This window comes from Leptodactylus fuscus, chromosome 1, assembly GCF_031893055.1.
Source record: "Leptodactylus fuscus isolate aLepFus1 chromosome 1, aLepFus1.hap2, whole genome shotgun sequence".
Taxonomy (NCBI): domain Eukaryota; kingdom Metazoa; phylum Chordata; class Amphibia; order Anura; family Leptodactylidae; genus Leptodactylus; species Leptodactylus fuscus.
Window position 1 is genome coordinate 362,606,807 of NC_134265.1, and position 68,644 is coordinate 362,675,450.

General features: G+C 43.6%; 1 protein-coding gene across 1 annotated transcript; it reads left to right on the top strand.

The window, feature by feature from the left end:
• Positions 1-19,790: 19,790 nt before the first annotated feature.
• Positions 19,791-52,635, top strand: LOC142216863 (vomeronasal type-2 receptor 26-like). Its single transcript, XM_075285341.1, has 7 exons — positions 19,791-19,924; positions 22,101-22,236; positions 22,299-22,392; positions 22,442-22,599; positions 42,714-42,950; positions 44,466-44,589; positions 51,728-52,635. Exons 1-7 carry the CDS (start codon positions 19,791-19,793, stop codon positions 52,633-52,635), a joined length of 1,791 nt encoding a protein of 596 aa, XP_075141442.1.
• The last annotated feature ends 16,009 nt before the right edge of the window (positions 52,636-68,644 follow it).

The window sequence follows — 68,644 nt, forward strand, 5'->3', positions numbered from 1 at the left end:
CTCTCAAAGCGTGTTGTATCTCAATATTCTCATTGCGTGCTACATACATGAGCCACTGTATAGCAGGTGTTGAATAACGCTTTTTTGTCTTGTTGTAATTGTCAGCGGGCACGATAGCTATACGCCTTTTCGGCAAGAATTTAAACCTGTACATAGACATGCACACAGACGCCAAAGTAGTAAGCTGAAATGGATCAATATATACAGTTACCACAATATTCGCCCGCTGGTCCGGACAGTATCTGACAACCTCTTTCTCTGTCATTTCAATAACACGATCCCTATACCGGATACAAGCTTGACGCAACACTTCAACATCTTGTTTGCAATATGCTTTCAGCTCTGATTTAAAATCAAATTTCACATCTTTTTGTGTCTCATACCACGCCATGAACTCTTTCTTCTCACTATCCATCATGTACTGTACCCCGTAAGCCTCTGGCGGCGGTAAAGGTCCCACATAGTTTTGATTCTTTTCAGTATTAAAAAAGTGGGGAAAATGACCTTTTGTTTCAGAAAAACCCATGGCCTGCGGTAATTTACTCAACTTCATGGGTATAAAATTTAGAGAATCTATGAATCGTATCCCCAAGCCATCAACGGTCACACACAAGAGCTTGCCACCTTGAGTAAGCAATTTTACAGACAATTTCTCATTTATCAATTCTTTGACTATGAAATATGAATCATAACGACCGCCGTTGTGGGCAATAAATGTAAAGCCAGAAAAGGCACCAGATGTAAAAAACTGGACAAATTCACTAGCACATGTTTTTCCCTCAAACTCCCAGAACTTGTCACCCGCCAATGTTGTGGCGTATACGTAATTAGGAACATGGGGGCCATTCTCCTGCATGCATTCAAAGTCATAGAAAATATAAGCATCAGTCTCATCCATTTCTTTGCAGCGCTGCATATAACAGAGGTGATCATCAAATTTTTGAACACGTGCATAACATACACTACAGCGCAGCCCCTCACACTTATGATCACCGAATGTCTCACGGCGTACAAACCGACAGCACTGATCACAAAATCTTTTAGCTATACAAAACTCTCTGTCCTCTCTACTCAATAACATGTGACGATTCAAACAGTCTCTAGAACGAGCATATACACGGCAAATAGGACAACGCACATCAGCTTTCGGGTCCTCTTTACAGTCCTTGTTCCTGCAAGCTCTACACAAATACTGACATGAATGAGCGTATTTGTGATGGTACGCAGAATTGCAATTATCACAAAAGTATTTCGCACCGAAAAAACCTTTTATATTTTTGATGCCATAATAGTGGTCATCATGGTGGAGAATGAATAAGGTTTTATCTGAAGGGGCTTTTCCTGTCTGATAACAACGCCAATCACCACGACTGAAATACATGACTCTGATAGTAATGTTCAATACACGTTCAAATCCCGCAACATCGCTAAAACTGACTAATGTCTTATCACCAATCCCCAATTCGGTATGCAACTGTTTAGCACGTTCCACTATTTCCCAGTCACTCACAGCACCTTCCTCCAGCAACGCTATCAGGCTTGCAGCCATGCACAGGTTTGTGTCATGATTATTGAAATCATACAGCCATCTCTGTTTTCGCTTAATGATCTGCCTATATGAAATAGCCCTTATACGTTTTTTGATGCCACCTCTTCTATTTCTAATTATGGTGACCGTCAGTTTGAGGCAACCATCGGCTAAACACTCGGCGTTACTCTGTAAAGCATTCGCTACAGCGTTTAAAAACTCCTCTGCATTGAAACTCTCACGGGACTGCTTTGTTGAGTAAACAGGATCTAGGCTGCCCTCCCCTGAAAGTCTTAACTGCACAAAATCACCAGGCTCTATGTCACTAAGCAGATTGTCTAGTAAATTCTGAACGGCTGTATGGATCGCATCGATTGCCTCTACAAAAGAGTGTATACGGTCCAGATTGACAAAACGAAAATGCTCGCTGTACACAATACCGTTAAAACCCGCAAGCACTCTCTGGTGATGAAAAATGTGTTGTAAAAACACAGAGGGTCGGTTTGAACCCACCCCATCACTTTCACCAGTAGGTGGCGGTGGTGTATCAGACTGCACCTCATCACATTCACCAGTAGATGGCGGTGGTGTATCAGACTGCACCTCATCACATTCACCAGTAGATGGCGGTGGTGTATCAGAATGCATCTCATCACTTTCACCAGTAGGTGGCGGTGGTGTATCAGATTGCATCTCATCACATTCACCAGTAGATGACTGAGGTGTGTCAGATATCTCGTTACCATGATTGTCCTGGACCTCATGAATTGAATTCGTTTGTAGAGGTAACTGATGCATCTCTGCTTCTATACACCCCTCTATGGCATGCGTACGGCTCTGTCTGCGCCTCCTGGCCGCCAATGACCTCCTAGAACGTATCAACATGTTTATAGCTCGCTTAACATGCTTACGATTAGCAGCACCCGATGTGTGTGGTTTGGGCAGACACTTCATTCCATTACCAACCATATCTAGTCATAAGCATGGTCCTATCTGTGAATTCAGAACACTAATAGTTTCAGCGATCGCACCATACATCTTGTTCATTTTCTTTAGTTCTGCTAGATTGTGTGTGCTGAATGTGCGTGGATTTCCGAGATTTGTTTGTAATTGCTTATACCGGGACATCATATCAGAGATGACTTGATGTGCACGGTAAAGCTGCACATTATGCTTATACACGAGAGCTAGTTCATTCAAAACTTGCAGCTCTTCAGTGTGTTCCAATTTTGGTTTTTTCGCTTTAGTAAATACAGATTGTGATACCTTGGATTTACAGGCAGCGAAAATGGATTGTGGCGTCCTCGCTTCAGCTGAGCGACGGCGTCCACCCGTGGTTTTACTGGTAGGAGTAGATGTGTTTATGGCTACATTGTTCACTACAGCAGATCCTGATGGCAGTACCGTGGCTGTACCTGCAGGATGCATTGTAACGTATGTGCTTGTGTTTTCAGTGTCTGTGTTGTGACAAACCCGTATAATATTATCTGGTTTTATACAGATTGACTTACCATTGTGTGCTTTCTTGAGGGGTGCTGTAACAACTTCGCAAATTGGTGAGAGTGGTATGTGTCTTACGGACGGATTACGCACAGCTGGGACCTCTACTGTTGCGTGTTTTCTCTTGCTCCCTTCTTCATGTTTTTTTCCAGAATCCTTGACATTAATATCCAAAGGTAAGCGGTTGGGCCGAAAAGGCATAGCATTCGGTAGGCCCTGGTTACCCTGCTCCGTGTTGTCTGCTCCTGACACAACTCCTGACTGCACGGTCTCTGACACGACAGCTGCCGATGTGGTGTTCTGGTCACGATTCTCACTCAATAATGTGTTGAATAGTCTACGTGGTCGACGTCTTCTTGCTGTGAAAAGAACGTAAATGTGTATCATTACAATGCCTATTAACGTTTTGCCGAGTAAATAGGAATCACACAGTTCAGTCATTATTCTACTTACAAACTCCGTATACAATGCTGGACATGGCGTCGATTTCATCCTGCGTCATTACAGATGCTATACGTGGTGTCGATACGTCAGGTTCAGTCACTTTAGTAAGCTGAACATTTTCTTTATTTTCCTTGTTTTTGGACTTTTTAAATGTGTAGACTGAAAAATCAAAAATTAAGTGTTGTTATTCATACTATATGTACAATAAACAGCATACATGTAGAGCACGTATTGTTAGTCTTCTTTTTGTTATTTTGTTTTTATTACGTATTAACCAAGATTAAATAAAATCATACCTTTCTTTCTGCTTAGGTCAACACGGCCGTTGACACTCAATGACTTCTGTAATACGTTCTCCGACAGCAATTCATTGGTTACAGCTAATTAGACACAAAAGAAAATGTGTTTTAGCATTTTTTATACGTTGAAATAGAAAAAATCTAAACCGAGATTAAATAAATAACATACCATCGCTTGCTTTCTTTAAATTCCGGTTTAGGCTATCATTGTATGTCATGCCCCCTTCTAATACACCCTCCGGTAGCGCTTCAGAGATGTGAGCTAATTAGGTACAAAAGAAATAAATGTATTTTAGCAATTTTTTATACACTTAAATAGAACAAAGTTACTAGTCATACATGATATATTTACCTAATTGGGGGTCAGTAAAATTTTGATTTAAACTATCGCGGTATATCTCGGGGTCTTCTAATACATACTCCGGCAGCGATTCACAGATGTGAGCTAATTAGGGGGCGATTGTTAAAAAATATATATTTTTAGTATTTTTACACACTTAAATAGAGCAAAATTACTTAAATAGAGCAAAATTATTAGCCGTACACGGTATATTTACCTAATTGGGAATCAGTAACAAGATCGCTGTATTCGCTGACCTCACTACCATTATTTCTGTTCTCCATCTGATAACAAAAACAACGTGTTAATAAACTGAAATGCACAGTCTTTTTTAAAAAAAGCTAAATAAAAAGCGCAAGCCTTACCTTTTTTTCTATAGGCTTGAATGCTGAGGACTAGAGCGAGGCTCTCTGTCAGTGCAGACGAATGTACACAACACTGACCAGTGCTTCTATTAAATACCCTCACAGCTTTATGGTAGGGGGGGTGTGTGTCTCCGCCCCGTGAATGGTAGGAGGGTTGGAATACCCAGCCCCTCAGGAAAATTTGTAATCTAACTACGTATCACTGAATTAAAATATATTGCTGTTCCTAAGTAGTGTACTGAAAAAAAATGGCGTTATCGGATCGTTATTATAACCCCAGACTTCCTGGATCCTATGGAGGTATTGACGCTTTATATAGGAATTCAGCAAGCGCCTCTCGCAAAGAAGTTATTAAATACCTCAAGAATGAAGATAATTATACATTATTTAAACCAGTACGCAAATCTTTTCCCCGTAATAAAATCTTCGTGGCGAACGTTGACCATCAATGGCAGATGGACCTGGCATGTATGAATAATCTCTCATCACACAATGACGGCATTAATTATTTATTGATCTCGATAGACATTCTCTCCCGTTACGTATGGTGTGTAGCTCTGCATAATAAGTCGGGCAGCACGGTAGCAAAAGCGCTGAAATTGATTTTTGAAACTGACGACCGTGTACCACGAAAAATACAGACGGATAGAGGCCGTGAGTTTATGAATGCACCCCTGAAGAAGCTATGCAAGATTTACGCGATAGAACAGATCTTTACTACAAATTCTGTAAAAGCGGCCATAGTTGAGAGATTTAATCGCACCCTTAAAACGCGAATGTGGAAATATCTTAGTCATCATAATACTTATAGATATATTAACATATTACCTGATTTGATATATAGTTACAACCACAGTTATCACAGAACGATAGGTTGTAGTCCTGCCGAAGTATCAAAGCATAACTCATTAACAATATGGAGAAGAATTTACGGACAGGAATCTAAGGCTAAAAAGGAAAAACCTACTTTAAAGGTAGGTGACCATGTAAGGATTTCACAGTATAAGCACGTGTTCGCCAAAGGTTATGAGCAGACATACACCGAGGAAATATTTATCATTACTGGAATCAACACAAGATTCAGAAGACCGCTGTACATGATCGCCGATTTGAGCGGTGAGCCTATAGAAGGATCATTTTATAAGGAAGAAATACAGAAAATAACATTCAATGAGAACCAAGTCTACAAGATTGAGAAAATAATAAGAAGGAAACGTAGTGGTGGACAAATTTTATGTTTTGTCAAGTGGCGCGGTTACCCTGATAAATTTAATACGTGGATACCTGCAAATCAGCTGATTGACATGTAATCATGATGGAATCAGATTCATTCTATGTCACATTACCGAGCAACGCTTCACGACATATCTATAACGATAACACCATAGCAAGTTTCACAACGAAATTAGCGAAGCCTCTCCATTTTTCGGACTCCTTTGAGGTTGCCCTAACGGAAATACAGTACCCGCATACATGGGATAGTTTTGGCAAAATGGAGGCGAACTTTTTTATCGCTAGAGCCGGCGAAGAACTGGTCGAGCATTATTTAAACCCTGGCTATTTCTCGACAATTGCTGAATTAATTTCAACTCTGAATGATGAAATTAGAAATCTAAAGCTAAGTAGTGAAGACTTTAGACTCCGCTATGATGAAATAAGGGGTATTGTTCGTATACCCACATCACGTACAATACGATTCGAGCTAGGTCCTAAGCTGTCTAATATTTTAGGAATACCTTGTTGTTTTGATGATTCAGCGCCTAAAAAGCCTCCAGGCAGGCGGAAACCGTATCCTGATATAAAAGACGGCTTTTATACGCTGTACGTCTACAGTGACATCATACAACACCAGTTGGTGGGCGACAGTTACGTACAGCTTTTAAGAACTGTAGAGATTGCTGGAAAAAACAACGAGATTGTTACGTTACGGTATACAACGCCGGATTATATTCCTCTCGCCAAACATCATTTTGATTCGATAACAATATCAATTCTAAACGATTTAGGAAAGCCTGTAAGGTTTAAGTACGGCAAAAGTATTGTGCGTCTGCATTTTAGGCCCCGCAAGGTGCTGAACGCATAAAATGTTATCCAGGAGGTCATTTGCGGACCCCGCTGTCTATTCGCGTTACTACGTAGCGCAAGCTGGGCGCGGTTTGGAAGGCTTCCGCGGCGATGAGTACATGTATGGAGCAGGTCTCGCTGGTATATTTAGAGGACTTTTTAGAAGAGCTGTACCTTTATTTAGAAGAGGAATTGAGTTAGTAAAACCGCATGTAAAAACGGCTGTGAGAAACATCGCTAAAGACGCTGTTACATCTGTATCAGCGGCCATGATGAACAAAATCAACAACACGGCTGATGAGCAGAAGGGATCGGGTCTTGTATATACTGTAAATACGAACCGTAAAAGAAAAAGGCGTGCCCGATCACCACTACCCCCGCTACTCATGAATAAGAAACCTCAGCGTAAAAGAGGTCGGAGTCATAAACCTGTAAGGCGAACACGAGACGACATCTTCTAATCATCCGTCATGGCTTTCGTTCACGAGGCATCTGAGGAATGTACGAAATCTGAACTCGATATTTTCGATATACCACCTACTCAAACAAGTATTGAAAATTCTTTCTTTGTGGAAGCGCAGCCGATCGCTGCTCTGACGGACAACGCGCCTCTGGAGTTCTTCATCTCCGGCACATCGGATTTTTATTATGATCTTAACAACACTTTTTTATACATAAACTGTAGAATTGTGAAACAGGATAACACGGCCATCGCTGACGGCGCCCGTGTGGGCTTTATTAACTATCCTATAGCAACTCTTTTTAATCAGGTGGATGTTACCCTGGGTGATAGACTTATATCACAATCTGATAATCTATATTCCTACCGCGCATATCTTGAGACCTTGCTGAGCTACTCCAATCAATCCCTCGAATCGCAATTTACAGCAGGCCTGTTCTATAAAGATACTGCGGGGCACCATAACACACGTACTTTGGATGGTGAAAATTTGGGGTTTATCAAAAGAGCTCGGGCAACCGCACGCTCGAGACCTGTGGAATTGCTGGGGCCGATTTTCGCGGACATATTTAATCAGCCCAAGCTGTTACTTAATGGTCTGGATCTGAAGATAAAACTCTCGAGGAATAAAGACACTTTCTGTCTCATGTCATCTGATGCTGAACCGTACAAGGTGCAAATTCTCCATGCTGCGCTGTATGTTAAACGTGTTCAGGTATCTCCTGCGGTCAGAATAGGCCACAGTCAAGCCCTTCTAACAAATCCCGCTAAGTACAGTATTGATAAGGCCTCTCTGAAAGTCTACAGCATACCTCAAGGCACACGGGTTGCAAATCATGAGAACCTATTCCTAGGACAAATACCCAAAACTGTAATATTGGGGTTTGTTGACAATGAAGCGTTTTCTGGATCCGTTGCGAAGAACCCTTTATGCTTTGAGCATTTCAATATATCACTAGCATCACTTTATTATGATGGCCACCAAGTACCTTCGCGACCGTTTCAACCCGATTTCGCCTCTGAGCAGGCTGTAAGAGAGTATATGGCACTTGTGCACATCGCCGGCAAACAGAAATCGGACAGCGGATTATCCATAGATCGTGAAGAATTCCTGAACGGGTATACATTATTTGCTTTTGATCTAACACCTGACCAAGAACCCGGAGGCCATTTCTCCCTAGTTAAAACGGGGAACCTGCGTGCTGAAATAAGGTTCGCAGTTCCAACGCCTCATACGCTAAACATGATTGTATACGCTGTGAACTCTGACATTCTTCAAATCTCCCATAAACGTGAAGTGATATTTTCATGATATTAGATTATTAAGAATAAAAAAAACTGAAAAAACTGAAATCTGGATTTTGCAAGAAAATTTGTTCCATCTATCAGAAGAAATTGTACAACAGCTACCGATGATGAATACTTTACAGATTACAAATATTCTGAATTCAGACCCCTACACACAGACAATATTTTACGGCGTATTTCCGTGCGACTTCTTACCACAATACAGAATACAAGACCACCCCGCTGCATTTGTTGTCAATACCGATGATTCTACTCGTCCGGGGACCCACTGGATCTTAATTGTACTATGTGACGGGAAAAAGGCGATATTCTTTGACAGTTATGGGATTGCTCCATCGAACGCTATATTTCCTAAAGAATTTATTTCTTTCTTACATCAGAATTCGGCCAGCTACGTTTATCAGGATCGGCAACTACAAAGTGTGGACTCAGCTTACTGTGCTCATTATTGCATATACATACTGTATTGGCTTAGTAGGGGCGTCCCATTTAGAGACATTTTAAATCATTTTAATTCAGATTTAAAAATAAATGATTCTTTAGTCAGCAACTTCGTATCTGAAACATTGCGTTGTGTGCATGGGAAAAATTTGTTCGTATATAATCAAGTCTGTAGAGCCTGTTCATTTGACTAAGTTTATTGTGCTGTGACATTCTGAATAAACCTTTTTAAATAATTATTGTGTGTTTGTTAGTTTTCTCACATAATGTATGTATTTAAGAGTTCATGACACTCAGGCCATTCAATTGTTTTCATTGTCACATAAGGTTACATTACATACTAGGTCTCTTAAACCCATTCAACTGTTTACCAGGCTCTAAAACCACTCAATTGTTTATCAGGTTTTTCAAACACCATTCAAATGTTTTCATTGTCACATAAGGTCACATTAGATAACAGAGCCTCCCCGGCTGGAACATGTTTTTCAGCTCAATGGCCGAATTAAATATACCCTCCAGTGTAGTGGGTAATCCGAATGATAAATACTGTGTGTTTGTGGTTTTTGCTCGTACGCAGAATGTACCATAAGTTCTGCTGAAAAGCCATGCGCGGTCATGCCAATCGCTCATTGTGGTCAGGTCCTCTACATGTCAAGACATGTTTTTGCGCTACACGCTTGCGCAGAAGCACGGTCCATAGTTGTATTAGGGGAACTTTGTACGGCCATGTCACAATATGTCTTGCCGTCTTCTGGGGTGGATGTGTAGGAGCTTGACTCATGACGCCACGCAGCGGTGCTGAAGTGCATAACTGGTTACATCAACAATAAATAGGTATATTATTTATCTTAAATAAAACTATAGACACTTTTGCGATGGACTGAGTGATATTCCTTAAAGAAATATCATTCATGCTAGTGCTAAAGGAGAAGCATATATAAAAAGGGGGCTGACACTTTTGCGCTGAAATGAACGATATTCCTTTCTATCAAAGAAATATCATTTATGCCAGCGCAAAAGGTGAGAAGCATATATATAAAAGGGGGGCGGACACTTTTGCGCTGAAATGAACGATATTCCTTTCTATCAAAGAAATATCATTTATGCCAGCGCAAAAGGAGAGCTTATATAAAAAGGGGCGTAGCATCATATTTATAAAGGGGGTTGGAGGGGGTGTGTGTGTGTGTGTGTGTGTGGGGGGGGTTAATTATAAAATGGCCGTAGTGACGTCAAAAATAATCATATAAAAGGGGGCGTGGTCATATAATAAAAGGGGCGTGGTTACATCAGAAAAGGGGCGGGGCACCTGTCACTTTTTAGTTTGACGAGAAGGGGGTCTGTTACACTACTGATGTCTACCTATTCTCAATGGAAACTGGTGGCTTTCTTCCCAGTCACACAAGTACAGTTAAGGATTGTTTGATGTCATATCTCTCAACCTTTCACCCTCACAAGTTTATTTCCTAAAGTATAAGGAAACTTTAATGAAGGAAAATCCGAACATCTGGTGTGACCGTCCATTGGCAACTGCAGCACTGAAGTTACTATCCCTGGAACTGGTACACCTTTTTTCTCTGCGTTTAGCCATGCTCGCTGCTATGCTAGCTGACTACACTTGGTTGGTTGATGGTTCTCTTAATGCATATCACCAAGGGACATCAGATGTGTTTCTCAGCACTGAGGCCACCTCCTCTGAGCTTTCAAAGGAACTTCAGTAGATTTGTGTATTACAGCAAAAGAGAAGAGAAAAAGCCTTGAAAGTATATCAAGTGAATGGTGCGGGTTTCCTCAAAAGGGCGGAGAAGTAATGGCTGCAGTTGTACTACATTTATATAGCAGTTTTCAGTGTTCTAGTACCAGTGTCCGGTGCTTGTACTGCTTGAGTTATTGGTTGAAATAATGTCACAGGAATAAATGAAAAATACAAGGGGTAGACCCTTAAAAATTGGTTTGAGCTGATATAGCCTGACTGAAATTCTGTCTCTCCCACCTAGGTTTTGGGGTTACACACCCTGCATATCTGGATTGAGCGTACATAGCCTGACCTAATTGCTCTGTGTCCTTGTTTTGGAGTTACACAGCCTGAAAAGCTGCTTTGCACGTATATAGCAAGAAGTAACCGCTATATGAACTTGTAATTGCTGTGGATTGCTGCTATGTTTCAGCCCCCCCAAAAAAAAAAAAAAAAAAAAAAAATTCAAAGCTTTTTCCAGATTTATGAACTTGTAATTGCTGTGGATTCTGGCTATTCTGAAAAATGAAAGCTGTTTCTCCGCTATATATGAACTTGTATCTGTTGTGTATCCCTGTTTTCCACCGTCCAGGGAAAGCTGGACTGATGTCCCTACAGTGTATAGCTCTGAGAAGAGCTGCTGGTTCTTCTTCTTTAGTTCTTCCCTGCCTATCTGAAGCTAATCGCTATCTAGCCCTCAGCAGATATGTTTCTCTCCCTATGTCTGACGGCAAAAATGGTGAATCGGGCGGCGGCCGTTCTTATGAATGGGAGGTCACATGTTTTCGGCAGCCAATGGGTTGTCGCCTGGTATTCGATTGTGAACGAATACATTGAACGCCATGATATTTGATCGAATACCTATTCGATTGAATGGCATTTGCTCATCTCTAATGATTTGTAGTCTGCGCAATAACTTACAAGAGTGTCATCAAATCGACATTGGTATTCATAAGAGATGAGCAAACAGTAAAATGTTCAAAATTCGATATTCTTTTCAAATAGCCGCTCAATATTCAACTATTCGAATGAATATCGAACCCCATTATAGTCTATGGGAGAAAATGCTTCGCTACAGGGGATCCCAACATTCAGGAGGGGTCACCAAGTCCACTATGACACACCAGGAAATGATGCCAACACCCTGGAAAGCAACTGGGACAGCAGGGGAAGCATGCCTGGGGTCATCAAGTACCTTTATTATGTCAAGATCCCTGTCAGCTTGTGATATGCCGAAGCTGACTTTTTCCCATAGGAATGCATTGACCAGCATTGATTGGCCGAATGCCATATAGAAGTACGGCATTCGGCCAATCAACGCTGGTCAATGCATTCCTATGCCGAGATGAAGCAGATACACAAGCATGAGGAAAGGGTATAAAAGATCAATAATTGACACATCTAGTGAGAATACCCAGTATGAGGTCATAGTATGCATGCATTTTCAAGCCCAACACAAGGGGTAAACAAAAGAAACGGAAAGAAAATGCTACCAATAATCATAAAATTTATTATTTATTAATTACAAAAGACAAGGGACAACATATTAAAAAGTGACAGGACATATTCTACCAACAGGTAGGTATGAGGGCAGGTTCAGTAAGTAAAGGGTGTGTATATATCAAACAATGGGTTAAATGCTCCAATGCATCTGAAAAAGTTAGGCAAAGTAAAAAATAATAAGATAATCCCTAACATATGTCATAAAGTGACAAATCCATGGCTTGTGCAAAAAGGGACAATCCAATTTGTATACAATATGTCAGATATCAGATGTATCCACAGTCATATCTATATACTCATAGCTGGCTAGTCCAGCCAGCAAGGGTGGAATAGTCACAAAGCAAATGCATATGGTCAATCAAAACACCAGTAAGGGATAGACTGCATGGAGCAGGAAACATAATAGCTGAAAAGTTTTTCTACATACCCATAGATACAGCATGCATGTATGCTGACCAGCCCACACACCAGGCAGAAGTACAGCATTCGGCCAATCAACGCTGGTCAATGCATTCCTATGCCGAGATGAAGCAGAGCTGAACCTGCTCCACACCCAGCTCTACCGATGTAGCAGTGTCCGATGTATCAGTCCGATGCAGCAGAGCTGAGTGTGTAGCAGGTCCAGCTCTGCTGTGTCAGACTGCTACATCGGACACTGCTACATCGACCAGCACTTAGGGTTGAGCCGATCTTGACATTTCAGGATCATTTTTAAAATCCAATTTCCGATCATTTGGAGATTGGATTTTAAAAAGGATCCTATTCACTACACAGCATGTAGTCCAACAATTGTTGGACGCCACGCTGTGTAGTGATTCCCCCCTAAATAGATAACACCCAAGGACATTCATAACTAAGCTCGGATCCAGAGCAATGTGAACTAGACTCAGTGCAAATGTTAACGGATAGGCATTATGTATGTATTCGTTCACCATCTAATACAAGACCGCATACACAATAAAAATTTGTGTCCCTCCCACCTTTCCTGGCGCGTTTTTTGCACCAATAACGGCGCAGGGGAGGTGGAACAGGAACTACGACAACGAAGGCAGTTAAAAAAATTGAAAAAAAAACATTGGCTGCCGAAAACATGTGACCTCCCATTCATAAGAACGGCCACCGCCCTATTTGTGTCATTTCAGTTTTGGAGTGATAGGGAGAGTGCGGTGTCAGACTGTCAGTGCGATACAGGGCTTTGGTTAGGCAGAAATTGTCAATAATAACAGATCTTTTCAGAGCTCAATAATAAATCGTTAGCTAGCTAGAAAATCATGCAGCGTAGCAGCAGGGGACGTGGGCGAGGACGTGGACATGCATACCCAGCTGGGTGTGTAGTCCACAGTCCAGGTACTGGAGAGGGGCTGCCAGCAGTGCCTCTCGTCAGTAGCAGCAGAGGACGTGGATGTGCATACCCAGTTAGGTGTCTAGTCCACAGTCCAGCTACTGTAGATGTCCTTCGTCATCATGAGCAGGGGACGTGGGCTAGGATGTGGATACCCAGCTGTATATCCACTCCACAGTCCAGGTACTGGAGAAATTCAGTCAGCAAACAAATTACTCTTCCTCCTCATACTCCTCCTCATACTCCTACAACCCCAGCCCCTAATTCTGCATGCATTTTTTTTTTTTATAATATATATATATATATATATATATATATATATATATATATATATATATATATATATTTCCATTATCTCTCCCCCCCCCCCCCAGGGGGTTACAACTCAATTTTTTAGGGCTCACTCCCAAATGGTTGAAATTTAATTATTTAGGGCTCCCCCCAAGTGCCTGAAATATAATTTTTTAGGGCTCACCCCAAGGGCCAAAAAATGAAACACTGCTGCTGCATGGCTCTAGTCACCAAAATGGCATAAAACACTGCTTTTTAAAGGATGTACCCACTCCAAGGGTAAAAAGCACTGTAGTTGAAATGATCCACTCACTCAAAGGGCCAAAAACACTGCTTTCTAAAGGCTCTACCCACTCCAAGGGCCAAAAGCACTGCTAAATAAAGGCTCCACTCACTCCAAGGGCCAAAAACACTGCTTTCTAAAGGCTCCACTCACTCCAAGGGCCAAAAACACTGCATTCTAAAGGCCCCACTCACTCCAAGGGCCCAAAGCACTGTAGTTGAAAGGCTCCACTCACCTAAAGGGCCAAAAAACATTGCTTTCTAAAGGCTCTACTCACTCCAAGGGACAAAAACACTGCTTTCTAAAGGCTCCACTCACTCCAAGGGACAAAAGCGCTGTAGTGGAAAGGCTCCACTCACCCCAAGGGCCAAAAACACTGCTTTCTAAAGGCTTTACTCACTCCAAGGGCCAAAAGCACTGTAGCTGAAAGGATCCACTTACTCAAAGGGCTGAAAACACTGCTTTCTAAAGGCTTTACTCACTCCAAGGGCCCAAAACACTGTAGTTGAAAGGCTCCACTCACCCCAAGGGCCAAAAACACTGCTTTCTAAAGGCTTTACTCACTCCAAGGGCCAAAAGCACTGTAGCTGAAAGGATCCACTTACTCAAAGGGCCAAAAACACTGCTTTCTAAAGGCTCCACTCACTCCAAGGGCCAAAAACACTGCTTTTTAAAGGCTCCACTCGCTCCAAGGGCCAAAAACACTGTAGTTGAAAGGTTCCACTCACTCCAAGAGCTAAAAACACTGCTTTCTAAAGGCTCTACTCACTCCAAGGGCCAAAAACACTGCTTTCTAAAGGCTCCACTCACTCCAAGGGCCAAAAACACTGCTTACTAAAGGCTCCACTCACTCCAAGGGCCAAAAACACTGTAGTTGAAAGGCTCCACTCAACCCAAGGGCCAAAAACACTGCTTTCTAAAGGCTCTACTCACTCCAAGGGCACAAAACACTGCTTTCTAAAGGCTCCACTCACTCCAAGGGCCAAAAACACTGCTTTCTAAAGGCTCCACTCACTCCAAGGGCCAAAAACACTGCATACTAAAGGCTCCACTCACTCCAAGGGCCAAAAACACTGTAGTTGAAAGGCTCCACTCACTCCAAGGGCCAAAAGCACTGTAGTTGAAAGGCTCCACTCAACCCAAGGGCCAAAAACACTGCTTTCTAAAGGCTCCACTCACTCCAAGGGCCAAAAACACTGCTTTCTAAAGGCACCACTCACTCCAAGGGCCCAAAACACTGCTTTTTAAAGGCTCCACTCACTCCAAGGGCCAAAAACACTGTAGTTGAAAGGTTCCACTCAATCCAAGAGCTAAAAACACTGCTTTCTAAAGGCTCTACTCACTCCAAAGGCCAAAAACACTGCTTTTTAAAGGCTCCACTCACTCCAAGGGCAAAAAACACTGTAGTTGAAAGGTTCCACTCACTCCAAGAGCTAAAAACACTGCTTTCTAAAGGCTCCACTCACTCCAAGGGCCAAAAACACTGCTTTCTAAAGGCTCTACTCACTCCAAGGGCCAAAAACACTGCTTTCTAAAGGCTCCACTCACTCCAAGGGCCCAAAACACTGTAGTTGAAAGGTTCCACTCACTCCAAAAGCTAAAAAGACTGCTTTCTAAGGGCTCTCCTCACTCCAAGGGCCAAAAAACACTGCTTTCTAAAGGCTCCACTCACTTCAAGGGCCAAAAACACTGCTTTCTAAAGGCTCCACTCACCCCAAGGGCCAAAAACACTGTTTTCTAAAGGCTCCACTCACTCCAAGGGCCAAAAACACTGCTTTCTAAAGGTTCTACTCACTCCAAGGGCCAAAAACACTGCTTTCTAAAGGCTCCACTCACCCCAAGGACCAAAAACACTGCTTTCTAAAGGCTCTACTCACTCCAAGGGCCAAAATCACTACTTTCTAAAGGCTCCACTCACTCCAAGGGCTACAAACACTGCTTTCTAAAGGCTCTACTCACTCCAAGGGCCAAAAGCACTGTAGTTGAAAGGCTCCACTCACTCCAAGGGCCAAAAACACTGCTTTCTAAAGGCTCCACTCACCCCAAGGGCCAAAAACACTGCTTTCTAAAGGCTCTACTCACTCCAAGGGCCAAAAACACTGCTTTCTAAAGGCTCCACTCACTCCAAGGGCCACAAACACTGCTTTCTAAAGGCTCTACTCACTTCAAGGGCCCAAAGCTTTGTAGTTGAAAGGCTCCACTCACCCAAAGGGGCAACAAATCTCTGCTGGTGCAAGGCTGAACTAATTTAAAGGGCCTAAAACTCTGCAGGTAGAGGCTGAAGTCACCTGAAGGGCCTCAATCTCTGCTGGTAGCTCAGTTTAAGGGCCTGTAACTTAATTTGGAAGGGCTCATGTTAAGGGCCAGGACAGTGAATTTTGGAAGGTCTCACCACATCTCACACCTCCACAATGACAGTTCAGGGTGGGGACTGAAAGATTTCCCATTGCCTATTTCATCTGTGGTTGTCATGGGCAACGTGATTTAAAGGGGTGCTTGTTAATGTTTTTTTGAGCTTAAATTGGGGTTTGTGTCCATCCATTTGGGGAGTAAAGAAGGTTTCCAGGTATTTTCCCACTTTGATAGAGGTTTTTTGGAATGTGGAAAGTGTGTAGTTGTTAGGCTGTGATGTTGGGGTAATAGAGGGTCTTTGGTGTGTTAGATGCCCCCAGACATGCTTCCCCTGCTGTCCCAGTTGCATTTTAGAGGTGTTGGCATCATTTCCTGTGGTGTCATAGTGGACTTGGTGACCCTCCTGAGTCGAATGGTGGGATCCTCTGAAACAAAAAATTTCTCCCATAGACTATAATGGGGTTCGATATTCGTTCGAATAGTCGAATATTGAGATGCTATTTGGAATGAATAATGAACATCGAATATTTTACTGTTCGCTCATCTCTAATAGGCTGTTATCAGCGCTAAAGACATAGAGGGGCATGCCTATCCTTTGGGACTCCTCCTCAAGCCATGCGCAATTGGCTGGTGACCGACACGTGCAATTAAGCCTGCTGTTTCGATGGCAGTCGGCCGGAGTGTGTGTATAGATTCCCGTTCCTGATTTGTTATGCTAATGATAGGGGCAAAGTTTTCATGCCTTTAAAAGGCCATCTGCCAGCGCCCTCACTCGCGCTGGCAGATGGCCTCTATTGGTAGACTCTCTTGGTCTATAAGGTGCTTCTTTGTTTATTGAGTACAGAGTGAAAAGGGCGTCAAAGCAACATGTTGACAATGTTGAGGCCACGCAGTAATGCAGTGGCAGAGTTTGGAGGTGGCAGCAGCCTTATTGGGCCATTATGTGACCCAGTAGCAGATTGGAGGCTTCAATAGTGTGACAAGGCCATACAGTGACCCAGTGGCAGACTTGGGAGTTTGCAGCAGCATAAGGAGGCTCTACAGTGACCCAGTGGCAAAATGTGTAGATTTCAGAAGCTTGAGGAGGCCATACAGTAAACTAGTGGTAGAGTGTGGAGGTTGCAGCAACATTACAAGGTCACACAGTGAACCAGTGGCAGATTGTGTAGATTGCAGCAGCATGAAGAGAGCAAACAGTTACCCAGTGGCAGACTGTAGAGATTGCAGCAGTGAGGATTTCTTACAATAACCCAGGGGCAGAGTGTTGAGATTGCAGCAACCTTATGAGGTCATACAGTGACCCAGTGGTGGAGTTTGGATGTGGGAGCAGCATGAGGAGTTCATATAGCATCCCAGTGGCAGAATTTGGAGGTTGCAGCAGCCTTATGAGACCATAACGTTACCCAGACTTAGAGTGAATATGTGGCAGCAACGTGAGAAGGCCAAACAGTGACTCAGTGGCACAGTGTGGAGGTTGCAGCAGTCTTATGAGGCTATACAGTGACCCAGGGGAAGAGCGAGGATGTGGCAGCAGCATGTGGAGGCCATACAGTGACCCAGTTGGCAGAATGTGTAGATTGCAGAAGCATGAGGTGGCCATATAGTGACCCAAAGGCAAGTGTGTGGAGATTGCATCAGCATGATGAGGCCATAAAGTGACCCAGTGGAAGAGTTAGGCTGTGGAACCAATGTGAAAAGGCCATAAAGTGACTCGGTGGCAATGTGTGGAGGTGACAGCAGCTTTAGAAGACCACACAGTGACCCCTTGGCAGAGTATAAAGTTTGCAGCAGTGCTATGAGACCATCCAGTGGCAGAGTGTGGAGGGGGCAGCAGCATCAGGAGGCCATAAAGTGACCTAGTGGCAGAGTGTGGAGGTTTCAGCAGGCTTATAAAGCCATACAGTGACTTAGTGGAAAAGTGAAAATGTGGCAGCAGCTTAATGAGGCCATACAGTGACGCAGTGGCAGAGTGTGCAGATTGCAGCCTTAAGAGGCTAGAAAGTGACCTATTGGTAGAGTGTGAAGGATGCAGCAGTCTTATTTGGCCATACCGTGACCCAGTGGCAGAGTTGGAAGTGGCAGAAGTGTGAAGAGGCCAGGCTGTTATTCAGTGATATAGTGTAAAGGGTGCAGATGTCTTATGAGGTTATACAGTGATCCAGTAACAGAGTGTGGATGTGACAGCAATATTAGAAGGCCATACAGTGACCCAGTAGCAAAGTGTGTAGATAGCAGCTGCGAAAGGAGGCCATGCAGTGACCCAGTGGCAGAGTGCCTGGTTTGCGGAAGCATGAAGAGACAATAAAGTGACCCAAAGTCAGAGTGTGGGAATTGCATCAGCCTTATGTGGAAATAGTGTCCTAGTGGAAGACTTAGGATGTGGAAGCAACGTGAGTAGACCATACAGTGACTCACTGTCAATGTTTGGAGGTGACAGCAGCTTGTGTGGGCCATTCAGTAACACATTGGAAGAGTATTGTAAAGCCATACAGTAACTCAGTGGCAGAGTGTGGAGGTTGCAGCTGCCTTATGATGCCATACAGTGACCCAGTGGCAGAGTGTGGAGGATGCAGTAGCCTTATGAGTAAATTCAGTGACCCAGTGGTATAGTATGGAGGTTGCAGCAGCCTTAGGAGGCCATATGGTGTCCCAGTGTTAGAGTGAGGATATGGCAGCAATATGAGAAGGCCATATAGTGACTCAGTGGCAATGCATGGAAGTGACAGCAGCTTGAGGAGACTATACAGTTATCGATTGGCAGAGTTATGATGTGGCAACACACGGAGAATCACATACAGTGACACAGTGGGGCGGTAACAGCAGCATCAGGAGGCCATAATGTGACCCAGTTACAGAGTGTAGAAATTGCAGCAGCCTTATGAGGTCATACAGTGAACCAGTGGCAGAAGTATCCAGAGGCCATACAGTGACGCAGTGGCAAAGTGAGGATGTGAAAGCAGCTTTGTGAGATGATACAGTCACCCAATGGCAGAGCACGGAGACGGCAGCAGCGTGAGAGTATCAAATGTAATATAATGTGGAGGTAGTAGCAGCCATAGGAGACCATACATTGACCCAGCAACAGAGTGTGGTGAGGTAGCATGAACCATTTAATCTTCTGCATCAGGTACGCAGTCATGGGAATGGTTATTTCTGCTTATTCTTCTTCGAAAATTCTCTGTAGTAAAGACAGTTCAGAGCACAATCCTCCGGGAGCAGATCCAGAATAATGTGCGATTAGAGCAGAGAATGTAACATCTATTCCATCATACTGTATAAAAGGAGGGGAGATGAGAGCAGTCACCATATAGCATGTCCTGATCCTGGGGGCCGTGCTGTCTGTGTCACTGCTGGGCTCACTGCTTCTATCCATCATGTCTTACTGAGAATCATCATCATCAGCATCATCATCATCAGCATCAGCATCATCCTCCTCACTGAAAACACTTGCCACAAGATGATGTTCAGCTCTATACCTTTGCTATTACTTCCATGGTTTTCTTTCACACAATCAATCTGTGATCTGAAAATTGGAGAAATGATTGGTGATGTGATAGCAGAACCTTACCGGAATGGAGATCTGAACATTGGTGTATTGTTTACACTCCATAGAAATGCACACGATGAACGACCACAACGAATGAAGAATTCCCCACAAATACATTGCAGATGGTAAGTCCTACTGTCTTATACACATTGTCCATAAATAGTCCGGAGAATAGTGAGAGGTCTGCAGATATAACGTCACCAGTCTATCCATAGAGTACAGGCTTCTATATGTGTGCCCTGTATGTACATAGTATACAGCTCTATAGTGTGACCTCTCTTACAGTATACAGTATATAGTGTGACCGCTCTTACAGTATACAGTATATAGTGTGACCGCTCTTACAGTATACAGCTCTATAGTGTGACCTCTCTTACAGTATACAGTATATAGTGTGACCTCTCTTACAGTATACAGTATATAGTGTGACCGCTCTTACAGTATACAGTATATAGTGTGACCGCTCTTACAGTATACAGTATATAGTGTGACCTCTCTCACAGTATACAGTATATAGTGTGACCGCTCTTACAGTATACAGTATATAGTGTGACCTCTCTTACAGTATACAGTATATAGTGGGACCGCTCTTACAGTATACAGTATATAGTGTGACCTCTCTTACAGTATACAGTATATAGTGTGACCGCTCTTACAGTATACAGTACATAGTGTGACCTCTCTTACAGTATACAGTATATAGTGTGACCACTCTTACAGTATACAGTATATAGTGTGACCTCTCTTACAGTATACAGTATATAGTGTGACCTCTCTTACAGTATACAGTATATAGTGTGACCCCTCTTACAGTATACAGTATATAGTGTGACCTCTCTTACAGTATACAGTATATAGTGTGACCTCTCTTACAGTATACAGTATATAGTGTGACCGCTCTTACAGTATACAGTATATAGTGTGACCTCTCTTACAGTATACAGTATATAGTGGGACCGCTCTTACAGTATACAGTATATAGTGTGACCGCTCTTACAGTATACAGTATATAGTGTGACCTCTCTTACAGTATACAGTATATAGTGTGACCTCTCTTACAGTATACAGTATATAGTGTGACCGCTCTTACAGTATACAGTATATAGTGTGACCGCTCTTACAGTATACAGTATATAGTGTGACCTCTCTTACAGTATACAGTATATAGTGTGACCGCTCTTACAGTATACAGTATATAGTGTGACCGCTCTTACAGTATACAGTATATAGTGTGACCTCTCTTACAGTATACAGTATATAGTGTGACCGCTCTTACAGTATACAGTATATAGTGTGACCGCTCTTACAGTATACAGTATATAGTGTGACCTCTCTTACAGTATACAGTATATAGTGTGACCGCTCTTACAGTATACAGTATATAGTGTGACCGCTCTTACAGTATACAGTATATAGTGTGACCTCTCTTACAGTATACAGCTCTACAGTGTAATTGTGCAGCATCCTGGAGTGCTGCTATTGTCTGTGTTTTTGCCTCCCGGTTATGTTGGTATTTCCCCTCTTCTGTGTTCAGTGTTATATTTCATTGTTTTGCAGCTCCCCCCCCGCCCCCCGCAGTTTAAAGTCTTATTTCAGCCCCGGCTGATCACAGACCACTGGTTGGGGTTGCTCAAACACTTTAGTCTTGCCGGTGACCGTTCCAGGCCAGTCTAGGGTTTGCAGGGACCCTGTACAATTCATGCTGAGCTGTGCAGAGGGAAGACTCAGAATGGACTTGTACGCCCGCCAGTACGGCCTCTAGGAGGATTATTCATCGCCCCCGACTCATCCAGAGACAGCCCGGAATCAGAGAATTCATTTGTTTGTCTGTATTGAACACTTGTCAGCCGTACCAGGAGGAGCAACAAAGGATCCTGTCAGGAGCGAATCATTCTGGCCTATTCTCCAGGAATCCAGATTCCCTTCAGGACTCCTTGCCCTATTATAACCCCCATTGTCCTGCACTGGCAAAGGCATGAGAGGAGGAGGAGGAGGAGGAGGAGGAGGAGGAGGAGGAGGAAGAATTATAGACTGATGTCACAGAGATTGAAACATATCTGGACAGCCTCCTATGACCAAAACAGAGGGATTTACCTGTGAACTACCGCCCCCATCTGGAAGCTGCTGGTTATCACTAGTACCTGCACGCCTGAGTCGTGGCCGCATTACCATCAGGGCCCTTCTATATACCATCACACTGGCTCAGAGAGGGGAGGTCACCTCTCCAAACTGCGGAATAATAAGGAAGGGGGCATATACTTCTTTATAAGGCAACTCATGTGACTACATCTTTCTTTACAGGGTAACGTTTGAGGGATTTGTACATCTTGACATTGTGAACTTTGCCATACATCTTATTAACAAGAATCCTGACATTTTACCCAATATTACACTGGGATACCATATTTATGACTCCTGCCTAGATGGACGAGTGGCGGTAAGCCGTGTATTACATCTCCTGTCTGGTCCGGATACGGTAATACCTAATTACTCCTGTAGGGGGCATGGCCAGCTGGCCGGTATCATTGGAGACCACCACTCATCTACCACTATTCCAGCAGCACAAATCCTCGGACTATATGGATATCCTCAGGTATGATGAGACTATGATAGATGTGTAATGTGCACAATATATTCGGGAGTAAACTGCACTAAGACGCGTTATATGCCACCAATGGAATACTACATAAAAGACACAAGCTTATACTATACATACATATCAATCTATATTCTAGCCCACGCTTTAACCATAATGAAGAGAGCCAGTAATGTATCAAGTCCATCTCAATTACAACACCAGGTAAATATAAGAACGTAAAACATCTGTGTGTATTTTATGTACAGGTTAATATAGCATTGTAGTACAATATTCATGAACAAATTCTATAAGTGTGATGACATATTATCATCAGACAGTGAGTGGGACATTAGCATTGGTGAGTGAGCACAGTCGCGTCATTGCGGAATAACATCTACTTTTTGCTGTGTGCTGTCTTCTTTCCACTTGTTTGCGTGTCCTAGGTGTATCATTAGCAGCCGATGCACAAATCTCACTTTGGGTGGCGGCCACGTGCATTGTGCATGCTCAGTAAACCATTATGGATCTTAAGAGGAGCAAGTGTACATAGAACTACAAGATCATACTGGGCATGTGCAGTATGCTCATTCCTCTTGTGATCCAAGATAGAGTACTGAGCATACGCAGTACCCTGAAGTGGCCGAGTGTACTGCACATGTGCAAAATTAGCACATTAGTGGGGCCACACGGTGGCTCAGTGGTTAGCACTGCAGCCTTGCAGCGCTGGAGCTCTGGTGTTCAAATCCCACCAAGGGCACAAAACCATCTGCAAGGAGTTTGTATGCTCTCCCTGTGTTTGCATGGATTTCCATCCCATATTCCAAAGACATACTGATAGGGAAAAAATGTACATTGTGATCTCTATGTGGGGCTCACAATCCACGTTTAAAAAAAAAAAAAAAAAAATCACGTCAGCTGGACATCAGAGCTGCTAGTGATGCAGCTAGGAAGTGTGCAGATGGGGGCAAGCAAACAAGTGGAAAGAGGATTGCACAAAAGGCTCTGCTCACTCACCAATGCCAAGGCCCCCTGTTCTCCAGGCACCTCATTTGCATACATTTATAAAGCCAAATTTTTCAAAAACTATATGGAGGATCTCAAAAAGAACTGTATTCATGGAATAGCCTTTCTAACGGCTATATTATACTGTTACCAGTTTAAAATTCACATTTTTAATGATAGACTCTAGAGATGAGCGAGTAGTATTTGATGTCCATCGAATAGTTATTGGTGTACTTCGCCGAATACCACGCGGAAACGCGGGAAATATTAGTTTCCCCTCCAACCTCCCCTGGCGCCTTTTATTTATTTATTTTTTTTTAACACCAATGTCTATGGAGGGCAGGTATTCGATCAAATATACTCGCTCATCTCTAATAGACTCAGTTTAAGCCGACCACCCAAATTTGTCCCAAGGTGGATGAACTGAGACCAATATTCATTTAGGATCAAGAAAGTTAAGTATGAACTACATCTTAAATTGTAGAACACTCGTAGGAATTCTATGAACTTATCTATAAAACATATTGTAGAATACTCTTAGGGCTCCTAGGAACCTATCTATAAAACATATTGTAGAATACTCTTAGGGCTCCTAGGAACCTATCTATAAAACATAGTGTAGAATACTCTTAGGACTCCTAGGAACCTATCTATAAAACATAGTGTAGAATACTGTCAGGGCTCCTAGGAACCTATCTATAAAACATAGTGTAGAATACTCTTAGGGCTCCTGGGAACCTATCTATAAAACATAGTGTAGTATACTCTTAGGGCTCCTAGGAACCTATCTATAAAACATAGTGTAGAATACTCTTAGGACTCCTAGGAACCTATCTATAAAACATAGTGTAGAATACTCTTAGGACTCCTAGGAACTTATCTATAAAACATAGTGTAGAAAACTCTTAGGACTCCTAGGAACCTATCTATAAAACATAGTGTAGAATACTCTTAGGACTCCTAGGAACCTATCTATAAAACATAGTGTAGAATACTCTTAGGGCTCCTAGGAACTTATCTATAAAACATAGTGTAGAATACTCTTAGGGCTCCTAGGAACCTATCTATATAACATAGTGTAGAATACTGTCAGGGCTCCTAGGATCCTATCTATAAAACATAGTGTAGAATACTCTTAGGGCTCCTAGGAACTTATCTATAAAACATAGTGTAGAATACTCTTAGGGCTCCTAGGAACCTATCTATATAACATAGTGTAGAATACTGTCAGGGCTCCTAGGATCCTATCTATAAAACATAGTGTAGAATACTCTTAGGACTCCTAGGAACCTACCTATAAAACATAGTATAGAATACTGTCAGGACTCCTAGGAACCTATCTATAAAACATAGTATAGAATACTCTATATAATACTCCTGTACCATTTTTCCTGTACCATCTTGAGAAGAGTTTGAAATTATTCTCTTGTAGTCTAACACATGGGAAAAACAATGAGATTGCTTAAGAACGTGGTTCAGGTCTTGTTGCAAGAGAGACAAAGTTCGGTCCTGGCTGATAATGAAGAAAGGTTTAAGGGAAGGTGTGGTTTGAATGAAAGCTGAAGCATTGAGATGGATCTAGAGGGATATTTCACTGCTATAACACTGGTCAACAGCCAAAATGTTTCGGGCATCAAACCAGTTGTTCTTAACTAATTTTGGGGTGCTGAGATTGAAATTGATGCTAAAATTTTAAAATTGGCTTTACTTTTCATGATATAGACGTACATTTTATATTTCTATTTATATTTGGTTAAGAAAGCCTACCACCTGTATTTTGGCTGCAAAATATGCGACCAGGAAAAGAGTTGGGCTCCACACATATGCTGTAATACATGTTCTTCAAATCTCAGACAGTGGTTGAACCGGAAGAGACAGTCTATGCCGTTTGCAGTGCCAATGGTCTGGAGAGAGCCATCTGACCATAGTGACAATTGCTACTTCTGCAAGGTGCCTCCAATTGGGAAAAGAATTTCAAAAAGAAAGAAGTGGACTTTACAGTATCCGAATATTCCATCTGCGATACGCCCAGTAGCTCATTCTGAAGAATTGCCAGTTCCAAATGCTCCAGAAACATTCTCGCTCGATTCCACTGACGAGGAAGAAGAAGGAGTTTGTCATGAACCATCTACCTCGTCAGATCCAGACTTTCCTGCATCACTCTCCACTGAACCGCACCTTATATCGTAAAGTGAACTTAACGATCTTGTTAGAGATCTAGACCTGCCCAAGAGTAAGGCCGAGCTCTTAGGTTCCAGACTTCAACAGTGGAATCTGTTGGCAGATGATGTTCGAATTTCTTTCTTTAGGAACCGTCAACAGTCTCTTGTCCAATTCTTCTTCATGGAGGGTCATCTTGTTGTATGCAGTAATGTTTGTAGTTTAATGGATGCTCTCAAAATCAGCTATAACCCCGATGAGCGAAGGCTATTTATCGATTCATCAAAGCTAAGTCTTAAAGCTGTCTTACTTCACAATGGCAATGCACTACCATCAGTTCCAATTGGTTATGCTGTTCACAGGAAGGAAACCTATAACAACATGAAAGAGCTCTTGAGATGCATAAACTATGATCAACATCTGTGATGCCTCTGTGGTGACTTGAAGGTGGTAGCACTAGTGCTTGGTCTACAGGGAGGATACACCAAGTACTGCTGCTTCCTATGTGAGTGGGACAGTCGTGCAAGATCAGAACACTACAAGAAAAGAGACTGGCCACTCAGAAAGTCACTGCAGCCAGGGGCTAAAAATGTGATGCACCCAGCACTTGTTCAAGCAGGAAAGATTCTGTTACCTCCTTTACATATCAAGCTTGGTCTTATGAAGAATTTGTAAAGGCAATGGATAGAAATGAAGAGGCATTCAAATATCTCCTCTGTAAGTTTCCAAGGTTGAGTGAAGCGAAGATAAAAGCAGGAGTCTTTATTGGTCCTCAGATTCGTATGCTTCTTCAAGATGACGAGTTTTACCATTTGCTGCGTGGCAAAGAAAAGACTGCATGGGAAGCATTCAAGTTACTCGTGACTAATTTCTTGGGAAACACCAAAGCAGATAATTATGAAGAGTTGGTTGAAAATCTCCTGAAGGCATATAAAAACCTGGGATGTAACATGTCTTTAAAGATTCATTTCTTACACTCTCATCTAGACTTCTTTGCACCAAACTGTGGAGCGGTGAGCAATGAACATGGTGAACGATTTTATCAGGAAATTGCGACTATGGAAAAGAGATATCAGGGTAAATGGAACCCATCAATGCTTGCAGACTACTGCTGGACAATTATCAGAGACAATCCCATGTCTGAATACAAGAGACGTGAGTAAAGGAGCCGAATAGCAATTCAATAAGGATCTACGTTCCAAAGTTCAATAAACATACTTCATTTGTAAAAAAATTCTTAGATATGACTATAAATTATAGTTGATTTTAGATAGAACTAAGTTTCCTAAGAATATATTTCCAAAATTTTAAAAACAGTAAACTTGCACCTCTATTATTGCAGAAGTAATAAATATGTATCATATTCTATACAATTCACAAAACAGTAAAATGAGAACCCTTCGATATCATAGAAACTAGAGCCAATTGACAGTTTTCCTTGTGATATTTGAATTCAGCACATAAAAATCATTAGGGAATGACTCATTTCATTTCAGAAACAAACAACTTTTGAAAATTTGTTGACCAGTGTAATTTTTCAAAATCTGTATAATCTTGGTTTCAAGTATATTTAGCTGTAAAGTGTTGTTGGCATCTGTCAGTGTGCCAGATGCAAGAAAGTTAGGTGTTTTATCTGAAGGACTACTTTGAAATGGGACGCTTCAGGGAGTTTCTTGTTTAGGCAGAGTTTCCCAAGGGGCAGGCCATAAAAAAAGTCAGTCTTAAATCTCAGGTAATAAGTGAGGGAGGAGACCAATAATCAGGGCAAGTTTATGTTGGAGAGAGTGCCAGACTACATAGAGGCCCTCGCCAGATGATGAAAGGTAAGTTTGCGGAAACTTTTGGTATTTGGGAGCCACAAATCCTTCAAGATGTTAGGGCCATGTATTGCCATAGCTATGTCTGAGAGACTTTTGGAGGTATCGATAAGTTCCAGCCAAAGTTTTACAGTGGCATGCAAACGTTTGGACATCCCTGGTCAAAATGACTGTTATAGTGAACAGTTAAGCAAGTTGAAGATGAAATGAACTCTAAAAGGCATAAAGTTAAAGAATAAACTCAGTTGTGTATAATTTTAATCAATATCAGTGTATTATTATGTTTGAGTGCAATTTTTGAGTGAAAAACGGAAAGGAGCACTCTACTTCTGCCCTAACTGTAATAATAAGTATGCTACAAGATGAACAACAAATATATCAATATGGCGGAAAAGCTTCTTCTTAGCAGGCTGTGGCTGTTTCGAACTTTGTCCCACAATATATTCAGTCGGACAGGTCTTCTAGAGCCTCTTTTCCGCAATGCGTACATGTGCATTTTCGGATCATCAATATCATCATGGAATGGACGTTGGAGATTTGTGCAAAAGTTGGTCCAATCTTAACTTTATCTGAAAAACAATTAGACTTTAGTGCTCTATTTTAAATAATCATCAAGTCAAGTCTAAGCACAAACTGCAGTATAAATATCCTCCTGGTCCCCTGAACCAATTAACTGGAATAGCCAGAATAGCCATCCTGGCCAGGGGCATCTTTTTCTGAATGACTCTCCCTGAACTCTTCCTTCAACCTCCTTGTTTCTAGTAAATTATGGGCAACCCTAAGCCTACCTTGGGCATTAATGTAACGACAACACGCTGGGGCCACAATCTAACATAAGTCTTCTTGAGCTGTAGTCAAATAATCTAATATCATAACATGCTGACTAGTGTCTAGAACTAACAGCTTTATATACCAAATACTAGTATTAATAGTTTACTTTATCTGTCTGCCATCATAAGCATCATATGTTCTGACCTAAAACATAAACAAAAACATAACATTGAATAAGAAATCAGATAATCTTTAAGACTCATGATTGAGGAATCGGCTGTAATGTGAGGCTTGAATCCAAGTCGGCTTTCCATCAGTTTCACTGAGGTGGATATGGTCAGCTGGACCTGGAATGGACCGTTGAACCACGGATCCACCAAGGATCTCCTGATGTGTCGTCTCACAGTAACCCAATCTCCAGGCTGTAGAGAATGAGTCTCCTCCAATGAGTCAGGATCTGGAATAGAGCTGAGACCACGGTTTGGAATCTATGGGAGATTCTCATGCATATATATCCCTGCATAGTCTGCCCTGTCAGAATGTCTGATTTGAAGCTATCGTGGAAAATTAAAATCAATCTTTGGGTTTTAGTTTATAAGTTCCTTCCACTGACTTAGAATCTGGAGGAAACGGGAAACTGAAAATATACATTAATCATATGCTATTAATGATTCATCACATAGTCAGGACATCAGACTACATCTGGGACAATTATGAACAATCCAATCCAAATCTAGGGCTAAGGCTAATTTCTCCTGTCATGAATGTACACTGCAGAGAATACAAATGCATGTGACAACCAATAAATACTTCCCAATACTCGGGGAACAGCATGGGGGTAAGATACACTTGTTATATCCCCATGGTATACATTTTCTTTATTACCCGTATGGTAAGTTCCATTATCACTTTGATGGTCTCGGGGATCTTACTTACACTACATCAGTCCCATTGTTTTCTTCACCAGATATGCCCCAAGCCATCCTGAAGGGAAACAACTACACACAAGCTTGTACTCATACCGTCTCACCTTTAGTAACTGTATATACTCAATCTGCAATCTCTGGAACAGGTACAAGGGCTTCAAGCCTGACTCTTTGGCCTAGCACATGCCATGCGGCTTACATATATATCTGACTGTAGTGATGCTAAATCCTGCAGCTGCCCATCCTCCGCTCACCAGGTCACACATGGCTACTACTAAACAGTACACATAATACTGCTTATACCATCAATGGGGACAATGCTGTCAGTAAAGATACTCTCTTACCACCGAACACCAGGACTTGTACATCCTCTTTCCGAGTCTCCTTTCCTCCTGGACCGTTCTCGGTGCATCAGTGTCGTAAAACCTGAGAAGAGAGCTAAAACGTTTTGGGTCTAGCAGTAAAACATGTCCCCTAGGCTTGTGCAGCTGGGCTAATGGCAATGTCTGCCCACATGTTACTCTACTTTCTTCCCTATCAGCCTTGATGTGTGCCATGACTTCCAACTATACCCACCTGTGTGGCGGCAGCAGCAGAGTCTCCATCACTACCTGAATAGCCTAGAAATCCTTTTAGGCTTAACATTAAGCATACAGAAAATTCTCGCTCTCCAGATCGGACCATAATTCTACTATATCAAACACCTACCCTCAGACATTGTACCATGTTCAAGCGATGGCTTCAAGTTCAGCTAAGACCCTTGGAGTCTCATAATAGGTCTCCTGTCTCCTTACGCTTAGTTTACCTCATTATTCGGTGACTGTGGCATATCTGATACAGGATCCACCATCTTTCCCAAATCCAAGACCATCTATAATAGAGCTCAATAAAAAAAGTTATCAATAGATTCTTAAGTTGTCTTAGTGAGAGAGTTATACCGGTCAAAGCTAGACAATCCAAGAAGAGCCGGTATTATCTTATTATGCTGCAGCTGGCATAGCTTCCTATCCCACTCATAGCTGCAGCTAGATATCCCCCCCTGTCACATAGCTGTGTCTTGTGTAGGACTACAGACCTCAGCAATCTCTCTTAAAGAAACAGGAACACATTCATACAATCTCATAATATCAATACAATAAAGTTAGGCAAATATTCACAGTATACATATATCAACAAAGTAAGCAGAAACATCAACTGAAGGATCGGATCAATCTCCGGATCACACAACAAAATCATACACACAGAACATTACACAGCAGATATGGGAGTGACTTCTAATTCACTTCGTATAGAACAACATAATTTTCTTCTCTTTTTCTTAAAAAAACCAAAACATCATTACAAAAATAATCTGTGCTACATTTTTCTTTTCCCCTATCGACATGCACACACACATTTTCAAATTCAGACACCTTACTGAGTTTCTAAGTTTCAATAACGGTTTTCCTACAATGGGGAACAATCCTATTATATGCATATTATCACATCACTTTATGTTTCAACATTCTGAGTTCTATCTTTTTGACATCCTAAACTTAGGAAACACACTTAAACCTCCTGTCTTGGATGCCAGGACTGTAATATCAAATAAATATGCTAACTAATCGAACAATCAAGCATAATACTTATCCCCTGCGTCCTCTATCCCTTGGACAGCATCAGTTAACCCAGTGATTAACACTAACTGGTTGTTCAAACTCTGTATTACTATCTGTAACCTCATAAACAACAATTCCTTCCTCTCCTTCCATTCTAGTACTGGTTCTATTCATGTAGTCACATCGGTTAGAACTTTCTTAATTCTGCCTATAAATGGAGCACCTACTTCCCCCCAGTACACAAAAATAATAAATCAAGGAACGTCACTTATAACCTTCCCAAAACTTTCTGGAAACCTGATGGATTTTCATATAACCATATAGGAAATACATTTACTAGACTGGTCATTGCAAGTTGTTCATTCTGCAGGGTTTGTCCCCTTATATGCAGAGTACACATCTTCCTTCATGTTCACCTGGTGTACTAGACACTCGTACTATAACTCTCCTAGGTACTCTAGGAAACTTCATCTTTCAGTATCCAAACGTCCGTTCTAGGGAGAAATTTGCACCATGCTCTCACCTTCAAACTTTTTCCACCTCCAGACATCCGAGCAACCTGTGGCTGGCATACCAGCCTTCTTAAGAATCCTTGCCGAATCCTTAATGGCAGCTTTCCTTTTTCTGCTCTGACTAAATCCCTTATCGTAATCTTGGGGCCAATCCTCTCTGATTTGGCTTCCCTTCCGGATTTAGTGAGAACAGTTCCCATAGCATTCAGTCGAGGGTTGCGACCCCTGTCTCTGATTCGTTCCGCTATGGTCAGTACTAGCAAACTAAAGTTTGCTACCGTACAACTAAGTTCTGTTGGATGTCACAAGGAGGAAAAAAATGTAGCAGCCTCTAAGTCTGCAACTATTCTCAACGAGGTGAGGGCAACGTCCTGTGACAAATTCTCACCCACAAGTGTAATCTGAAATCGTACTTCGAGATTCTGGACACCTGGAAATGTAGAATCCACAGCAGCTGATCAAATGATCATTGCAATATACTCAACAAACAACCTTCATTGTGGTTAAACGTTCAGAACAACTTACAGTAAAACTTGCAATCCTGCACTTCTCTGCCTCAGTATAATTCTCTAGTTGATCAAGATTCTGAGGACATCTAAAATCTATCTCCACCAGATGACACAACTTATTTTCCCTCAATATCACTCAATCACAGTTTAGCATTCTCAATCCAGTACTTTCCAACTTCATCCTGGCTCTATCACTTTAACAAATCTTTCATATTCTTCTAATCGGCCAGCATTAACATAGATGGTATCCCACATTGGCGTCTGCATTTTCTGGCTACACAAATGCTTAAAAATGTGCTGAATAATAACAGTCCAACAATTGTTAAAGCAAAACCTTCTAGACCGGGAACAAATAATGCATATTAGTGTGTTAGTGACATGCATTAATGTTGCTTCGACTTTAAACAGCAAGACATGAAACACAGACACAGACAAGCTGGACTGAGAGGAAACCCTCCCCCTTCTCCCCCCTGCAGAAGTTAACTCTTCAACAAAGAGGTGAAGGAGACCCAAACAGGTAAAAAAAAAGATAAAAACTGAATTTAATCAAAAAACAAATATTGGAGAGTGTTCTTAATGTCTTGGTGGCAAGTTTACCCATAAAATTTTCTTTTGGCCAGATGCCAAGAGACCACACCTAAATTCAGGCGACTCTCATACACTCACATAGTCTCATTCAAGGAGTCTTAATGTCCATGTAACAAACAACATACGATCATACAATAAATAGAACAAGAAGTCAAGAAGATACCTTATCTTATACAATAGTAACAACTGTTTTTCTTTTACTAATTGGCAACAGCACAAACGAACACGCACTACTCAACTCAAGTCTGTAAGTAGAATCTTTACACCTTAAATCAAAACAGCAATAGCCTGCTGTCAAGACACGTCAATCAATCTACATAACATAACTCTTAAACCACTTCCCACAATAACATACAATGGTACCAAAACTTGTTACAGACAAACAGAAGACATAAAAGAATAAAAGAGACAGATAGAAAAGAAGACATACATCTGAGTATACAATCCACCTGGGGTGAATGCCTTGTGGTCCTTCCAATGAACTGATAGGAGCAGTACTCTCTACCAAAGGAAAGCACAGTGGGGCATTGCCCTCACTTACCTAGGATATATGTGTTCCTCTGAGCACCCCCCCAACACCCAGTCCACAAAAGGGTTAATTTGCATTATACCCGCATTCTCCACCAAGTTGTTAGCGTTGTCATTTACCTTACCCCAGGACCGACCAGGTAGACCATATAATCAGATATTAAAGACAGACACACATGAGTTAGATTTCTGTGCGTCCGGGCAGAGCTCTGCAAAGTTCTGCCCAGAATCAGTTTATTTTATAGTAAGTATTGTCATTGAGAATTAACCAATCCAAAAGTATATCAGAAATGAACCTATCAGATTAGATCAAAATTCCACCAATACAGTTATTGTCAACAATCCTAAATTGTCCAATCATGTACTGACAGACTGGTCAAGTGTCATGCATAACCTGGCCAAAAATACATTCTTTTAGTATGACACTAAAGAAATCTGGGGACTTTTCACCAAATCTGGTCTCCATCATTTCTCTGCTAATTGGACTGAAAATGATAACCGTTGGCAGTTCTTTCCTGATTTCCAAGAAACCAAAGAACAACAAAACAACTGGACATCTGGTATCTTGGCTAACTAACCAGCATAAAGGTTCAGATGTGGGTTAGCTAACTTGAATATGGAGTAGAGGATACAAAATGACTGCTGGACTGCTGTGTGTACCAATAAGAATACACATCAATTGAACTACTCTAACAGTGCTCAGATAGCTTTGATCAAAGTCTCAGACCTTCATTAGCCATTAGGGTTGTGGCTTGTTCACTTATCATCGATAGGAAAGGACAAGTGATGCACATTTTACAGCGTTATAAATCAGGGGCCTCCTCTAACCTTGAGCCAAAGCACAGCAGCCTTAGGTTCTACTAAACAGCTGCCTAGCACTCTGAAAATGAAAATGGTGGAAGCCACAAAGCAGGAGCAGGCTATGAGAAGATAGCAAAGCATTTCCAAGTTTCCCTTTCCTTAGTTCCAAATGTAATTAAGAAATGACAGTTATAGGAATAGTGGAGGTCAAGATAAAATTTCAGAGACAGTTGCTTGTGGGATTGTCAGAGTGACAAATAAGAATCTCCACTGGACTTCAAAAGACCTTCAGGAAGAATTAGCAAACTCTGGAGTTGTGGTACATTGTTTTACTGTTCAGCGATATCTGCACAAATGTGGCCTTCATAGAAGAGTCTTCTTAAGAAAAACCTCTTCTGCATCCTCACCATAAAAGTTAGTGTCAGAAGTTTTCAAAAGAACAGCTAAACAAACCTGATGCATTTTGGAAACAAGTCCTGTGGACCGATGAGGTTAGAATAGAAGTCTTTGGCTACATTGATGAAAGGTAAGTTTGGAGAAAAAAGGTCACATAATCTAAGGAAAAGAACATCTCTCCAATCATTAAGCATGGAGGTGGATCAGTAATGCTTTGAGCTTGTGTTGCAGCCAATGGCACGGGGAAAATTTCTTGAGTAGAAGAAAGAATGGATTCAAAGAAATTTCAGCAAATTCTTGAAGCAAACATAACATCATCTGAAATTGAAAATAGGAAGAGGATGATGTGGAGTTGTCAGTAAAGAAGATTTTTTTTTAACTGCTCTGGCATCCAAGATGTCTCTCAATTCCTTTCTTACGGTCTGGAGTTGCAATAGCATCGAATCAACCAAACCTCTCTTGCAAAGACGTTCCAACCAGGCAATCTGATTGATGATAACCTCCACTTTGGCATGATTAAACTTTTTCAATCTGGTGCTGATGAGAAGTCCTCTAATATAGACCTTGTGGGCTTCCTACATGATAGCAGGGTTCAGTGCCTCAGCAGCATTTATATGGAAGTTCTACTGTGAGGAATATCTCCTTCAGCAGATATCACATGACTACAAGAGAATGGGATCTGTTTCAGTGAAGAAGATAAAGGAGAGGATGTGGCTGACAATGCAGAAAGACAGCATGGTAAATTACATGTTGGGGAGGAACATACAAAACCCTCACTCAATATTTGTGGTTCACTGCTTTCAAAAAATTCTTTATTCTCAGGAAGTATGACAACATTGCGGCTACTGGCGGGCTGTCAAGACCAGAAGTGGTGTTGCTGTTGTTATCCACAATGTTTTTGTTAGTAGTAGAACTTGCAGAAATGTTTCCTCCTCCCCTTCCTTTTACCTGTCCCCTTCCCTGTTTTTTTTTTTTTTTTTCCCCATTCATTTACTGCACACTGCTTAGTGATTTGGCAACAATTCTTTAACAAATTAAAGAACAAGTTAAAGATTAGAAAATTAACAAAAAATATTTTTTGCAAGAACAATTGCAAAGCACTAAAATGTCAGTGAGTATTAGACTACAACTGTCAGTCAGCTTATATTAACACCTTAACGCAAAATTATGTACATGTATGTGATTGAGTGTGAAGGGGTTGATGGAGAGGACTCAGGAGCTGAGCCTTGTCCATACATGGTGGATGTCAGCTGTATAATCCAGCCAGCACCCACCGCTAACAGCTGCCATTCCAACATTATTGCCACATAAACTGACAAATGTCATCCAGAATCAAAATGGGGCTAACTCCTAAAGTCTAAAATAGGCTGTGTCCTTATGGGTTAAGACTAATTCTAATATTAGTAATGTTTAACCCCTAGACGTCACCAATCTGACGATTTGCATAGCTCTATCTGATGATTAAATTGACTAATAAAAGTCAAACACCTGTGATTTACAATGACTCCTGTCGGAGTGATAAGAGGGGCTTCTCCATGCTAAGGTTATTGTCCGGGAGTTGCACTTTGATAAGGAAAGTTTTTAGGTCCTTTATCATCACTTTGATCACCAAAATGTAACTCTATGATATCTAATTTTTTTGCTAAAAACTAGATAATTGTACAGCCCCTGTAATCTGAGGAACCAGAAAATCATATATTTATATGTTTATGTGCAATAGTAAATACAAAAAACTATTTTGTTTTAGGTAATAGAAGCAAAATTTACATTTTTATACCATACTAGAGGGAGGACCCGGCTTCGCACGGGTATATTACAATTTATGTTTGTGTAGTGGCCCCATAAGAATTGTCTAATTTTGCACTGGTGTATTTTGTACGTGGTTTGTGTGTATGTCCATAAGTGTAATGTGATTATGTGTATCTCATTTTGGATGTCAGTGAAAAACCTGTGATCAGTTGTTATGGATACCTGGAGTAAAGCTGTATCTAATCCTTCCCCGTGTAGTACTGTGTTTAGATGCAAGTGTCTAATTCTTGTTGGTGTGGTACTTTGTGCAGATGCACATATCTAATCCTCCCCATGTTATATTGTGTGAAGAGGCGCGTATCTAATCCTCCAGTAAGTGAAACTGTGTGCAGACGCGCGTATCTAATGACTCTGGCGTGTGGTACTGTGTGCAGATGCGCATATCTAATCCTCCCCCATGTGGAACTGTGTGCTGAGACGTGTATCTAATTCTCTGGCATGTGGTACTGTATGCAGAGGCCTGTATCTAATCCTCCCATGTGGTACTGTGTTCAGATGCACGTATCTAATCCTCCCCTGTGTGGTATTGTGTGAAGAGGCGCGTATGTAATCCTCCCCCGTGTGATACTGTGTGCTGAGACGTGTATCTAATTCTCTGGCTTGTGGTACTGTGTGCAGAGGCATGTATCTAATCCTCCAAAGTGTGATACTGTGTGCACACACGTATCTAATCCTCCCCTGTGTGGTACTGTGTGAAGAGTCGCGTATCTAATCCTACTGCATGTGGTACTGTGTGCAGACGCGTGTATCTAATTCTATGGCGTGTACAACTGTGTGCAGACGCGCGTATCTAATCCTCTGGAGTGTGGAACTGTGTGTAGACGTATGTATCTAATCCTATGGCATGTGGTACTCTGTGCAGACGTGTGTATCTAATCCTATGGCGTGTACAACTGTGTGCAGACGCGCGTATCTAATCCTCCCCATGTGGTATTGTGTGTAGACGTGCGTATCTAATCCTATGGCATGTGGTACTGTGCGCAGACGTGTGTATCTAATCCTATGGCGTGTACAACTGTGTGAAGACACGTGTATCTAATCCTCCCCTGTGTGGTATTGTGTGAAGAGGTGTGTATCTAATCCTACAGTGTGTGGAACTGTGTGTAGAAGCATGTATCCAATCCCCCGGCATGTGGTACTGTGTGCAGACGTGCGTATATAATCCTCCCCCATGTAATACTGTGTGCTGAGACGTGTATCTAATTCTCTGGCTTGTGGTACTGTGTGCAGAAGCATGTATATAATCCTCCAAAGTGTGGTACTGTGTGCACACACACATATCTAATCCTCCCCTGTGTGGTATTGTGTGAAGAGGCGCGTATCTAATCCTTCGGCGTGTGGTACTGTGTGTAGACGCGCGTATCTAATCCTCCCCCATGTAATACTGTGTGCTGAGACGTGTATCTAATTCTCTGGCTTGTGGTACTGTGTGCAGAAGCATGTATATAATCCTCCAAAGTGTGGTACTGTGTGCACACACACATATCTAATCCTCCCCTGTGTGGTATTGTGTGAAGAGGCGCGTATCTAATCCTTCGGCGTGTGGAACTGTGTGTAGACGCGCGTATCTAATCCTATGGTGTGTACAACTGTGTGAAGACACGTGTATCTAATCCTCCCCTGTGTGGTATTGTGTGAAGAGGTGCGTATCTAATCCTACAGTGTGTGGAACTGTGTGTAGACGCACGTATATAATCCTCCCCCATGTGGTACTGTGTGCTGAGACGTGTATCTAATTCTCTGGCTTGTGGTACTGTGTGCAGAGGCATGTATCTAATCCTCAAAGTGTGGTACTGTGTGCACACACACGTATCTAATCTTTCCCTGTGTGGTATTGTGTGAAGAGGCGCGTATCTAATCCTTCGGCGTGTGGAACTGTGTGTAGACGCATGTATCTAATCCTACTGCATGTGGTACTGTGTGAAGACGCGTGTATCTAATCCTATGGCGTGTACAACTGTGTGCAGTCGCGCGTATCTAATCCTCTGGAGTGTGGAACTGTGTGTAGACGTGTGTATCTAATCCTAAGGCATGTGGTACTCTGTGCAGATGCGTGTATCTAATCCTATGGCGTGTACAAATGTGTGCAGACGCGCGTATCTAATCCTCTGGAGTGTGGAACTGTGTGTAGACGCGCGTATCTAATCCTACTGCATGTGGTACTGTGTGAAGACGCGTGTATCTAATCCTATGGTGTGTACAACTGTGTGAAGACACATGTATCTAATCCTCCCCTGTGTGGTATTGTGTGAAGAGGTGCGTATCTAATCCTACAGTGTGTGGAACTGTGTGTAGACGCACGTATATAATCCTCCCCCATGTGGTACTGTGTGCTGAGACGTGTATCTAATTCTCTGGCTTGTGGTACTGTGTGCAGAGGCATGTATCTAATCCTCAAAGTGTGGTACTGTGTGCACACACACGTATCTAATCTTTCCCTGTGTGGTATTGTGTGAAGAGGCGCGTATCTAATCCTTCGGCGTGTGAAACTGTGTGTAGACGCATGTATCTAATCCTACTGCATGTGGTACTGTGTGAAGACGCGTGTATCTAATCCTATGGCGTGTACAACTGTGTGCAGACGCGCGTATCTAATCCTCTGGAGTGTGGAACTGTGTGTAGACGTGTGTATCTAATCCTAAGGCATGTGGTACTCTGTGCAGATGCGTGTATCTAATCCTATGGCGTGTACAAATGTGTGCAGACGCGCGTATCTAATCCTCTGGAGTGTGGAACTGTGTGTAGACGCCTGTATCTAATCCTTCGATATGTGGAACTGTGTGCAGAAGTGCGTATTTAATTCTCTGGTTTGTGGGACTGTGTGCAGACCCGTGTATCTAATCCTCTGGTGTGTGATACTGTGTGCTGATCTGTGTATCTAATCCTCTGATGCGTGTATCTCAGTTTGGATATCAGTGTTGTATTGTGCATGTGGAGTGACCGTGTGTATTGCAGTTGGAATATGAGTGAAAGTCTTGCAGGTTTGTATTGGCTAAGGGGAGGGCACTGTGTTTGAAATGCTGTATCTCAGCAACGGTACGTCCGAGTGAGTTGGAGTCTCGTCTTAAACCTTCCCGGATACCTGAAGTATCTCTGTACCAAATTTGGTGAAGATCAGTCCAGTCGTTTGGTTCGCATTAGAGCACATACAGACAGACAGACAGACAGACAGACAGAAATTCATTTTTATAATATAGGGAGATTTATACTTCTAGCAAAATAAATATTCAATTTACTCAACAAATAAGGCTACAGACTCCAAGCCTTATGCGCCCTGAAAAAAACGTGGTAAAAATAGTAACTTGGCCTGAGCATTGGGTCCTCAATAAACCTTGATCCTTAAAGGGTTAATAATGACAATAAATGTAATATAGATAATATTACTAATTTATGGTGGAAAACCGCCATTTCTCTATATTATAAAAAGGAATTCTTGTCTGTCTTTCTGTCTAGTAGTAGAAAAATATTCCAGTCCGCACTCCTGAGATTCACTTAAAAATTAATCTTTAATTGTCCATATAAAAATGGGTAAATCCAATGTAAAAATTATATGTGACAGTGATAAACACAAAAGTGCATTTAAAAACCCAAGAACTGGCTGACGCGTTTCTGGGTATGCTGTACCCCTTAGTCATAGCCATGGCCACTTTCCTTGGAGTCCGGGATCATTCAGCCGTGCACCCTGAAGATTGGTGAGCCTATGTTTTAAACTTTTTCTTTTTGCTTCACATGTCTTTCTGTCTGTTCTCTAATGCGAACCAAACGACTGGACCGATCTTCACCAAATTTGGTACAGAGATACTTCAGGTATCCGGGAAGGTTGAAGACGAGACTCCAACTCGCTCGGACGTACCGTTGCTGAGATACAGCATTCCAAACACAATGCCCCTCCCCCCTTAGCCAATACAAACCTGCAAGTCTTTCACTCATATTCCAACTCCAATACACACGGTCACTCCACATGCACAATACAACACTGATATCCAAACTGAGATGCACGCATCAGAGGATTAGATACACAAATCAGCACACAGTATCAGACGCCAGAGGATTAGATACACGCGTCTGCATACAGTCCCACAAACCAGAGGATTAAATACGCGCTTCTGCACACAGTTCCACGCACTGAAGGATTAGATACGTGCGTCTGCACACGGTTCCACATGCCGAAGGATTAGATACACACGTCTGCACACAGTTTCACACGCCAGGGGATTGGATACGCGCATCTGCACACAGTTCCACACTCCAGAGGATTAGATACACGCGCCTGCACACAGATGTACACGCCATAGGATAAGATACACGTGTCTACACACAGTACCACATGCCGCAGGATTAGATATGTGCATCTACACACAGTTCCACACGCCATAGGATTAGATACACGCCTCTTCACACAATATCACACTTTGGAGGATTAGATACATGCCTCTGCACACAGTATCACAAGCCAGAGAATTAGATACTCGTCTCAGCACACAGTACCATATGGGGAGGATTAGATATGCGCGTCTGCACACAGTACCACATGCCAGAGGATTAGTTATGCGCATCTGCACACAGTACCACATGCCATAGGATTAGATATGCGCGTCTACACACAGTTCCACACGCCGTAGGATTAGATACGTGACTCTTCACGCAATACCACACAGGTGAGGATTAGATACGTACCTCTGCACACAGTACCACACGATCGAAGGTTAGATATGCACGTCTGCACACAGTTCCACATGCTGAAGGATTAGATATGTGTGTCTGCACAAAATACCACCGCCAGAGGATTAGATATGCGCATCTACACACAGTACCACACGGTGGAGGATTAGATACGCGCATCTGCACACAGTACCACACGCCAGGGGATTGGATATGCACAGCTGCACACAGTTTCACACGCCAGAGGATTAGATACGCGCGTCTGCACACAGTAACATATACCATAGTATTAGATACGTGCGTCTGCAGACAATACCACATGCTGTAGTATTAGACACGTGCGCCTGCACACAGTAGCACATGCCGTAGTATTAGATGCATGCATCTGCACACAGTACCATACGCCGGGGGATTGGATACATACATCTGCATACAATACCACATGCCAGAGGATTAGATAAGCACATCTGCACTCAGTACCAAATGCTGTAGGTTTAGATATGAGGCTCTTCACACAATACCACACAAGGGAGGATTAGATACGTACGTCTGAACACAATACCACACTTTGGAGGATTAGATACTTGCCTCTGTACACAGTACCACATGCCAGAGAATTAGATACGTGTCTCAGCACACAGTACCACACGGAGGAGGATTAGATACGCGCGTCTGCAGACAGAACCACACGCCAGAGGATTAGATATGCGCATCTGCACACAGTTATACACACCAGAGGATTAGATACATGTGTCTTCACACAATACCATACACCGGAGGATTAGCTACACGCCACTGCACACAATACCACACGGGGAAGGATTAGATATGTGCCTTTGCACACAGTACCACATGCCGGAGGATTAGATATGTGCCACTGCACACAATACCACATAGGTGAGGATTAGATACCTGCATCTGCACACAATACCACATGCCAGAGAATTAAATATTCGTCTCAGAACACAGTACCACACGGGGGAGGATTAGATGCGCGCGTTGCACACAGTATCACACGCCAGAGGATTATGTTAGGGGCACAAGGCCCCTAGAGCTTATGTTGTTGTAGTTTCAAATTAAATAACAGGCCTGGATAGACTACAGCCATCCTTTAGCCTGGAGAACCACAAAGACACAGATGGTGGTGTATCAAAATGAATTCTGCTTTATTGTTACAGAGAGGTAGTTTTTATACAAGAGCAGGTTGGACTATTCCAATGACATGATTGGTTATAACATAAGCTGTGGCACATGACTATTGGCCAAGGCCTACTGTAATCTCCATCTCATTATTGCTATCCAAACTGGGATGGACTTTCTGTATATAGCATGACAAGAGAGAGATAATAATCACAGGCTGGTCAGGTTACTCCAGTCAGGGGATAACATCCAATAGCCTATAGACATCCTGTGGTTACATCCTCCTTGAAGAGAATTAGTTAGATAAGGATTCACATTCTATTTCCTTATCACCTAAAGAAGGGTTTCTCTTCTTTGATCTTTTGTTTAAAGTCTTAATAGCGCAGCCCATAGCGTCTACATGTTAATTAGTCTAACCAATGCCTTTGTGAGACAAAACTACTTATCTTTGATAGGGACAAGATGGCTGGAAAGGCAATATCACTGGAAGACAAGTAGTCTGGGCCCCCACTTCATGTAATTTATCAAATATAATATCATAAGATATTGTTAGCCCCCCACAATTAGATATACACATCTGAACACAGTACCATATGCCAGATGATTAGATACGTGCGTCTGCACACAGTTTCACTTACCTGAGGATTAGATACATGCCTCTTCACACAATACCACATGCCGTAGGATTAGATACGCGCCTCTTCACACAATACCACACGGGGGAGGATTAGATATGTGCATCTGCACACAGTACCACACCAACAAAGATTAGATACTTGCGTCTAAACACAGTACTACACGGGGAAGCATTAGATACAGCTTTACTCCAGGTATCCATAACAACTGATTACAGGTTTTTCACTGATATCCAAAATGAGATACACATAATCACATGACGCTTATGGACATACACACGAACCACATACAAAATACACCAGTGCAAAACTGGACAATTCTTATGGGGCCACTACACAAACATAAAATGTAATATACCCGTGCGAAGCCGCGTCCTCCTGCTAGTATGTTATAAATTGCCTTTTTGTTCTTACATACCGACTCTGATGTGATTTTTCTGATGTTAATTCTTCTGAACATCTTTATTGATTCTTTTTTGCAGTTACAGAAATATATGAAATATGTTCATTTTAAAGACCCCTCTGGATACAATATCTGTTTTAATGAAGGACGTGACGTGACTTTTGACTGGAACATAGAAAATTGGGTTTCGTTTGCAACCGATAAGGCCAATTTGTTTCAGTACACAGAGACGGTCATAGGGATCTTCACAGAAACACCAAAAAGGAACTTTACATCTATTATATTACAAGAAAATATTACGTGGAAAAATGGCCGAGTAAGAGAATACACAACAATGCTAAGTGTCTATTTAGAGGGAGTCTATCCGCTATGTCATGTGTTTTAAACTACTGCTACAGTAATGGTTTCCTTAAAAATACAAGGCTACCGTTCTCCGATTATTATACTCTGGGGTCTGAAAAGAACCCAGAGCCCCAGAGTATATTAATTGTTCATGGGTATCCACAATGGGGCATCATACTGTGTGCAGGGACCACTATGGGGCATAATAGTACATGCAGGGGACACAATGGGACATCATACCGTGTGAAGTAGCCACTATGGGGGATAATACTGTGTGCAGGGGCCACTATGGGACATAATACTGTGTGCAGGGGCCACTATGGGGGATAATACTGTGTGCAGGGGCCACTATGGGGGATAATACTGTGTGCAGGGGCCACTATGGGGGATAATACTGTGTGTAGAGGCCACTATGGGGGATAATACTGTGTGCAGGGGCCACTATGGGGGATAATACTGTGTGTAGGGGCCACTATGGGGGATAATACTGTGTGCAGGGGCCACTATGGGGCATAATAGTACATGCAGGGGACACAATGGGACATCATACCGTGTGAAGTAGCCACTATGGGGGATAATACTGTGTGCAGGGGCCACTATAGGACATAATACTGTGTGCAGGGGCCACTATGGGGGATAATACTGTGTGCAGGGGTCACTATGGGGGATAATACTGTGTGCAGGGGCCACTATGGGGGATAATACTGTGTGCAGGGGCCACTATGGGGGATAATACTGTGTGCAGGGGCCACTGAGGGACATAATACTGTGTGCAGGGACCACTATGGGGGATAATACTGTGTGCAGGGGCCACTATGGGACATAATACTGTGTGCAGGGGCCACTATGGGGCATAATACTGTGTGCAGGGGCCACTATGGGACATAATACTGTGTGCAGGGGCCACTATGGGGCATCATACTGTGTGCAGGGACCACTATGGGGCATAATAGTACATGCAGGGGACACAATGGGACATCATACCGTGTGAAGTAGCCACTATGGGGGATAATACTGTGTGCAGGGGCCACTATGGGACATAATACTGTGTGTAGGGGCCACTATGGGACATAATACTGTGTGCAGGGGCCACTATGGGGGATAATACTGTGTGCAGGGGCCACTATAGGGGATAATACTGTGTGTAGGGGCCACTATGGGGGATAATACTGTGTGCAGGGACCACTATGGGGGATAATACTGTGTGTAGGGGCCACTATGGGGGATAATACTGTGTGCAGGGGCCACTATGGGACATAATACTGTGTGCAGGGGCCACTATGGGGCATAATACTGTGTGCAGGGGCCACTATGGGGGATAATACTGTGTGCAGGGGCCACTATGGGGGATAATAATGCTTGCAGGAATGTGGGGGGGGGGGGGCGGAGCTCAGTCGTGGGGGAGAAAGGCCCATGTCAAATGTTTGCAATTCCTGGTTATGCCACTGCTCTAAGATTTTATGATTTTCATGATTTGTTTCTTTTATAGAAGCCGCGGTCTCGCTGTAATGATCGATGTTCTGCAGGATACAGAAAGGCTCCTAATGGAGGATATCACGTCTGCTGCTATGACTGTGTCCCGTGTTCTGAGGATGAAATGTCCAATACCACAGGTAAGAATACATTCTACTATACATACATCACCATGTACACATGAATAGAGTAGTTTTTTTGGTGCCATTTTAATTTTGTAATATTTTGTGTATATATTTTCTTGCAGAAGAATTTTTGAAAATTCCCATAATCAGGGTATCCCGAGTTTTTTTTTTTTTTTTAACTACTTACTCCAAAAATACTTAAAAAATCTAATACTATACTATACTTTTCTATAGACAGTAAAGTCATAGCTAGCTCAGTGGCATAACTTGAAGCTCCAGGACAGGGTCAGACTGGGATGTCTAGGTCCCACCAGTGGAATTGTTTCTAGGGGCCCACCGCCAGGACCCTGCAGATCAGCGGTACTGAGACACGACGGCTAAAGGTAATAACATGTCAGGAGCCATGCTGCTCACACACTATACCATATGCACTACCTAAACCTACTGCTACTCCTTGTATGGCAAGTGAGCAGCATGGCTCCTAGAAATGTTATCATTACCTGTAGCTGCTCTGTCCTGCTGATCTGCAAAGGTACTGTCTGTTGTATCATCACAGATGTAATATTGATGGCCTATCCTAAGGACAGACCGTCAATATTAGAAACATGGATAAATCCTTTAAAGTGGTTGTCCAGGAATTGGAGCAACTCATGTGCAGAGCGGGAGGTGTAAAATAAAAAACAAATAAAAAAGTGCCTTCACCTGTCTCCATTGTCTGCCGGCAGTGTCCGTTCCTTGCTGGCAGTCCTGCACCTCATGTGATCGCTGAGACCAATTATGTACAGGATTTCCAAAAATGAGGTCATGAGACTGAACAGATACAGGCGGGGGACAATGGGGTGCTGGGGACAGGTCAATATACTTTTTTTTTTTACACCTCTCTGGTGGCCGCTACAGTGATAACTCCTGTTTATAGACAATCTCTTTTAAGGGGTTTTCTGAGCCAAATCTTGTATGGCCACTTCACTGCTCCCCATCATACAGTGGCCTCTTCACTGGTCCCCATCATACTGTGGCTTCTTCACTGGTCCCCATCGTAAAGTGGTCTCTTCACTGGTCGCCATCAAACAGTGGATTCTTCACTGGTCCCCATCATACAGTGTCCTCTTCACTGCTCCCCATCATACAGTGGCCTCTTCACTGGTCCCCATCATACAGTGGCCTCTTCACTGCTCCCCATCATACAGTGGCCTCTTCACTGGTCTCCATTATACGGTGGCCTCTTCACTGCTCCCCATCGTACAATGGCCTCTTCACTGGTCCACATCATACAGTGGCCTCTTCACTGCTTCCCATCATACAGTGGCCTCTTCACTGCTCCCCATCATACAGTGGCCTCTTCACTGCTCCCCATCATACAGTGGCTTCTTCACTGGTCCCCATCATATAGTGGCCTCTTCACTGGTCCCCATCATACAGTGGCCTCTTCACTGGTCCCCATCATACAGTGGCCTCTTCACTGCTCCCCATCATACAGTGGCCTCTTCACTGGTCCCCATCATACAGTGGCCTCTTCACTGGTCTTCATCATACAGTGGCCTCTTCACTGGTCTCCATCATACAGTGGCCTCTTCACTGGTCTTCATCATACAGTGGCCTCTTCACTGGTCTTCATCATACAGTGGCCTCTTCACTGCTCCCCACCATACAGTGGCCTCTTCACTGGTCTTCATCATACAGTGGCCTCTTCACTGGTCTTCATCATACAGTGGCCTCTTCACTGCTCCCCACCATACAGTGGCCTCTTCACTGCTTCCCATCGTACAGTGGCCTCTTCACTGCTCCCCATCATACAGTGGCCTCTTCACTAGTCCCCATCATACAGTGGCCTCTTCACTGGTCCCCATCATACAGTGGCCTCTTCACTGGTCCCCATCATACAGTGGCCTCTTCACTGGTCCCCATCATACAGTGGCCTCTTCACTGGTCGCCATCAGTGGTCTCTTCACTGGTCCCCATCATACAGTGGCCTCTTCACTGGTCGCCATCAAACAGTGGTCTCTTCACTGGTCCCCATCATACAGTGGACTCTTCACTGGTCCCCTATAATGTATGGGATACAGTGATGGGGTCATTATATTGTGTGGGAGCAGTGATGGGGTAACATCCTGTGCAGAAGGGGGATGTTACACTGTGTGGGGCATATTAAAGGGGGTTGTGCAGGGTTAATCTTTTTTATGGCCTATTCTCAGGATAGGCCATAAATACCTCAAACCTCACATTGCAGAAACACAACGACTTTGGCTACTACAGAAAAAAAAATGTGTTTTACAGAATCAACAAAGTGAATGAAATTTACCTCATCCACACGTTGCAGGAAAAAATAAGATGCGGAACAGCTGCAAACTCTAAAATGCGTGCGCTTCAAAAACCATGTCCGGTTACTTTCAGCTGCGAGAAAGTGCGGGGAAAATGCATCAAAAGCGCAATGAAAAACACTTTGGAAAAAATACTATGAGATTTTTAGCTGAGTCTCGCTGTTGGGACTCATCCTCATCATCTCAATATACTGTGTACTAAACTGACATGGAGGAAAATGGCGCTGATTTTGTTGTGGAATTTCAGCGTTGAAAAAAAAGCCTCTTATTGATTTCAATGGGTTCCTTTTTCTGCTAGCAGTGGAAGGAGTTAATGGATCCGTGTGCTTTCCGTGTGGTATCTGCAGAGAACATGCGGACAGAAAAGTGCTTCAAGATCTACTTTCCTGTCCGCGTGATTAGTGTGGACGTCACACAGACCCCATTATATTCTATGGGCTATCACTGCACTGTAATCCGTTCATGTGTATACAAACACACAGTACTCACACAGTATATAAGACACACACTTTAACCACTTCAGTACCGGGCCAATTTGTGCTCCAGGACCAGACACATTTTAGGTTTATTTTGTATGTGCGGTTTTGAGGGCTGTAACATTTTTCTCGTATGTCTCAGTCAACTAATTTTTGCGTCTTTTTTTCGGGGACACATAGGCCTTCATTTTTATGTTATTTTTATTTTCTAATGTGTTTTAATTTTTTTTATATCCCGGAAAATATAAACAAAATAGGACGGAAATTGTGTCTGGTTTTCAATGTATTATTATTTTTTTTATTTAATAACTCAAAGTGTCACTGAAAAACTTTATAATGTAGTTTTTCCTCTCCGTTACGGTAATTTTTATTTTGTATGGTGCCTTCGGGGGTGGGGCTATAACCTTTAATAACGGCGTTTTATTAACGTATTATTTATTTATTTATTTTTTATTATTATTTTATTTACATTTTTTTAAAACTTTTTTATTATATTTTTTTTATATTTTTGATTGTGTCCCCATAAGGTGATAAGAGACCTTTGGGGACATCTGATCACTTATTTTTTTGTACTTGAGGCTGATTTCTTCTATAACTGGGGCTGCTACATTTAACCTCAGATACAGGAGGAATCCAGACTCCTGCACACTGTATATACAGCTTACTGAGCTGATCTGGGGTCCTGTAGGACCCAGCAGCTCTTGCATGACGCTGCTCCCGGCCGGATCACGTGTCCGCCAGGTCAGAGGGCAGCTGATTTATGGCAGGGTCCATAGCCGTGTATACAGCGTTCATTGAGCGCTGTATACACAGTGATCGAGAAGGCAGGGGAGGTAATAAATCTGCCCTGTCTTCTCTCTGGGAGCTCCGGCTGAAGTTACAGCCGACTCCTAGTGAAAGCAGCTACATGATCTCCGTGCAGCTGCTGTGTTCTGATGGACGTACAGGTACGTCCTGGCAGAACAAGGCAACCACTTCCCGGACGTATATAGTCTATGGGCGGTCCGGAAGTGGTTAAACAAATGTACACACATATATACATATTAAACATACATATTTTACCACAAGAATATACTCACTGTCTCTGTCTTCTCCACACGCTCCGATATGAGAGATGAGGCAATAGTTTATGAGGGGGAGGGGAGAAGTTCAGGCAGCACGGACAGGGAAGAAAGCAGCGATTGCTACAACAGATAAGTGAGAGGATTACAAGTGGCCATTAGCTAATGCTGAAGCTTTACCTGGTGTCTATATATATATATATATATATATATATATATATATATATATATATATAGTGAGGGCACCATGTACAGCTTCTGCATCAGCTAATGGGGGCACCAAGTGTTGAGGCAAATGCATTGCTCAGGATTCTGTTCAGGTCCCTGAACAATGCATCTGCAGCAGCTAAATGAGGAATTAACAGTCGGGGTCGGGGCCCACCGGGGGACCCTGCTCCACGACCACAATGCAAAATCTTTTAGGGTCCTTGTGGTAGTGGTATATTTTTTGTGGTAGATGGAACTTTGGGGCCCCCTCATGTATAGGGCCCGGTAGTGACTGCTACTGTTGCACCCCTGATATCAACGTCCCTGATCTAACTGCAGGTTTTTTGTGTGAATCAGCCTAAAACGGTTCTTATTATTTTATTTAGCTCTTAAGCTGGGTTCACACTAGCGTCGGTGTCCGACAGCTAGTGTCCGATGCTAATTAGAGATAATCGAGTAGTGTTCGATTGAGTAGGTGTTCGATCAAATACTACGGTATTCGAAATACTCGTACTCGATCGAACACTACTAGCTGTTTGAAGTTTAAGGTTCGATGCAGAACCAGTGTTGATTGGCAGAATTCTATACATGCTATACATTCTATACATGCTATACATTCTGCCAATCAACGCTGGTTCTTCTCTTACCTTTAGAACTCTTCTCCGTGCAGCGTCCCCCAGCTGGAATTCACTCTGCCTAGGCATCCGGCCTAGGCAGAGCCGACTGCGCATGCGCAGGCATGCTCTCGCATGCGCAGTCGGCTCTGCTGAAGCGTCGGGCTGGGCAGAGCCGACTGCGCATGTCCGCGCATGACCGCGCATGCACAGTCGGCTCTGCCTAGGTCCCGATGCCTAGGCAGAATGAATTCCAGCCGGAAGATGCTGCGGGGGTGCTGCGCCGGGAGAAGACTTCAAGGAGAATCCAGCCCGACCGTCACTTGTGGACTTGGTAAGTATAATTTTTTCGAATGTTGCGTACCCCTGAAACGAACATTTCCCCCATAGACTATAATGGGGTTTGAAATCCGTGCGAACAGTCGAACAGTGTGCGTCTGTTCGAATCGGATTTCAAACCTCGGACATTTTAGTGTTTGCTCATCTCTAATGCTAATGTCCGCGGAAGATTTTAACATTGGACACTAGCTGTGTCCGTTTGCAATTTGCATGATTTTAAATGGGACATCATGTAGTGTCCTTTAGTGTCCGTTTACAAAGAGGACAGCTAAATTGTACATGTAGGATCATCACGCTGCTGCTACCTGCATACTCTGCCACTGAGTCACTGTATGGCCTCCTATGTCTGCTTCTACCTCCACATTATATCACCTTGCCACACTGTGGCCTCCTTATGCTGCTGCTATGCCGCTCTTCTTATATAAACATTTACTAGAACAGATTCTTTAGACATCTATGTGGAATTAGCAGATGGAGATTTAAAAGGAGAGCAATATTTCAAGGTATAATATGATCTTGAACCTTTGTACGGTTGTTTAGACCTTGCACTAACATTGACGTGTAAGACTCATTTCACACTTGAGTTATTTGGTCAGTTTTCTTCCCATAACTGGCCAAGTAAATAAAATGTGCAGTAACTCTAAGAGTGAATCCTGCCATGTGCGTGGCATACTGACAAATTATTGTTTCACCACCACAGCAGACTCCCCGTGTTACTGCAAGGCCCAGTGTTCTACATCACTATATATACAATACTATATACACCACTATACATACAATACTATATACACCACTATATATATGATACTATATACACCACTATATATCATGGCATTGTTGATGGCCAAACTGCTCTTGGACGGTTGGGAGAAGTTGATCTTAGAGGACATTCTGGTACCATTCTTTATTCATGGCTGTGTTTTTAGGCAAGACTGTGAGAGAGCCGATTCCCTTGGCTGAGAAGCAACCCCACACATGAATGGTTTCAGGATGCTTTACAGTTGGCATGAGACAAGACTGGTGGTAGCGCTCACCTCCTCTTCTCCGAATAAGCTGTTTTCCAGATGTCGCAAACAATCGATAAGGGGATTCATCAGAGAAAATGACTTTACCCCAGTCCTCAGCAGTCCACTCCCTGTACCTTTTGCAGAATATCAGTCTGTCCCTGATGTTTTTTCTGGAGAGAAGTGACTTCTTTGCTGCCCTCCTTGAGACCAGGCCTTGCTCCAAGAGTCTCCGCCTCACAGTGCGTGCAGATGCACTCACACCTGCCTGCTGTCATTCCTGAGCAAGCTCTGCACTGCTGGTAGCCCGATCCTGCAGCTGAAACACTTTTAAGAGACGGTCCTGGTGCTTGCTGGTCTTTCTTGGGCGCCCTGGAGCCTTTTTGCCAACAATGGAACCTCTCTCCTTGAAGTTCTTGATGATGCGATAGATTGTTGACTGAGGTGCAATCTTTCTAGCTGCGATACACCTCCCTGTTAGGCCATTTTTGTGCAGTGCAATGATGACTGCACGTGTTTCTTTAGAGATAACCATGGTTAACAGAAGAGAAACAATGATGCCAAGCACCAGCCTCCTTTTAAAGTGTCCAGTGGTGTCATTCTTACTTAATCATGACAGATTGATCTCCAGCCCTGTCCTCATCAACACCCACACCTGTGTTAATGGAGCAATCACTGAAACAATGTTAGCTGGTCCTTTTAAGGCAGGGCTGCAATGATGGGGAAATGTGTTTTTGGGGATAAAGTTCATTTTCTAGGCAAATATTGACTTTGCAAGTAATTGCTGTTAAGCTGATCACTCTTTATAACATTCTGGAGTAGATGCAAATTGCCATTAGAACAACTGAAGGAATAGACTTTGTAACAATTAATATTTGTATCATTCTCAAAACTTTTGGCCATGACTGTATACTATATACACCACTATATATACTATACTGTATACACCACTATATATACTATACTATACTATACTATACACACCACTATATATACGATAGATAGATAGATAGATAGATAGATAGATAGATAGATAGATAGATAGAATATTCAATATGTATAATATGTATAATATTTTAATATTATACACAGAGTTCCCATAGAAGCCACTAATATTCTTTACTGTAATTGTAGACAGTGAGACCTGCCATAAATGTCCAGAAGAAGAGTGGCCTGATGAGAAGAAAGTGACATGTATCCCCAAGACCTACGAGTTTCTCTCTTATGAGAAGGACATTTTGGTTTCAGTTTTTATGTCAATTACTTTATGTCTTAGTGTTATAACATTGTTTATATTGGGAATCTTCATCTATTACTGGGACACTCCAATTGTTAAAGCCAATAACCGGACTGTGAGCTTCATCCTCTTGGTCTCCATATTGCTCGGCTTCCTCTGTGTCTTCTTCTTCCTTGGTCGTCCAGTGGCCATAACCTGCTTACTGAGACAGACATCATTTGGGATCTTCTTTTCCATTGGTGTCTCTTCTGTTCTGGCCAAGACAGTCACAGTCTGTATTGCCTTCAAAGCCACCAAACCTGGCAGTGTCTGGGTGAAATTTGTCTCACTCAAAGTCTCTAATTCTGTGGTCTTGGTGTGTTCTTCTGTACAAGTTCTCATTTGTGTTATTTGGATGTTGGTGTCTCCTCCTTATGTAGAGTTTGACCATCAGTCTTATCCTGGGAAGATCATCATTCAGTGTAATGAGGGCTCAGATCTCTGGTTCTACTCCATGTTGGGTTATATGGGGCTCCTGGCCGCTGTCAGCTTTCTTCTGGCTTTCATGGTGAGGACATTACCGGACAGTTTTAATGAGGCCAAGTACATCACCTTCAGCATGCTGCTGTTCTGTAGTGTCTGGATGGCCATGATCCCGGCTTATCTGAGCACCAGAGGGAAATACATGGTGGCCGTGGAGATATTTGCTATCCTGACCTCATGTTCTGGCATTCTTGGTTGTACATTTTTACCTAAAGTTTATATTCTGCTTCTAAAACCAGATTTGAACTCAAGAAATGCAATAATGGAGAAAAGCAAGCTATAAATATCATAAAAGTATAAGGCTAGGTTTATATTATCACTTTTTTATCTGGGTCCAGATCACATACACTTATTAGCAAAAAGGAAACACTATTCTGACCTTGTGACTTTCAGGCTCACCATCCACTTCAGCTTTGAATGAGAGACTACCATAATTTTAAGGACTATCATCTTATTGTATACTACAAATGACAACCTGTTCAGTTCAGAGTGTTATTAGATGTATTCCAAAGCGAAAGGTCACTGGTTTAACTTGAGGTCAGTCATGAAGAAGATTTCCCGAGAATAGAGAAAAAGCATCATCCAGCTCATTGATAGCGGTCTCTCCACCAAGAAAATTGTCAAACTAAATCATGTGAGTGCCATGACAGTTGGAAGATACGAAATAAAGTCCGTCCATCCATTTCAAAGTCAAGAGATAGATATCCAGGCAAAATATTGGGGTCAACAAGTTGGCTCATCACAAGATCTATTGCTGAGTTCAGACAGAGTTTTTTGCTCTGGAATTTGAGGCCAAGGTCGTCTCAGATTCCGGACCAAAAAATTGGTCGTCTCTGCTCCGGATTAGGCCCAAATGAATAGGCTTACTTGGGAGGAAGTGTTTTCGGGCAGACGTCCGCGGCTGAACCGGCCGTTGAATCCGCCTGAAGAAAGGTCATGTCGCTTCTTTTTTCAGTCTGTTCTCACTCGCAGAAAAAAGATATGACCAGCACCTATTGATTTCAATGGGAGACGTTATTTTGATCAGGATTTTGTCGCACATTCCACGTCAAAATCTTGACCAAAAAACGCCGCCTGAACTCAGCCTATCAGCTTTGATGTGACAAACACAGCAGTGAAGGAGGCTTGTGTACTTTGTGATCGTGAGATCATAGATGTTACAGAAATCTGGAATGGTGGCCCCAAAAAGGTGAAGAAACCTTGACTTCAATATCATCATAAGGATCGAGTTTGCAAAAAAGTATGAAAAGTGAACAGTAGAAGATTGGAAATTGATTTGGAGTCAAAAGCGAGAAGAAATGGTTCTATGACAATGAAGTAGAGGTGATGGATTGGTCCCCACAGTCTCCAGATCTCAACCAAATCGAACATTTGTGGGTAGAGTTGAAGAAAAATCTGTGTTCGTACCCAAGTGGGTCAATAAGCATTCAACAATATTGGTAATGTGTAGAAGAGACCTGGGATCAGATTTCAGGCATGTTTTGAGGCATGTTTGAATCTTATGGAGAACATGCCCAGAAGGATTCAGGCCTTGAAAGCCAAAGGTGGATTTACAAAATATTACCAAAATAATAAAAATAAAATGTTAGATTTTTAGGAGCAAAACAATAACAATGCAGTTATATGACAAGAATCTGTATAACTAATAAAGTCAAATTTATGTATGAGATAGCCAAGATGATTTATGGGAGTTTCATGTTCCAAGCTGTAGTGGGTGGTGAGATATGGATCCTGAAAGTCAAAAATTCTAAATATGTTTACCCTTTAGCTCATCAGGGTATAGAATATATATCAGCCCTCAACTCTATGCCCCCCTTAATATAAACCAGAAAACGACCAATCAATAGGCAACCCTGGCACACTGACCTGGCTAAAAAAATGGAAAAGGAACTTCTCTGGAAGATAAGCCACTCCCAAGAGGACTTCATCAGGTATAAAGAGGCAGCTTTTACATTCAAAAACACACTTCAACAAAGTCATATGTGCCCTATATCTCAATCCCAAACAGCTATTGGCCACCTTCAAGTCCGTTCTCTGTAATCCTGTGACGCCTCCGACATCACTTTTCTGAGCTGAATTTGTCTCTTACTTCAAAAGCAAAGTTTGCACCATCAGAGACACCCTACATCCCTACACGCACTCTTCCTAACTGTTCGGTGCACTTCATCTTTAACCTGTTTCTTATTCTTAATATCTAAATCCCAGCTCACCTCCTGCAGGCTTGACCCGATCCAGTTACATCTCATCCCCAACCTCACTGAAGTCTTTACTCCTACTCTAGGGTAGGTGGGTGATGGTAGGTTCCCAGGCTGTAACAGAGTCCCATGTGTCCACAGTAAAAGAGAGAAATACCAGCTTGGAGCTCTGTATCGAGGCAGCCACTCAATGCAGCACCAGGAAGTAGAATGATGCCGGAACAATCACAGGCATAGCGCGAGGAATGTGTTCAGCGGCAGCCCATCTTGACAGCTGCAGAAACGCTGGAGCAGACGGATCATCAACACCAACAACACACTCATATGATGTTCCAGTGAGGTGCTGAGATGCCAGAACAATCACAGGCACAGTGCAAGAAACAAGTTCAGCGGCAGGCCAACTTGAGAGCTGCCAAAACACAGGAGCATGCGGATCATCAATGCCAACAACACGCTCATTATATAGCATCCAAGCAAGCTGCTGGAACAATCATGGGCTCAGCCCAAGGAATGAGTTCACCAGCAGGCCAGCTTGACAGCTGTTGAAATGCCGCACCAGGCGGCTCATCAACACCAACAACATGATCATTATATGGCGTCCCAGCGAGCTGCTGAAATGCTGGAACAATCACAGGCATGGTGTGAGGAACAAGGTCAGCAGCAAGACAGCTTGTGAGCTGCCAAAATGCCGGTCAGGCAAAACATCAACGACAGCAATCTGCTGAATATAGGCAGATCATCAATGCCAAAAACCCGCTGACGAAGTCGTGGGCAGAAGCTAGTATTTCTATAAACTGTGCTCTACTTGTGGCAGAGTGTGAAGGTGACAACAGCATGAGGAAGCCATACAATGACCAAGTGGCAGAGCGTGGAGGTGGGAATAGCATGAGGAGGCCATACAGGAACCCAGTGTGGAGGTTGCAGTAGCCTTATGAGGCCATACGGTGACCCAGTGACAGAGTGGAGAGAATGCAGCATCCTTATGAGACCATACAGTAGAGATTGCAGCAGTCTTTTGAATTCATACAGTGACCCAGTAGCAGAGTATGTATATTGCAGCAGAGTGAGAAGGCCATACAGTGACCCAATTACAGAGTGACAATGTGGCAGCAACATCATTAGACCATACAGTAACGCAGTGGCAGAGTGGGAAGGTGGCAGAAGCATAAGGAGGCCATACAGTGAACCAGTGGAAGATTGTGAAGTATTCAGCAGCCTTATGAGCCCATACAGTAAACAAGTAGCAGAGTGTGGAGGTTTCAAAAGCCTAATGAGACCATACAGTGACCCAATAGCAGAGTGTGGAGGTTTCAGTAGCCTTATGAGGTCATACAGTGACCCAGTGGCAGAGTGTAGAGATTACAGAAGCCTTATGAGGCTATACATTGACCCAATGGCAGAGTGGGGAAGTGACAGTAGTGAGAGGAGGCCATAGAGTGGCCCAGTGCCAGAGTGTGGAGGTTACAGCAGCCTTATGAAGCCATACAATGACCCAGTGGAAGAGTTGGGAGAATGCAGCAGCCTTATTAGCCCACACAGTAACCCAGTGGCAGAGTGTGACATAGTGTGACAGTGTGGCAGAGTGTGACATAGTGTGACCAGTGGTAGAGTGTGGAGGTTACAGCAATCTTATGAGGCCATATAGTGACCCAATAACAGAGTGGAGAGGCTGCAGTAGTGTCAGGAGGGCCTACAGTGACCTAGTGGCAGAATGAAGAGATTGCAGCAGCCAGAAGAGGCCATTTAGTTACCTAGTAGCAGAGTTTGTATATTGCAGCAGAGTGAGGAGGCCATTCAGTGATCCAGTTGTTGAGTAACAAGGTGAAAGCAGCCTCTTTAGACTATACAGTAACCTACTGGCAGAATGGGGAGGTGACAGTAGTGTAAGGAGGCCATCCAGTGAACCAGTGGAAGATTGTGGTGTTTGCTGCAGCCTTATGAGGCCATAGAGTGACCCAGTGGCAGAATGGAGGTGACAGCAGTTTTACAAAGTCATAAAGAAACCCAATAACATAGTGTGTAGATTGCAGCAGCTTTCAGGAGGCCATACATTGACCCAGTTGCAGACTGACGATGTGGCAGCAACCTCATGGGGCTGCATAGTAACTCAATGGCAGAATGTGGAGGCCATACAGTGACCCAGTGGAAGATAGTGGAGCCTTATGAGGACATCCAGTATCCCAGTGGCAGAGTATGGAGGTTGAAGTAGCGTGAATAGTCCATACAGTGATCCAGTGGCAGAGTGTAGAGATTGCAACAGCCTTATGAGGCCATCAATTGACCAAGTGGCAAAGTGCGGTGAGGTAGCAGGTATTATTTAATCTACTGCATCGGGCATTGGTGTGTGCAAATCCTGGCTGATCCATGTCTGATTCATCTCCACAAAGGTGAGTCTCAAATTTTTGGGTGGCCAGGTGACTTCTCCCTGTGGTATCTATTGCTCCCTCTGCACTGAAGATCAGCTCTGATGTCACTACTGAAAAGACAGGACAGCTTTTCCAGAGCAAACTCAGCAAGTTTTTGCCAGAAGTCCAGTTTGGCTGCCCAGAAGTCCAACGGATCTTCCACAACGAGTGGCAGGGTGCACACTAAGTATACCACCAGCTGCTGGTTCTGCTCTGTGTCTAGATGCTGATGAGGAGCTTCTTCACTATGCAGGTGAAGAAAGTTTCTCATCAGCGACTTTAGGCTCAGGCTGCCTGATGGAGCCCATACTACTCCTTCCACCCTCACCCCCTCCCACAGCTGCCATGCCAGTGCAAGTTGAGCGCTCAGGGCTCCGGCGTCGGGACATGCGAGAGGATGGACAATGGCACAGATAGGCAGTGGCCAACTTGCTGCATCACGTATCTCCATAGTAGTTCAGTTTGTCCTCCCTCTCAGTGGGTATAAAAAAGACCCCCATTTTTCCCTGGTAGCAAGCATTTAACATTGTGGATAGCCAGTAGTCATCCCAATTGCGATCAGCTACATCATCATGCAATAAAGTCTGCAGGTCAATGATGTCCTCCTCAACAGTCTTTAAGCCAGGTGCCTGTCAGTTCGCAACACCAGCCCCATGCCACTCTCCTCATCACTACTAGCGCAGGAAGAAGCAGATGTCTTCTCCACATCTTGACTGGGCGCTAGCTAATGACTGTCCGGTAGTATCTCATCCTCATAGTACAGTGGATCTGAGCTAACAGCACAGAGTAATTTTCTAGCTGAGTTATTATGAAAGGACAGAGGCAGGTTCTGGACATGTGATGGCACAGGGCCTGCTCCAAGACCATGATAAGTAAGGATTGCGTCTGAAGAACCAACTGACTCTTGGCTGGGGGTGTCTGATGTGACATAGGATGAAGTGGATGACTTCAACCGTTCAGTGGCTGGTTAAGACATGACCGCAACTTGACACTGGGTGCTTGGGCCTTTGTAAGTGATGCCTGCTGTCACGTCCCCTTACTTTGCTGTGAACTGTGCCTGCGCCAGAAACATTTAGGCCTGCGACCATTCTCTGTGCATGGCCTGTGTCCTCTCTGTCTGAGAAATGGCCTGTAATTTTATATTGGGAACAAAATGGTGAATATGTCCCTATTTTGTTTCCTCACTGATAAGCACTATTAAAATAAGAGTGAGAATAACTGGGAACTGTAGAGATTAGTGACTTAGAATTTGTGGGAGGTTTTCACAACTGTATTGCAAAATGGCCTGTAATTGTATACCCTGCAAACAATGACAAATTTGCCCCTTATTTGTTTCCCCACAAATAAACAACTTTAAAAAGGCACGATGAGCTGAGTGCAGATATTACTGAATGATAATTCACTGCTTTTGATTGTAAAAGGCTTGTTGTGTTCCACCTTGTACACACAGGTATGAGTAATGAGCAGCAGTATAGCGGCAGGGAGTGCTGCAATGTGTATTAAGTTTTTTCTGTTAATGACGCTGTAACCACCCCAAATTCTTCTTTGATTTCCATCCTATACTTTCATTTCAGTTGCAATCTGATTTCTCTGAACTTCTATCCATTTTCTATCACTGTCCCTAGCTCCTGCTGATGTCTGTCCCTGCACTAAGAGCGATGTGAAATGACTGTGACGCTGGTTTTTATATGGCTGTGACGTCACAGGGGCGGTTAGCTGCTGATTAGCTGTATGCTTGACATTGTGGGTGTTCCTGTGTTCCCAGAGTTCCCTGTCCCTTCTCCTAATATGTGCAGAAGCCATTTTAATCAAAAATGCAATCAATACTGGGAAGTAAAAACACTTCCCCTTCCAACTCTCTCTCTATACAAGATAGGATACTTCTTTTTTATGTTGAGGAGATTCTAATTAATTTATTTATAGGTAATGTAGTAACAATTCCATTCTGTCCTACCAGCACACAGGGGCAGGAATTCCACACTATTGTGCTGCTAGTGGGATGGAAAGGAAACAGGTTATAAGGGATACAAGGAATATGTATGTGTTTAGGAGAAAGTAGGTGTCAGCGAGGGGTAGTCTCAGAATGATTTTGGATAGGATGCATGTTGTATATTTATTGATTAAGAAGAGATTTGGGGAGATAAATGCAGACATATGGTGAGGGTATAGTGGTAGCACAGTGCACGGAGTTGGTTCAAGATAATATATTTCTAGATCATGCCACAGGCAATTATCTATAGGAAGTTACCTTCCAACGGGGGGCGCTGGATCAAGTTCTCCTTCTCCACTAAGAAGGATGTATTGGCATATTCCTTTCCCACAGCTATGAGATTGTTTTATGCAATGCAGAAACAAGTCTGTGAAGTGTTAAATCCTCAGCACATTTCCTAAAGCTAAACAGTGATAATTTTACACAGAAGTCACAGGAAGATTTATTTTTTGCATTTATTTATTAATATTCTGCTTGTTGCGCAGTGTGAGAGTGTAAATCGGTCCCCGGCCCTGGATATAAGGAGCTGCAGACTGCCGGCTGAGCCTCGCCTGTGCTGAGCTGCTGCAGAGCTGGGGCTGCTGTGCTGAATGACAAGACCTTGTCTGTGTAATGAATCCATCTCCTGCTCTTACTGCCTCGTATCTGCTGATATTCTTATTACCTGTAATATCTGATACAAGGAATCATTCTCAGTGCCAGATCTCAGGACTTCAGCCCAGATATGAATATGAATATTACAAGGAAGGAGACGTCATCATAGCTGGGCTGATTTCTGCTCATATGTTCATTGGTTTAATTGATTTTTATGACATTTGGAATTATTTAGATATGAATTGTCAATAGTAAGTATATCATTCCCCATCACTGACATTACTATCTATATACTGTATACAGTGAGTATATCATTCCCCATCATTGACATTACTATCTATATACTGTATACAGTGAGTATATCATTCCCCATCACTGACATTACTATCTATATACTGTATACAGTGAGTATATCATTCCCCATCACTGACACTACTTTCTATATTCTGTACTTACATGACGGACTTTCCATTCAGTATATACCATACAATACAGAGAAGTCTGTTTTTATGATGTTATGGAAGGTAAGAGGGATTAGCTGGGGGATATCTTACAGCTCGTGTCTTATATATTGCACAGAATTTGATGTGGATTTACACCGGACTTCCTGCGGGTTTCACTCATTGCACTAAATCTTAATCCACATGGTGTTTTCCAGCCCTCGGCTCTCTCACATGTACTGACCTGAGCCTTGTCCTCCCGGCCGCTCTCTGCTCACTGCTGGCTAAAGCTCTGCACCTTGGTGCACGTAGTGTTGCTCCATCTGTATACATAGCCTGTATATAATAGCTGCTACATGGCTGTGTGCTGTATACTGTATACCTTACATCTACTATCAATGACATCCACTGCAGGTTCAGGTGTCCTGTACGACTGTACTAAGCATAGACTGTTGTTAGGATTGTGCAGTAACTGCGGCCATGATATGGGCCCCGCTGCCTGTTACTCTGCACAATCCAGGGTTGCAGGGATTAATCTGCATTGCAGCAGCCGGGCGTGGTCGACGGGGTGATCGACATAGGAGTCGACCAATAGACGCTCGGATTGGGCAGCTGGGCTATTTGCTGGTGACAGCCACTTGCCTATATTAGGGAGCTGGGCCGGACGCCCGGCACTCTATGATCGCATTCTGAAACCTGAAATGATGTGTGTGTGTGTTTGTATGGGTTCCAGCCTGTAGACATTGCCCTAGCTAGTAAATTGCCCCTGAGGTAGCAATGCCACTGTTAGTCAGGCAGCATGCTGCCTTGTATGTGCGTGGTGTAACTCTGTAGGGGCAGCTAGCATAACTTCCCAGACAGGGTGACTGGGAGTGGGCTTGGCAGTAGCTGCCTGGGTGGTTGGGTGGAACTACACACAAGGTTTACTTGGTCTCTGGCTAGTCCTGGAGTTCAGGCTAGCCAGTTTATTTGTGCGGCTGCTCTGACTGCACAGGACTCTGTGAATTGTTAACAGAGCGCACCTGGTCCTTTACTTTAGCTGCAGTGACAGGAACTGTCAGACACTGTTCACACCAGGTTTTTAGTAGACAGTAGCCCAGAGGGCTCCGCAGGGTTTTCATTTAAGTTTTTTTTTTAATAAATCCTGCTGACCATAACAGTATCATAGAGTCAGAGCCCCGCCGCAAAATGGCTTCAAAAACGCATTTAGTGAATCTTGTTGAAAGCCTGAACACCCGCCTGGGCGCAGTGGAGCAACACTCGCAGCAATCTCCACCAGCTGCCCCAATTAATTTTTCTGACCTATCTCAAGGGTTAGTTCAGGCTATGGCTCAGTTGGTTGGTAGTCTGCCGACCCCTGCAGCGTCACTGTGTCCACTCCTGCCTCCGGAGCGGTATGCGGGTGAGCCGCAGGGATGTCGGGGATTCATACACCAGTATAAAACTTACATTGAAGCTTGTCCCAGTCTCTTCCCAGATGAGAAATCTAAAGTAGCCTTTGTGGTTTCCTTGCTCACTGGGAGAGCCTTGGCCTGGGTCACCCCGTTAAAAGAACGGGATGCAGTGGACTTGGCTACACTAGCCGCGCTGTGTGAAGCACTACGCCTGGTGTGTCATGGCCTAGTGCCCCAGTCCACCTTTGCCTCGCAGCTCTTACGTTTAAAGCAAGGCCAGAGCTCAGTAGCGGACTTTGCTATCGAGTTTCGAACCTTGGCATCCAAGCTGGATTGGCCAGACAAGGTACTGGTAGCAATTTTTTGGGAAGGTTTGTGCTCAAATATTAAGGACGAACCAGCAGGCCAAAAGCCTTCTACCTCCCTCTCTGCCCTAATAAATTCAGCTACTTCTGTAGATACACAGTTGTCTGATAGGAGAGTGGAGCGGGGGCTCGAGCATAACCGCATGTCTCTGAGGGGGGTCATAAAATCTACCACTGCCTCGCCTGTTGTGGAGTCCACGGAACCTATGGACACCTCCCGTGCTTCCACTCCTGGTGGCAGCAGGAGTAGGAAAATTAAGGGGGTAATTTGTTACCGTTGCAACAGGCCAGGGCATATTGCTCCTCAATGCTCGTCCCCACTAGAAAAGAAAGCTAGCCAAGTGTCCATCGGGGGTGGGTTACTTGGTACACAAAAGTCCCATAATCGTTTCCGTTTTCCAGTAGTCTTTAAACTGGGTAAAGGTTGGGTTAATTTCAGAGCAATGATAGACTCTGGGGCCATGGGGAATTTCATCTCAGCCAAATTCGCCCAGCAAAATGGTGTTCCCATGAGAGCTCTTAAGACCCCCATTAACATTACGGTGGTAGATGGGTCTCAGATTAGGCCGCAGATCCGATTTGAGACGCCACCGTTGCTTCTGTGGAGTGGAACACTGCATACAGAGAAGCTCTCTTTTCACATCTTGGAGGGCTTAACTGATGCAGTGATGCTAGGTCTCCCATGGTTACACCGGCACTCACCAGTCACAGACTGGAGGCAAGGGGAGATTAATACGTGGAGTTCTGAGTGCAAGGGAAGGTGTTTGGAGGCTATACCACCTGCCGTCCCTCCAGTGAGGCCTTCAAAACAGGAGGGCTTAGCCCCTCAGCCTGCCGAGATCTTTGCTATAAATATTACTAAGACTCTGCCAGAGTATAGGTCTCAAAATTACTCCACTGACCTGTTGCCAATGGCAATGCCACTTCCATGCAGAAACAGGAGGCGTAAATCTGCAGGAAAGTCTCATTGTCCCCTGCCATCTGGTGCCAGCAGGGTTTACGTCCGCAAGATCCAAGTGGGAAAAAAACCAAACTGTAAACTGAGTGTAGGCACAGTATGTGGGCAGATTATAAGGACTGGACTTTCTTACTCCCCTGACTTGCCACGTCCTGTACTAAATGGCAAAGTCCCACGGCCTGTTTATTTTGCCATGAGTCAGGCCAAGGCCAGGAGCAGAGCAACAGTTGACGGAAGACATAGGTCAGGGACAGAGCTGTCCCCAAAGGATCGTGTCTGGCTCACTCCTCGCCATTCTCGTCTCCGATCCAAAGACGCATGGCGTCGTTGCGCCGTGGAGGGGGGGGGGGGTAGTGTTAGGATTGTGCATGATATGGGCAGCAGCAGCCGGGCGTGGTCGATGGGGTGATCAACATAAGAGATGACCAATAGACGCTCGGATTGGGCAGCTGGGCTATTTGCTGGTGACCGCCCCTTGCCTATATAAGGGGGCTGGTCTGGACGCCCGGCACTCTATGATCGCATTCTGAAACCTGAATTGATGTGTGTGTTTGTATGTGTGGGTTCCAGCCTGTAAACATTATTGGCCCTAGCTAGTAAATTTCCCCTGAGGTAGCAATGTCACTGTTAGTCAGACAGCATGCTGCCTTGTATATGTGTGGTAGAACTCAGTAGGGTCAGCTAGCATTACTTCTCAGACAGGATGACTAGGAGTGGGCTTGGCAGTAGTTGCCTGGGTGGTTGGGTGGAACTACCACACACAGGGTTTACTTGGTCTCTGGCTAGTCCTGGAGTTCAGGCTAGCCAGTTTGTTTATTTGTGCGGCTGCTCTGACTGCACAGGCCTCTGTGAATGTTAACAGAGCGCACCTGGTCCTTTACTTTAGCTGCAGTGACAGGAACTGTTAGTCTGTGTTCACACCAGGTTTTTAGCAGCCATAGCCCAGAGGGCTCCGCAGGGTTTTCATTTAAGTTTTTTTTTGTTTTTTTTTTAAATAAATCCTGCTGACCATAACAACTGTACACTACACATAATGACACCTACAAGCTACCTATTAGGCCATGGTCACACTGTCCATTGTTAGTGCAGTTTTACTAGTTTTTTTTTTTTTATTTCTGTTCAAATTCTGGAAAACAAAAGTTGCATAGGGAGCCCAGAGAGGAAAGGGAAACATGGTAGCTACAAGGCCTGCTCAGAAGAGTCCAGGGGGCCACTCTTGTAGCGGGGGCCGCTGTTACAGTATAGTAAGGGTTAGGGGGCGGCTCTTGTAGCAGGGGCTGCTGTTACAGTATAGTAAGGGTTAGGTGGCGGCTTCCTTCATGTTTTCCCTCATTTACAGTTATTATGTTAGACTTTGCTTTCAGATTTAATAAGTTTTTTTACATTGACAATTTTTCCAGTGTTCAGGTTGAAAAATACAGAAGCATCTTGTCCTTCATCTTTGCTATTGATGAGATTAATAATGATCCCGATCTCCTGCCCAATATCACCCTGGGGTATCATATAGTGGACACGTGTGGACATCCCTTAAAGGCCACTCATGCTGTCTTCAGAATCCTATCAGGAAGACACAAGATGGCTCCAAATTACTCCTGTAGGGATCACGGGGAAGTGGCTGCTTTTGCAATTGATTCTAACTATCAAATAATTGACAGTATTCTTCCACTACTCAACATGTATAAGTACACACAGGTAAGTGACACCTACCTTGTACCATATAGAACCTCCCAGCACAGATTAGACATCAGGACTTTATATTGAAGGAAGATTTTCAGGTTGAAAATGCCATGCCAAAAAAAAAAAAAAAAAAAAACAATAATCAGCTACATTGTTGCAAACAATAACTGTGGTGGTACAGACCCAGATAAAACATTCAAAAGTGTTTGTAAGTATTGTGAAAGAGTGAAGGGTGTGGTCTGGGAGGACAAGTATATTCCAGCCAGGCTCCTAAAGGGTGTATGGTAAAGACCCACACCAGGGAGGTCAGCTGGGTAATCAAGGCCTGATATAGTCTGTGTGTGAGGACTAGTATTGTGGCACCACACTGACAAAGCTGATCTGTACAAACAAAATCTACGGATCAGGCACTATGCCACCCGTTGTTCTTGCCAAGGTGGGAGACAGGCTTCTGTATGGACAGGGAAAAGCTTTAGTTTAGTTCTCAGCCGAGAAGGCTTTTGTTTTGGTTATTTGTACCTTTGCAAAGGCAATTAATGCACTGCAAGTGAATAAAGCCTGAACTTGTGTTCAACCCAGTGTCTGTGTCCCTGTTTCCTGTACTGCTACATACATCTGCCCGAGCGGTTCCCCACATATGGTGCTTCGGATGCAGGCATAAGTGCAGTGAGACATACACAAGCTGAAATAGAAAGCCACAGTTATGGAGGAAATTGTGAAACAGCTGATACTGGCTAATTAGCAGCAGCAAAAGATTAACAAGCTGTTGCAGCAGAGACATGCAGAGGCTACTGCAATGCAACAAGAGACTGACAGGAGGCATGCAGAGGCCTGTCAGCAGCAGCAGGAAGCTAATGCAGCGCAACAGGAGACCAACCGTCTTTTGACCAAGCAGATATCCATATTGCTGGCTGCTCAGCAAAAGGCCGACCTAGTAAAGCCAGAGCGGGATGCCAGGAAAGAGGTCCATAAAGCGTTGACCAAAATGACGTCAGAGGACGACGTAGAGGCCTATCTGACTGGGTTTGAGAGAGTGGCCATCCGTGAGAGACTTCCACCGCAGCTTTGGGCAGAGGTGTTGGATCTTTTCTTAGTTGCTCAGCCCCAGCAAGCCTATTTCGACCTGAGTGAACAGGGTGCAGGTGATTACCAGCATGTGAAGGCAGAGATCCTGGCCCGACTGACTGTGGACCAGAATGTCAGGGCTCAAAGAGTCCATGATTGTGAATACCAGGAGGCGTTACCACCAAGGTCACAAATGCACCACCTTGTACAACTTGTCCGGAAGTGGCTCAAGCCAGAGACATTGACCCCAGCGCAGACTGTGAAACGGGTTGTCGTAGACCGGTACCTGAGGTCTTTACCGGGTAAGATCCAGAGGTGGGTGGGGCATGGTGACCCAAGAAACGCCAATGCATTGGTGGGGTTGGTGGAGCGATACTGCGCTACATAGTTCCTTGGGAAGGGGCACCCACAAATCCCACAAACTTCCAAGGCCCATAGGGTCAATTTACCTCGGGCTCCCCAGGATAAGGTAGTGGCCCAGGGGAGAAGGAGTGTTATCTGCTGGGAGTGCCACGAGCCCGGCCATATTGCGGCTAATTGTCCCCGTGCCTCTGAGCCCATGGACTGCAGCCTGGGCTGGAGGGTGTCCCTCTATGCTGCCCCTGTCTACACTGCCGCCACCCCAGACATTGCTGATGAGTGCCACCTGTGCCAAGAGGCCATGGCTGGGTGTCCAGTGGTGGCACTACTGGATTCTGGCAGTCGGGTAACCCTTGTTAATGGGAACTATTTTGACCACGGGACTGTCACTGGACGCACAGTTGAGGTCCTGTGCATACATGGAGATATAAGGGACTACCCAACCATGATTATCTCCATCCAGACCCCCTGTGGAGAGAGCCGACATGAGGTAGGGGTTGTTAAGAACTTGCCCCATGACCTCATTCTGGGACAGGACTTTCCCCTATTTTGGACTGTGTGGCGGGGAGAGCAAGGGTCAGAGGATACAGCCCCAAGTATACCACAAGTGTTGTCTGGTCAGGTTCTTGAGCCTGAACCTAATGACCAGGACTCTAGGGTTCCTGCTGTAGGGGTGACCATGGTAAAAGAGGATTGTGGCTCTATGTCTCCCCTAGAGGCAGGTGATGCCGAGGAGGCTGGTACTGAACTTCAGATGTCAGATTTGAAAGTGTCTCATGATAACTTTGGTACCACAAATCACCAGGATCCCACTCTGCAAAGGGCCTGAGAAAATGTTAGTGTTATCAGTGGGGTGTCTCAGAGCCCAGGCACTGATGAGGTGTTCCCCCACATGGTTGTCAGCCAGGAGTTGTTATACTGAGTTGACAGGGTTTGAGGTGAGGCCTTAGAGCAATTACTTGTACCCCAGCCTTATCGCCGGATGGTACTGGAGTTGGCACATAAACATGGGCTAGGGGATCATTGAACATATTGCTGGTATGCAAGACAGGATAGCGGCAGTTATGCCCATAGTTAGAGAGCATCTGCAGGAGGCCCAAAAGGCTCAAAGCCGTGTTTACAATAGGTCGGCGAGGGTAAGGACCTTTAAACCTGGTGACCGAATACTTGTACTCATTCCCACAGTGGAGAGTAAGTTTCTTGCCAGAAGGCAAGGCCCCTATGAGGTAATGGAAAAGACAGGGGACGTGAACTACAAGATTCGTCAGCCAGGTAGGAGAAAACCTGAACAGGTTTATCATGATAACCTGCTAAAGGCGTGGAAAGACAGAGAGAGTCTGCTGACAGGGAACCAAGAGAGTCTGCTTACAGGGAACCAGGAGAGTCTGCTTACAGGGAACCAGGAGAGTCTGCTTACAGGGAACCAGGAGAGTCTGCTTACAGGGAACCAAGAGAGTCTGCTTACAGGGAACCAGGAGAGTCTGCTTACAGGGAACCAGGTGAGTCTGCTTACAGGGAACCAGGAGAGTCTGCTTACAGGGAACCAGGAGAGTCTGCTTACAGGAAGGTCTCCAGCTAAACTATCTCCTGTAAACCCCCCACAGGCTGTAGTTGGGATTACAGAGGTAGCAGCAGGGGTTGTAATAACAGAGACCCTCACAAAAAGCCAGCAACAAGAATGCAAAGAGTTTGCAGCTAGGAATACAGATGTGTTCTCTGAGCAACCCGGGCGTACATGCCTAATCAAATATGATATTGTTACTGAGCCCCATGTGAAAGTACGGATGAGGCCGTACCTGGTCCCCAAGGCTTGCCGACAAGTCATTTCAGGGGAGGCGCAGAAAATGTTGAAATTGAGAGTCATTTAGGAGTCCAAAAGTGAATGGGCCAGTCCCATTGTTCCAAAACCAGATGGGACATTGCGTTTCTGCAATGACTACAGGGAAACTAAATGAGGTGTCTTGTTTGACGCCTACCCCATGCCTCGGGTAGACGAACTTATTGAGAGGCTGGGAGGGGTCCGGTACTTCTCCACGCTGGATCTCACTAAGGGATATTGGCAGGTACACCTGACAGATAGCACCAAAGAAAAGACTGCCTTTATCACCCCTGAGGAGCTTTTTCACTATGTTATGTTACCGTTCGGGCTCCGTGGGCCCCCCAACTACATTCCAACAGTTAATGGACATAGTGTTGAAACCTCATAGGAAATACGCCTCAGCATATCTGGATGACATCATCATTTTCGGCAATGACTGGGAGAGTCATTTGTCCAAGGTACAAGCTGTAGTGGATTGTTTGAGAGCAGCTGGCCTGACTGCCAACCCCAAAAAGTGTGCTTTGGAGATGGAGGAGACACGCTATTTGGGATATGTGATCGGCTGTGGTATAATCAAGTCCCAGGTCAACAAGGTCAGCGCTATCCGGGAATGGCCTCGACCTCTGAGCACTAACAAGTTAGGTCATTCCTGGGCACAGTTGGGTATTACAGGTGGTTTATACCCAACTTTGCCACAGTATCTGCTCCCCTGATGGACCTTCTGAAGGGAAAAAAGTCTGTTATGGTGCAGTGGAATGACCAGGCCAAAAAGGCTTTTCAGGCGCTAAAGGTGGCCTTGTGTGGATCTCCTGTCCTCATTAAGCCCAACTTTAGGAGGGAGTTTGTGGTCCAGACGGATGCATCAGATGTAGGGCTGGGAGCTGTCCTGTCTCAGAAGGTAAATGGAGAAGAACATCCAGTCACCTACCTGAGCAGGAAACTCATGCCAGCAGAAAAGAACTACAGCATAGTGGAGAGGGAGTGTCTGGCCATAAAATGGGCATTAGAGGCCTGAGGTACTATCTGCTTG

Coding starts and splice junctions, on each gene's coding strand:
- LOC142216863 (XM_075285341.1), top strand. CDS start 19,791: ATGATTGGTGATGTGATAGCAGAACCTTACCGGAATGGAGATCTGAAC. Junction 22,393..22,441: donor GACTATATGGATATCCTCAG/GTATGATGAGAC, acceptor TATATTCGGGAG/TAAACTGCACTAAGACGCGT. Junction 22,600..42,713: donor CATCTCAATTACAACACCAG/GTAAATATAAGA, acceptor TCTTTTTTGCAG/TTACAGAAATATATGAAATA.